This window comes from Nycticebus coucang, chromosome X (assembly GCF_027406575.1).
Source record: "Nycticebus coucang isolate mNycCou1 chromosome X, mNycCou1.pri, whole genome shotgun sequence".
Classification (NCBI taxonomy): domain Eukaryota; kingdom Metazoa; phylum Chordata; class Mammalia; order Primates; family Lorisidae; genus Nycticebus; species Nycticebus coucang.
This window is the reverse complement of record NC_069804.1, coordinates 112,917,061-112,989,149: the sequence shown is the minus strand read 5'-3', so window position 1 is coordinate 112,989,149 and position 72,089 is coordinate 112,917,061. Positions and strand designations below refer to the sequence as shown.

The following is a 72,089-nucleotide window of genomic DNA, read 5'->3' as shown; positions in this document are numbered from 1 at the left end:
AAAATAATATTTTAAAAATGAACCAGAAAATCTTCAGTATTGCTGGATATGACATATATTATAGATACCAAATTTGGACAATACTTTTCTTTTTTTTTTTTTCCTCTTCCTTTCACTGCCATTTTGACAACATTTTTCAAGACCAATTTCTGTAACTGAAAAACATCCACATTCACATACAGCAATGACAGTTCTAGGACTTTAATACTCTGATATTAGTACCAAAATTCTATGTATACAGAAGTTCATCATCTATGATAGTGAAAACTACAAACAGCCCAAATGTTCATAAATCCAGAAATAAATGTGTATATGTTATCTTTGTTTTGAAGGGAAATGTTTGGACTGGTTTAGAGTAAAATTTTAATAGTATATTTCATGGTGTGAGGATGACACTGATATCTTGCTGTCTTATCTGTATTTTCAAATTTTGCTTAGGACTTCTTCTGGAACCTTAGAAAATTTCTCATCCCAGACTTAGGACAACTTAGAAGTGTGAGAGATTTTAACATACCCAGGGTAACATCCACCAATAAAGGACCCAAATCTGTGGAAAGATACCCCAGCTTCCCATCACTAGTTGGAATGATTCTGAGGAGGATTAAACTACCTACATTAATTGACTTTTGGTTGTGTCGGTCTCTGGTGCTATATTTCTGAAGAACTTTTCCATCTGAAGATTATATACAAAGTTACGTATCATTCTATTTTAATGATTTTATGTTTTTTTATCTAAACATTTCATGTCTATATTTAAGTATATGAAAGAAAAGAGGCACTTCATTGTTTTTCAAAATTGCTAACTAATTATCCTGGTACTATTTCTTCAATAATTCTAAACTTTCCCCACTGATTCAAAATATTTCATTCAGCTTATATTTCTGAAATATTTATCCATATTTGGGTTTGACGATTGGCTTTCTCTTCTGGTTCATTTGTTCTGTATTTATTCTGGTACAACATCATTTTAACACTATAGTTTCACAATATTTTTTATCTGTGTCATGGTAGCTTCCCCAAATTATTGTTCTGAATTGTTGGAAGACTTCACTTGTTTTCTTCACTTTAGAGGTGAAGCTGTAGTGTTATTGTAAGGTGAAGTTACACTAATACAATTATTATTTTTTTACTATACCATTTTATTTTTTATTTATTTATTTATTTTATTAAATCATAGCTGTGTACATTAATGTGATCATGGGGCACCATACACTAGTTTCATAGACCGTTTGACACATTTTCATCACACTGGTTAACATAGCCTTCCTGGCATTTTCTAGATGTTGGCGTGGATGTGGAGAAAAGGGAACACTTCTACACTGCTGGTGGGAATGCAAATTAATACATTCCTTTTGGAAAGATAAATGGAAAACACTTAGAGATCTAAAAATAGATCTGCCATTCAATCCTATAATTCCTCTACTAGGCATATACCCTAATACAATTAGAGGAGAACATCAGTTTATCACAGGCTCTCAAGATCTGAAAAGCCACTAGCAAATTATTAGACTCAGTGCATTACCTCATGGAATGACACAAAAGTAGAGATCTTTCCCAAGGGGAATAACCAACTTAGGTTTATATTTCAAAGTGATTAAAGGGGGCAAGGGCATGCTGTCAGGAGGGTCTATATGTAGAATATGATTCAGCAGCATAAACAGGTTGCCATGGTTTTACAACTCGAGTCTTATTTTTTAAATTAAATATATTGTCTAATTATAACATCCAAAATGAATATATGCTGACGAAGAAAACGAGAACCATCTCCTCCCCACCTCTCCCTGCCAAAAAAAAAAAAAAAAGGGAAATAAGATGAAAAAAATTTTAATGCCACCTCTTACCTGTTTTCTAGACTTCCTAGCCTAGTGCTCCTCACCCCACTCCCAGGTTCTAAACTGGAACAAGACCCACAAGACTTTTAGGGTAAATTCGGGGCTCTACTTGCCAGGAAATGAAAAGGAGAGACACAGGCGTTTAGGATTACAGAAGTCGTCTTTTTAAAGCTCCAGCAAAAACCAAGAAAAGACAAATACAAACTACAAAGTATTATGTGACCCTTTTGGTTTGGGGGGATTGCTGATTAAAAAAATAGAGGCATGGACAGTAGTCTCTGATAGCGGTGGATAAGGCAGAAGAAGAAGAAAAGGGGCCCCGCCCATCCTATCGCCCCCAACCAATTGCCGCACTGCAGGTGTGAATGCTAATTAGGAATCTGAGCTCACAGTGACGTGCCCTTACTAGGCCCAGGGAGTACTAATAGATTAGTCTCTCCTAGTTGCGGTCTGGCAGTCACTGGAGGCGGTGCGCTGGCTCATTATTGTCCTGAAAGCGGGAGAGCCAGCTGCCCAGGAAAGGAGGTAAACAGTAGAAGCTGACTTCTATCTGTGGCAGGTTGGTTGGACCTGACTAGGGTGGCGACGGCAGAGGGCAAAGACTAGAGCAGCTTCAAGTTTGGATTACAAGTCTGGTAATCCCACCCTTCCCTGATACCCACCCTTTAGGTGCAAGAAACGGAGAGCTTGGGGGAGAATCTGAAAAGGGGACAGGGTTGCGAGTAAGTACCAGCTGAGTCTCCTAAGAAGCGGGAGATTGGGCAATGTCTGAAGGAGTCGGGCTGGGGGAGGGGACGGCGAGGAAAAGGCCTGATCCCTGCAGGGCGGCGGGAGTGGGTAGCTGCTGACTTGGCGAGGGGGAGGGCGAACCCTGCCATGGGTTTAGGCCTGCGTTTCTTGTATCTTTTCTTCACCTTTGGTCTCTTTGGAGGGGGAAATGGTGGGCTGTGGGAGCCAAGGAGAGGAATTGCTGCGGAGTACAGGGAAAGGTATTAGGTCTCGGAAACAGGTTCTTATTGCAGCGGTTACGCAGGCAAGATTCTGACTGAGGGATAGAAATAGGGAGCAAGAAAGGGTTTCTGGTCTCTTAGGTCGGTGAAAGCGTGGGCGCAGCTTGTGGACCCTGGGGTAAAAATGACAAAGTGCTGACATCACAGCGGGTCCTGATTTGCAGTGCCCACGCACCTTTTTACCCATCGTCCATCTTGATGCATAAAATGGTGGGCTGAAGAGAGGGCAGTGAGTTTCACCGGGGCCTGGTGGATACCCAAATTGAAATTATTTGTAAACAAACCATATCTCCACCCAGCAAGATCTTCTAACTCCCCCGCCTCGCAAATTGTACATCTGCGGTCAAGAAATGGTAATTAGGTGGAGTAGTAAATAGGTAAGTAGGAGGAGATAGAGGAGATAGGAGACCTAAAGAAGACGTTAAAATGGTTTGGAAATAATTATCTTTGATTATAATGCGTATTTCTGTAAGGTGAAGTAGCCTATCACAGGCAGGTAAAGAAGCCAGAAGACAAGATGGAACACTTGACTAGGAGAGTCTAAATCAGTAACCGACCTGGCACCCCCAGTATCAGCCCTTTCATCAAGTGACCAGTCCTGGCCTTTCCCGATTTTTTTTTTCTGCAGGTTTTTAAGTGCATTGGCGCAGCAAATTTCAAGGCTAAGAGAGAAAGACTGCCTCTGATCCGTGCAGGTAGGAGGTTCCCTAAGGCCTTCTGGTGTAGAAGTATCAGGAATCAGAACAGAATCTGGGGGACTCATTCTCTGCCCGAGTTAAGTGCAGGAGAAACCTTGCAAAGTCTGAAAAATTCGTCAGCTTGTGGCTAGTGAGGGAAGAAGGGAGTAGAAGGGCGAGGTGTAGGGCGCCCTTGGAGGGCTTATCAGGATCCCTTATCAGTAGCCTGATCTCTCAACCGCTGCCTGGCCTGCCACCCGTCCTACATTTTGGTGGTGGGGAGGAGTAGCCTGGGAAAGGATTTTCAGGGAAAATGGTGGCCTTTGGGGCAAGTCTGGGATTGGGCGCCCCTAGAGGGAGAATGAAATTTCCTCTGTAGGAAAACCTTTGCCAGTCACAACTCACAATCCTGTTATCATTCAGTCTCTCTTCTTGCTTTTATCTCTCAGGAAGAAGAGACAGGAAAATAAAACTCAACATGGAAAAAGTCCCTCAGGAAAACAAAGTTGAGGAGCAAGCCCCAGTGAAGAATGAAGAAGAAGCTGGTCCTTTAGAAGATGAAGGCCAGGAGCGTGGAGGAAATGTTAGAAGGGATTGGATTCCACCAGCACAGGACTTTAGAGAGGATGCGCCTAATAGGCTTGCTGATAACATTGATTTGATAGATGGAGATGCAGATGATATGGAACGGTTCATGGAGGAGATGAGAGAGCTAAGGAGGAAAATTAGGGAGCTTCAGTTGAGATACAGTCTGCGCATTCTTATAGGAGACCCCCCTCACCATGATCATCATGATGAATTTTGCCTTATGCCTTGAATCTTGAGATTAATAATTATAAGCCCTCTCTGCTTTGAAAACTTGCATTTTCCTGATAGACCTTTAATGTGAACCTTTTGATGTTCTTCTGTCATTTTCTGATTAGAGATATCATTTTGACCCAGTCTGTAAGTTCTTTTGTCAACAGGGGAGTTTCATCAACTTGCATGAAAACATATTTATCACATATTATCACAAAGTTAATAAAGCAATTAAAAAATCAGTCTATAGATATATTCTCATTTAAAAGCATGCATATTTATACTATATAAAATATAATACATGTGCAATATATATAGATTAAAATCAGAATGTGTTATTTCTATGTAGTATAGTTATTGGTACTCTTTATTTTTTCTTGATTGTCTGTTTAAATGAATGCACATATTTTATATGTGTCAGAAAAGAAGAAGCAAGGAATCTGCTAATCAGTTTATAAATGGAATAGGAGGGCAATCAATAAATACTTGAAACACAATTTAAAGGTATATAAATCTTGCATTCCCTCTGGATCTCATACCTAAAATAAAAAACCTGGTAATTATTATATATACATTTCTTTAAAGTCAGCCTATTCATTTTTAAAGTGAAAATAATATATGCCTTACAGGGCTGCTGTGGGAACAAAATGAGGTAATGATTGAACCCTGTGTCTAGCTCTATCCATATGTGCAAGATCCCAACCCTCTTGATTTTCCTTTTGGGGAAAGGTTTCAAAGAATGTGTCTACTAGAAAATCTGATCAACTATCATGTGGGTACAGATTTAATATCCCTTATCCAAAATGCTTGGGACCAGAAGTGTTTCCCATTGTTTTTGGAATAATTGCAATATATATAATAAGATATTTTAGGGATGGGACTCAAATCTAAACATGAAATTTATTTATTTTTATATACATCTATATACATAGCCTGAAAGTAATTTTATACAACATTTTAAGTAATTTAGTGCATGAAACAAAGTTTGTGTACATTAGGTTGGCTGTGGAACTTTACATTTGTGGTGCCACGTCATGTACAAAAAGTTTTGGAGTTTGGAGCTCTTCAGATTCTGGATTTTCAGGGTAGGTCTGTTTAATCCGTAGCACTTTTCTACCCCTCTCCTGTTCTCCCTTGCTTTTCTAGACAATAGCATGACTATTGGCACTTCTTCCCCTTCCACCTCCTCCACTGGCCTTCACCATTGCTTATACTCTGGACTCCTAGAGGTGATAAAGATGCACCAATTTCTCTGGAATCCTCAGCGATTTGAATGCACATTTGCCCTCCCAGAAAATGTAAAGAATGTCCCTCTCTCCTTCAGAGCTGTACTTAAACCAGGTTTAAATGATTTAAGTATAACTTACTAGTGCTGCTTAGGAGTGCAAATAGCTCTTTATTTATTATTTATCCCACTTCCTTAGCCTCCCCAAGAAAAATAAGAGTGAATTATAATAGTATGCTCAGAATTGGACTATCTCTTTCATCTGATGAATATGTCCCAGTCTCCTGGAGTCTCCATTTTCTGGGACGACAGTGCTACATATTCCACTCTGCGAATATGTCTCAAAGACTGTTCTAAGTTGCACCATCTTCACCCAAAGAGTCTCCAGTCTCTACTCACACTAACCCAAATAGATTCAGAGGAATTATCTTTCTTTGCTTCAAGATATTCTGTGTCAAGTAAACCTGTAATCACAGACTGATGGGAACTAACAGATGGGACTGGGGACCTAGTAGGTGGATCCTTGTTTTAGAACATTTTCCACACAGTCATCACTGCTCCTCACTAGACTGTGCCCTTTTCACGATAAATATTTTGTCTCATTTATCCTGATACTGTCAGTGTTAAGCATGGGGCCTGGTAAGTTGTAGGGCACAACAGTTAATTGCAGTTAAGTAAAGAGTACTGCAATCTAGACCCAGGTTTACCTCTGATCATTAATGGGCAAGTAACTGCTTTTCCCTACACACTGCAGGTTTCAATTTAAAAAGACAGACGAGAAAGTACCACACATCAATTTAAACACATAGACTTATCATAACATTATATATTTCAGTGTTTATCCACCTATGCTATATAGAATGGCTGCATCAGAATTACCTACAGAACGGGCTAAAAATCCAGAAAAGCTTGTTTCACTTTACACCCATTGCATTCTGTTTAATCAAAATATCACTGGACTTATATAAATAAAAGTGGAAGCCACAGCCTTAGTTCAGGTTTGGATAAACCTCTCTTTGTCAAATATTATGTATTGAGAGATAGATAATAAACAGATGAGATATAGCTAGTTAATATGACTCTTGCGAGAGTACTGTATAAGACCTTAATTAATCTATATACATCAGGCACTATTTCCCCTCTAATCGTGTCCTTTTAAAAAAGGGAATTTTTTTTTTTAATTCTATTGTCTACAGTGCATAAGTTCTCAATTGTGGCTGCAAATTTGAATCACCTGAGAAAATTTTAAAGTGGCACTTTAGCACCCACTTCCAACTAATTGAGTCAAACTCATTAAAAGTGGGACAGAGGGATTATTACAGTGTAAAAAAGTCCCATGATCATTTTGATATGCATGTGGAGTCGAGAATCACTGAGAGGAATTTGTGATTAAAATATATTTGGCTTAATTTCTCCACACTACACCTGACTATGTAACCCTAATCAAGTAAATTCATTTGTCTAGAATCATTTCTTGTGAAAGAAACACCATCAATAAGGAATTGCATTCCAAAATCAACACATAAGATCCATTCAAGATTGTATATGCCAGGAACATATACCAGTGTTCCTCTGAGTTTGCTAAACTATCAAAATCTTCAGAATCCCATGTACATCTTGTTTAAAATACTGAATTCTGGCCCCACACCAAAAATTCACTTTTGTCATTGGAGCTGAAGTAATTACATTGTTTATGAGCTTGTGGATGGTTCTGATAAACACTAGAATTGGAGGATAACTTGTACAAACATTTTTTTTTACCTTCAGTATATTAAGAACAAACTACTGAAGACACTAAAAATAAAGATAATGTTAGCCTGAATTCAGGGCAGAATAAGGAAAAGATATATATGAACATCAAAAAATAATAAAAGATTAAATTATAAAAAGATTTACACTCACTATGCAAAAATATTAGATTTTCTGTAAAGTAACACAATATATATATATATATTTTATTATTATTAAATCATAGCTGTGTACATTAATGCGATCATGGGGCACCATACACTAGTTTTATAGACCGTTTGACACATTTTTATCACACTGGTTAACATAGCCTTCCTGGAATTTTCTTAGTTATTGTGTTAAGACATTTACATTCTGCACTTACTAAGTTTCACATATACCCTTGTAGGATGCACCGCAGGTGTAATCCCACCAATCACACTCCCTCCACCCACCTCCACCCTCCCTACCCTCCCTTTCCCCTTTCCCCCTATTCTTGGGTTATGACCGGGTTATAACTTTCATGTGAAAGCCATAGATTAGTTTCATAGTAGGGCTGAGTACATTGGATACTTTTTCTTCCGTTCTTGAGATACTTTACTAAGAAGAATATGTTCTAGCTCAATCCATGTAAACATGAAAGAGGTAAAGTCTCCATCTTTTTTAAGGCTGCATAATATTCCATGGTGTACATATACCACAATTTATTAATCCATTCGTGGATTGATGGGCACTTGGGCTTTTTCCATGACTTAGCAATAATGAATTGGGCTGCAATAAACATTCTGGTACAAATATCTTTGTTGTGATGTGATTTTTGGTCTTCTGGTATATGCCTAGTAGATGAATTCTATAATTCATTGAATGGCAGATCTATTTTTAGATCTCTAAGTGTTCTCCATACATCTTTCCAAAAGGAATGTATTAATTTGCATTCCCACCAGCAGTGTAGAAGTGTTCCCTTTTCTCCACATCCATGCCAACATCTCTGGTGTTGGGATTTTGTGATATAGGCTAGTCTTACTGGGGTTAAATGACATCTCAAAGTAGTTTTGATTTGCATTTCTCTGATGATTAAAGATGATGAGCAGTTTTTCATATATCTGAAGGCCGCATGTCTGTCTTCTTCAGAGAAGTTTCTCTTCAAATCCCTTGCCCAGCCTGCGATGGGATCACTTGTTCTTTTCTTGCTTATACGTTTGAGTTCTCTGTGGATTCTGGTTATTAAACCTTTGTCGGAGACATAACCTGCAAATACCTTCTCCCATTCTGAGGGCTGTTTGCTTGCTTTACTCACTGTGTTCTTGGCTGTGCAGAAACTTTTTAGTTTGATCAAGTCCCAGTAGTGTATTCTTGAAGCTGCTTCAATTGCCCGGGGGGTCCTCCTCATAAAATACTCGCCCAGACCGATTTCTTCAAGGGTTTTCCCTACACCCGCTTCTAGTATTTTTATAGTTTCATGTCTTAACTTTAAATCTTTAATCCAGTGAGAGTATATCTTAGTTAATAGTGAAAGGTGTGGGTCCAGTTTCAGTCTTCTGCAGGTTGCCAGCCAGTTCACCCAGCACCATTTGTTAAATAGGGAATCTTTTCCCACTGAATGTTTTTAATTGGCTTGTCAAAGATTAAATAATGGTAAGTAGCTGGATTCATCTCTTGATTCTCTATTCTGTTCCAGACATCTACTTCTCTTTTTTTATGCCAGTACCATGCGGTTTTGATCACTATCGATTTCTAGTATAGTCTGAGGTCAGGTAGCGTGATTCCTCCTGCTTTGTTTTTATTTCTATGTAATGTCTTGGCTATTCGAGGATTTTTCTGATTCCATATAAAACCAAGTATTATTTTTTCAAGACATTTAAAGTATGACAGTGGAGCTTTAACAGGGATTGCATTAAAATTGTATATTGCTTTGTGTAGTACGGACATTTTAACAATGTTGATTCTTCCCAGCCATAAGGATGGTATGTTTTTCCATTTGTTAACATTTTCAGCTATTTCTTTTCTTAGAGTTTCATTGTTCTGTTTATAGAGATCTTTCACGTCCTTTGTTAGATAAACTCCCAAATATTTCATCTTCTTTGGCACTACTGTGAATGGAATAGAGTCCTTAACTATTTTTTTCAGCTTGACTATTGTTGATATATAAAAATGCTACCGATTTATGAATGTTGATTTTGTAACCTGAGATCCTGCTGTATTCCTTGATCAATTCTAAGAGTTTTGTAGTAGAATCCCTGGTGTTTTCCAGATATACAATCATATCATCTGCGAAGAGCGAAAGTTTGATCTCTTCTGACCCTATATGGATACCCTTGATCGCCTTTTCTTCCCTAATTACAGTGGCTATAACTTCCATTACAATGTTAAAGAGCAGTGGAGACAATGGACAGTCTGGTTCCTGATCTGAGTGGAAATGATTTCAATTTAACTCCATTCAATACAATATTGGCTGTGGGTTTGCTGTACATGGCCTCTATCAGTTTAAGAAATATCCCTTCTATACCAATTTTCTTAAGTATTCTGATCATGAAGGGATGCTGGATATTATCAAAAGCTTTTTCTGCATCAATTGAGAGAATCACATGGTCTTTGTTTTTTAATTTGTTTATGTGCTGAATTATACTTATAGATTTGCAGATATTGAACCAGCCTTGAGACCCTGGGATAAAACTGACTTGGTCATGATGTATAATTTGTTTGATGTGTTGCTGGATTCTGTTTGTTAGGATCTTGTTGAATACTTTTTACATCTATATTCATTAGTGATATTGGTCTATAATTTTATTTTCTTGTTGGGTCTTTTCCTGGTTTGGTGATCAGGGTGATGTTTGCTTCATAAAACGTGTTGGGTAGTCTTCCTGCTTTTTCTACATTTTGGAATGGTTGAGTAATATAGGTACTAATTCCTCTCTAAAGGTTTGGTAGAATTCTGACGCGAAGCCATCTGGTCCCGGGCTTTTCTTGTTAGGTAGGTTCTGTATGGTTGATGCTATTTCACAACTTGATATGGGCCTCTTCAACATTTCCACTTGATTCTGACTAAGTCTTGGACAGTGACGTGCTTCCAAGTATTAGTCAATTTCCTTCATATTTTCATATTTCTGATAATAAAGTTTCTTGTAATATTCATTAAGGATTTTTTGAATTTCTGAGGAGCCTGTTATTTTGTCTTTGTCGTTTCTGATCGATGAGATTAGAAATTTTACTCTTTATTTTCTGGTTAGGTTAGCCAAAGGTTTATCAATTTTATTGACCTTTTCAAAAAACCAATTTTTTGATTTATTGATCTGTTGTATAATTCTTTTGTTTTCAATTTCATTTAATTCTGCTCTAATTTTGGTTATTTTTTTTTCTTCTATTGGGTTTGGGGTTGGAATGTGCTTCCTTTTCCAGTTGCTTGAGATGTACCATTAAGTTGTTAACTTCCTCTCTTTCCATTCTCTTCAAGAAGGCTTGCAGTGCTATAAATTTCCCTCTTAGGACTGCTTTTGCTGTATCCCAGAGGTTCTGATAATTCGTGTCTTCATTGTCATTTTGTTCCAAAAATTTGGCAATTTCCTTCTTAACCTCATCTCTGACCAAGCTATCATTCAGCATAAGGTTATTTAACTTCCATGTTTTTGTATGAGTATGCAGATTCCTGTTGTTACTGTGTTCAACTTTTATTTCATGGTGGTCCAAGAAGATGCAGGGAATAATTTCTATTCCTAGACTTGATCTTAGCCAAAAGGCCGAGAAGTGATCTATTCCTTTAAATTTACTGAGGTTAGACTTGTGACCTAAGATGTGATCGATTTTGGAGTATGTTCCGTGGGCTGATGCGAAGTATGTGTATTCAGTTTTGTTGGGATGAAATGTTCTGTAGATGTCTGCTAAATCCAAATGTTGGATGGTTAAGTTTAAATCTAAAATGTCTTTGCTCAGCTTCTTATTGGAGGATCTATCCAACACTGCCAAAGGAGTGTTAAAATCTCTGACTATTATGGAGCTGGAGGAAATCAAGTTGCTCATGTCTGTTAGAGTTTCTCTTATAAATTGAGGTGCATTCTAGTTGGGTGCATAGATATTAATAATTAAAATTTCATCCTATTGAGTATTACCCTTAACAGATATGAAGTGACCATTCTTATCCTTCCTTACTTTTGTTGGTTAAAGCTTATTGTATGTGCAAATAGAATCGCAACACCTGCTTTTTTCTGATTACCATTTGCCTGAAATATGGATGACCATCCTTTCACCCTGAGTCTATATTTGTCTTTTAAGGTAAGATGTGACTCTTGTATGCAGCAAATATTTGGCCTCAGTTTTTGTATCCAGTCAGCTAACCTGTGCCTCTTTAGAGGACAGGTTAAGCCATTTACATTAATGGAGACTATTTATAAGTCTGGTAAACTTTTGGGTATCGAGTTTTTCGACAGTCCAGTGGACATTTTTAATACTTTCACCACTGTGTAATTTGAGTTTGATCCAAAGTTTCTGAGTGAGTTTACTTTTGTGGTAGAGGATTGGGCTTGTCATTATGGAGGATAGGTCTGAGAATATCCTGAAGAGCTGGTTTGGTTATGGCAAATTTCTTCAACATATGAATGTCATTAACGTATTTAATTTCTCTATCATAAATGAAACTCAGTTTAGCCGGATACAGGATCCAGGGTTGAAAGTTATTTTTTTTTAGGAGATTAAAAGTCAATGACCACCCTCTTGTTGCTTGAAAAGTTTCAGCAGAGAGATCTGCAGTCATTCTAATATTCTTCCCTTTGTAGGTAATGGATTTCTTACATCTGGCTACTTTCAGAATTTTCTCCTTCGTATTATCTTTAGTGAAGTTAATTACGATATGCCTGGTGGATGTCTTATTTGGGTTGAGTCATGTTGGGGTTCTGAAACTGTCTGCTATCTGAATTTCAAAATCTCTTGGCATGTCTGGAAAATTATCTTTCCTAATTTCATGGAGAAAGGCCTCTGTGCCTTGTGAAGCTACTTCAGTACTTTCAGGGATTCCAATGAGGCAGATATTAGCCTTCTTTGAATTATCCAGAGCTCTCTGAGAGATAAATCTGTTTTTGCTCTCCATTTCTCTTCCTCTTTGAGAATTTGGGAGCATTCAAAAGCTTTGTCTTCAATGTCAGAAATCCTTTCTTTTGCTTGCTCCACTCTGTTACTAAGGGATTCTTGAGACAACTTTTGAATTTCTCCTTGAATTTCTAATTCCGATTTTTGAATTGCTACTCGAATTTCTAATTCCAAATTTCCCTCAATTTTATTAATCTTGTTTGCAATCCAAATTCTGAATTCGATTTCTGACATCTCGGCCAGTTGTTTATGAATGGGATCTTCCATTACATATGCCATATCTTTCCTTGGGACGTGGTTGATTTATTCTGGTTATTCATATTACCAGAGTCTTTCTGCTGATTCCGCCCCATGATTGTTTTACACCGTTTGATTTTTTTCCCTGGGACTTTGTTGAGGTCCCGTACAGTGCTGTTGCCTGAGAAACTGGGGACCTGTTTTGTGTGCTGGGGGTAAGTGGTTCCATCTTGTTTTTAGCTGGTCTCTGTTTGACCCTAGTGAAACAGTTACTCTGTGTTGAAGTCTCAGCTGTTGAGAAATACCAGCAATTAAGTCACCCCACCCCCACAGGCAACAATTGGAAAAGGAAAATCAAACCTTCCTACAACCACACAACCAGGGCAGCACCTGAATATTGCTTGGGCGATTGGCTCAGTTCAAAAGTCCAAATCAATTGTCTCAGTCAGCACCTGTCTCAGGTGGGAGAGTTTAAAAGGTCTCTGGCAACTGGATCACAGGGGTCTGGTGACTACTCAGATATGGCTTACTCCAGTGCTCTGTGGAGACAGGAGCACCCAGCCAGCAAATAGATTAGTCTGGGAAGGTTGATGCCGCCTTCCCCACCTTGTACCTCTGTCATGCCCAGGCACTGATAGTCCACCAGGGCTGTGACCCAGTTGCCTGTAGTGAACAGATACTCCAGGGGTTTGTACCTGCCTGAATCACAAGGAAATCTGTTTCTGTTCAGCCAGGCTTCTGTGCTCTGCCTCTATCTAGCAGGGGGAGGTGAGGCCAGACAACCTTGGGTGCTTGATGGAGGCCTGGGGGTGTTCACTCAGTTCCAGCTCCGCCCCTGAATGATGTTACTGACAGAGCAGAACAGAACAACTTTGTGGGAGTTTGTTTCTGTCCCTGCTAAATTTCCCTGCAGAAGAGAAGCTGTTTTGAGTTCCCAGAGCCTGTGCCTCAGGCCCTGTCTTTGCTCCTGCATCTTTGTATTTGGTTCACTGTCAGTTCTAGCCTCTTGTCTTCCTTTGTCTATAGGCCGACGATCTTCTGAGGGCCGGGTGTGTATTACTCTCAGTAAAATGGTCCTCAGCCCTGCCCTGGGAACTTCCCAGCTCTGTGCGTGCATTTCTAGTCCCCATGCTCCACCCAGGTCGGTACTGCCTCAGGCAAACCCTTTACTCACAGAGCCTGCGTTTCTGTCCCAGATCTGTTCAGTGGTGGTTGCCACCAGAGTAGATGCCCAGCCTCCTCTGGTTGCCAAAGGAGATAGGGGGTGTGGCTTCAGAATATCCAGGAGTGAGCCCTATTGTTGCCAAAAGATGGCTGCTGCTTTGTGCCTCGGGGCACTGCTGCTATGGTGTGGTTCCTTTTCAGCTGACCATCCTCTCCTCTCTCCTGTGCCCCAGAGTCTGCACTGACCAGCTGCAGTTTACGCCCTGTCCACACCCCTCGAGAAATCACCCGAGAATCTGGACTCCTGGGGGACAGGCCTCCAGACCTCAGAGTGAGAGTGGAGGGGAGTTCTGGGAGGTCCGAGTTGCAGGTAGAGAATATATACAGTTTTATAAAGTTTTATGCCTGGCAGGTGAACGCCATGGCACCCTAGTAGGGGGAGGTAGGTCCAGTTTTTGGAGTGTAGTGGGAGGAAATTTGAACTCTGCTCATTTGTTTGTGGGGCACTCTGAGCCGTTCTTATGGGGGAGGGGACTCCCATCTGCTTGGTGATGGATTTTGTACCTTTTGTTTGTATCCTTGGGGTCGCAGCTCACCTCAGCAGTGTCGATGTGCATTGTTCAACCTTGTCTCTTGGTGCAGCTCTAATCCACCAGGTTACTTGCTAAATTTCTGTCTTTTAACTCTCCTTCTGGATGGGAGCCTCTGTGGAAAGCTGGCTTCAGTCAGCCATCTTGTCTCCCTCTCAAAGTAGTTTTGATTTGCATTTCTCTGATGATTAAAGATGATGAGCATTTTTTTTACATGTGTGTAGGCCATGCACCTGTCTTCTTCAGAGAAGTTTCTCTTCAAGTCCCTTGCCCAGCCTGCAATGGGATCACTTGTTCTTTTCTTGCTTATATGTTTGAGTTCTCTGTGGATTCTGGTTATTAAACCTTTGTCGGAGACATAACCTGTAAATATCTTCTCCCATTCTGAGGGCTGTTTGCTTGCTTTACTTACTGTGTTTTGGGTTGTGCAGAAGCTTTTTAGTTTGATCAGGTCCAGTATTGTATTTTTGAAGCTGCTTCAATTGCCTGGGGGAGTCCTCCTAATAAAATACTTGCCCAGACCAATTTCTTCAAGGGTTTTCCCTGCACTCTCTTCTACTATATATATATACATGTGTATATATATATATATATATATTTTTTTTTTTTTATTAAATCATAGCTGTGTACATTAATGTTTTCATGGGGCACCATACAATAGTTTCATAGACCATTTGACACATTTTCATGACACTGGTTAACATAGCCTTCCTGGCATTTACTTAGTTATTGTGCAAAGACATTTACATTCCATATTTAATAAGTTTCACATATACCCTTGTAAGCTGCACCGCAGGTGTAATCCCACCAATCACCCTCTCTCTGCCCACCTTCCCCCTCCCTCGCCTCCCTTTCCCCCTTCCCCCTTTTCTTAGGTTGTAACTGGGTTATAGCTTTCATGTGAAAGCCATAAATTAGTTTCATAGTAGGGCTGAGTACATTGGATATTTTTTCTTCCATTCTTGGGATACTAAGAAGAATGTGTTACAGCTCCATCCATATAAACATGAAAGAGGTAAAGTCTCCATCTTTCTTTAAGGCTGCATAATATTCCATGGTATATACCACGTTTATTAATCCATTCATGGATCGATGGGCACTTGGGCTTTTTCCATGACTTAACAATAATGAATTGGGCAGTAATAAACATTCTGGTACAAATATCTTTGTTGTGATGTGATTTTTGGTCTTCTGGTATATGCCTAGTAGATGAATTCTATAATTCATTGAATGGCAGATCTATTTTTAGATCTCTAAGTGTTCTCCATACATCTTTCCAAAAGGAATGTATTAATTTGCATTCCCACCAGCAGTGTAGAAGTGTTCCCTTTTCTCCACATCCATGCCAACATCGCTGGTCTAGGGAATTTGTGATATAGGCTAGTCTTACTAGAGTTAGATGATATCTCAAAGTAGTTTTGATTTGCATTTCTCTGATGATTAAAGATGATGAGCAGTTTTTCATATGTCTGTAGGCCGCATGCCTGTCTTCTTCAGAGAAGTTTTTCTTCAAATCCCTTGCCCTGTCTGCGATGGGATCACTTGTTCTTTTCTTGCTTATACGTTTGAGTTCTCTGTGGATTCTGGTTATTAAACCTTTGTCGGAGACATAACCTGCAAATATCTTCTCCCATTCTGAGGGCTGTTTGCTTGCTTTACTTACTGTGTTCTTGGCTGTGCAGAAGCTTTTTAGTTTGATCAGGTCCTAGTAGAGTATTTTTGAAGCTGCTTCAATTGCCTGGGTGGTCCTCCTCATAAAATACTAGCCCAGGCTGATTTTTTCAAGGGTTTTCCCTGCACTCTCTTCTGGTATTTTTGTAGTTTCATGTCTTAAGTTTAAATCTTTAATCCAGTGAGAGTCTATCTTAGGTAATGGTGAAAGGTGTGGGTTCACTTTCAGTCTTCTGCAGGTTGCCAGCCAGTTCACCCAGGACCGTTTGTTAAATAGAGAATCTTTTCCCCACTGAATGTTTTTAATTGGCTTGTCAAAGATTAAATAACGGTAAGTAGCTGGATTCATCTCTTGGTTCTGTATTCTGTTCCAGGCATCTACTTCTCTTTTTTTGTGCCAGTACCATGCTCTTTTGATCACTATCGATTTGTAGTGTAGTCTGAGTTCTGGTAGTGTGATTCCTTCTGCTTTGTTTTTATTTCTGAGTAATGTCTTGGCTATTTGAGTTTTTTTTTCTGATTCCATATAAAATGAAGTATTATTTTTTCAAGACATTTAAAGTATGACACTGGAGCTTCCATAGGGATTGCATTAAAATTGTATATTGCTTTGGGTACTATGGACATTTTAACAATGTTGATTCTTCCCAGCCATGAGTATGGTATGTTTTTCCATTTGTTAACATTTTCAGCTATTTCTTTTGTTAGAGTTTCATAGTTCTCTTTATAGAAATCTTTCACGTCCTTTGCTAGATAAACTCCCAAATATTTCATCTTCTTTGGCACTTTGGTGAATGGAATTGAGTCCTTAACTATTTTTTTCAGCTTGACTATTGTTGGTATATGTAAATGCTACCGATTTATGAATGTTGATTTTGTAACCTGAGATGCTGCTGTATTTCTTGATCACTTCTAAGAGTTTTGTAGTAGAATCCCTGGTGTTTTCCAGATATACAATCATATCATCTGTGAAGAGTGAAAGGTTGATCTCTTCTTACCCTATATGCATACCCTTTATCACCTTTTCTTCCCTAATGTAAAGTGAGAGTATAAACAAAAATTCAAGGAACTCTTTTGCACTGTTGACTGGAATGTAAATTAGTACAGCCGTTGGACAATAGTATAGATGTTCCTTAAAAAATTGAAAACAGAACTATCATGTGATCCAATGATCCTACTACTGGATATATTACCAGAGGAAACTGAGTTACTATGTTGAAGAGATATCTTCATTCCCATGTTTACTGCAACACTATTCAAAATAACCAAGATATGAAATCAACCTAAGCACCTAAGCATTCATTAACGGATAATGAATAGAAATGTGATACACACACACATACACGCATCCGTTTGTGTGTGTGCATGTGTGTGCATATACATACACACAATAGAATATTACTCAGCCATAAAAAGGTCTGAAGTCCTGTCATTTGCAACAATATGGATAAATGTAGGGAATATTATGTTAAGTGAAAGAAGCCAAGCACAGAAGGACAAATACCACATAATCTTAGTCATATGTGGTATCTGAAAAAGTTGGTCTCATAGAAATAGAGAGTAGAAGGCTGAGGATAGTAGGGAACAATGGATAGGGAGAGGTTGTTCAACATTCTTCTCAAGTATGCACATAACACTGTCCAGGATAGACTGAGCTCCTTTTGCCCAGTGGTTAGGGTGCTGGCCACATTCACTGGGGCTGGTGTGTTCAAACCCACTTGGGTCTACTAAACAACAATGACAACAACAACAACAAAATAGCTGGGCGTTGTGGCTGGCACCTGTACTCCCATCTACTTGGGCAGCTGAGGCAAGAGAACCACTTAAGCCGGAGAGATGGAGGTTGCTGTGAGCTGTGATGTCACTGCACTCTATTGAGGATGACAAAGTAAGACTCTGTCTCCAAAAATATATATATTGTCCAAGATAAATTATATATTAGGCCACATAAGGAACCTTAACTTTAAGAAGATTAAATTCATAGTAAGTTTCTAACCACGCTGCTATGAAAATTAGAAATGAGTAACAGGTAAATTTGGCAAGTTTACAAATTTAAAAATTAAACAAAATACAATTGAACAACCAAAGTTTCAAATAAGAAATTTAAAAGTAACATTTTAAAATATCAAGGCGCCAGCCCCATATACCAAAGGTGGTGGGTTCAAACCCAGCCCCCGCTGAACTGCAACCAAAAAATAGCCAGGCGTTGTGGCAGGCGCCTGTAATCCCAGCTGCTTGGGAGGCTGAGGCAGGAGAATCGCGGAAGCCCAAGAGCTAGAGGTTGCTGTGAGTCCTGGGTACATCATGGCACCCTACTGAAGGCAGTAAGGTGAAACTCTGTCTCTACAAAAAAAAAAATAATAATAAAATAAAATATCTTGAGATTAAAATAGACTAGAAATACAATATATCAAAACTCATAGATGGAGTACGAGCAATTCTAAGAGGGAATTTTACAACAATAAATGTCTGCATCAAAAAAAATAAAATTGTGCAGTTTTTGGCCAGGGCTGGGTTTGAACCCGCCACCTCCAACGTATGGGGCCCACGCCCTACTCCTTTGAGCCACAGGTGCTGCCCTCAAAAAAAGTTTTTGATAGATCATTCCTTTTTATTGCTACATTACATTCCATGATATGTAATGTAATATAATATAATATGCATTATATTCCATGATATGTTTTGTTTAGCCATTCACTCACTGAAGGACATTTGAGGTTTTTTCTAGTTTTGGCTTTGAATAAAACTGCTATGAACATTTGGGTACACAAACTTATATGTTCTGTGAACATAACTTTTCATTTCTCTGTTATAAATACCTAAGAGTACAATTTCTGAGCCATATGTTAAGCATGTGTTTAGCTTTTTAAGAAACTGCCTATTTTCCAATGTGGCTGTGCCATTGTACATTAGCACCAGCAGTGTCCAGATGATCCCATATCTCCATAGCCCTGCCAGCATTTGATGTTTTTACTTTTCATAGGAAACTAATACACCCAGAATAGAGTGGAAAAAGACATAATGAAACTAGAAGAAAATATTTGCAAACCACATACCTAGTAAAGCTCTTATATCTACACTCTATAAAGAACTCTCAAAACTCGATAGCAAAAAATAATCCTATTAGAGAAAGTGCACATGACGTAAGCAAACATTTCACCCAGGATGATACAGATAGCAAGTAAGTACATGAAGAGTACATCATTAGCTAGTAGAGAAATACAAATTAAAACCACAATGAAATATCACTACACAGCCATAAGCATGGCTTAAATGAAAAGTAAAAACATCAAAAAAAATAAAAGATATGAAATAAACAATCTAACATTACACCTTAACGAACTAGGAAAAGAACAAACTAAGCCCAAAGTTAGTAAGAGGAAGGAAATAATACCAGAGGAGAAAGAAATGAAATAGAGACTAGAGAAAACAACAGGAACTTTCTTTAAAACTAAGAGTGGCTTTTTGAAAATGATTATGAGAAATGACAAACTTTCAGCTAAACTGAGAAAAAAAGGAACACTCACGTAAACAAAATCAGCAATGAAAGCAGAGATGTTATAATTGATACCACTGAAATAAAAAGGATAATAAAAGACTACTATAAATCATCAATTAAACCTGAAGAAATGGATAAATTTCTGAATATGAAGTCTTAGGTTGCAAACCTATCCTAGAAAAAGTGCTACGTATCTTATCACTGAATATCACTACAGTGACCTTCAAAGTATTCCCCTTGGGAAGCTATGCACCAATGTCAGTACCTAGTCCACCCTTCAAAGAAATTTTGGAACTCTTTTTCAGGAATGGCCATCAGACCTGTCATCACATTATCCTTGATGTCCAGAATGTCATCAAAAGTCTTCCTTTCAATATTTCCTTTATCTTTGAGTAAAGAAAAAGCTCATCACAGACAGTGCTTTGTGAGCTGGTGCATTGTGGTGATGCAAGAGCCATGAGTTGGTGAAAATTTGGGGTAATTTAATCTAACTTTTTCATAGAGCCTTTTCAGCATTTTCAAATACTAAACTTGATTAACTGTGTGTCCAGTTGGTTGAAATTAAAAATGAACAATCCTCTGATATCAACATTGTTTTGACTCTTGATTTGAACTGACAGAAAATTTTTGGTAAGGAACAATTTCCTGACTTCCATTCTGCACTTTGATGCTATGTTTCAGGGTCCTATTGGTACACCCATGTTTCATCATCAGCGATAATATGGCCCAAAACATTGTCCTGCCTCTTCAAAAGATCTTGGTAAACTTCAACTCTCCTTTGCTTTTGTTCATCAGTGAGCTTTTTCAGGACCATCAGGACCATTTTTATTTATTTTTTTTAATTGAGCAATAATAATAATAATGCAAAAAAGGTGACATTCACATTGTCAAATAATAGTATGTCTATTATAGAATGCTTTGACTCTGAGGTTCAGTATGGAGTCATCAGTTAACTTCTTATTTTTCCCCCAAAGTCTCAAAGAATAGACAAATAATATTTACAAATAAAAATAAAAGATAATTTTAAAAAACAGATCATGCCAAATATTATAGACAATAGAAAAAGAAGACATACTTCAAAATCATTCTACTTCATCTGGATACACCTGCTATTAAAATTATTGGAAAAAATATATTATTATAAAGGGAAATTACAAACATATGTCACTTATAGATGAGGATGCAATATCGTAAACAACATATTAACAAGTTGAATTAAAAATTAATGTTTAAGTAATGCATTTTGATCAAAATTAAATCCAAATTTATGCAAGAATTACTCACTATTTTCTTTTCTTTTTTTACCTTTCCCTCACCCCCTCCCTCCTTTTCTGTCTGCTCTCCCCTTCCCCCATGCCCCACCATGTCATTAATTGTCATTAATTATGCTCATATCAAAGTTGAATACATAGGATTCTCCATTCACATGATGCTTCACTAAGAATACTGTGTTACACCTCCATCTAGGTTAGTACAAATGCTGCAAAATCTCCACTTTTTTAATGGCTGAGTAGCATTCCATGGTATATATATACCACAGCTTGCCAATCCATTCCTGGGTTGAAGGGCACACCTCCCTTCACCATAGCCCCAAAGAAAATAAAATACTTAGGAATATACCTAAGAAAAGAGGTGAAGGACCTCTATAAAGAAAAGTATGAAACCCTAAGAAAGGAAATAGCAGAGGACTTAAACAGATGGAAGAACATACTATGCTCATGACTGGGAAGAATCAACATTGTTAAAATGTCTATACTTCCCAGACCAATCTACCAATTTAATGTCATCCCTATTAAAATACCAACATCCTATTTTCAAGACTTGCAAAAAATGATTCTGCATTTTGTATGGAACCAGAAAAAAACCTGTATAGCTAACCTGCAGTTCTTAGTAATAAAAACAAAGCCGGTGATATCACCCTACCAGATTTCAGGCTGTACTACAAGGCCATAGTGGTCAAGACAGCATGGTACTGGCACAACAAATAGAGACATAGACATTTGGAATTGAATAGAAAACCAGAAAATGAAACCAACAACTTACAACCACCTAATCTTCGATAAAGCAAACCAGAACATCCACTGGGGGAAAGACTCCCTATTCAATAAATGGTGCTGGAAGAATTGGATATCCACATGTAAAAGACTGAAACTGGACCCTAACCTTTCTCCACTCACAAAAATTGATTCAAGATGGATAAAGGACTAAAATTTAAGGCATGAAACGATAAAAATCCTCAAAGAAAGAATTGGAAAAGCACTGAAAGATATTGGCCTGGGGAAAGACTTCATGAAGAAGACTGCCATGGCAATAGCAACAACTGCAACAATAAACAAATGGAATTTAATTAAACTGAAAAGCTTCTGTACAGCCAAGGACACGACAACCAAAGCAAATAGACAACCTACCCAATGGGAAAGGATATTTGCATATTTTTGAATCAGACAAAAGCTTAATAACTAGGATCTATACAGAACTTCAATTAATCCATAAGAAAAAAAACCAACAATCCCATACATCCATGAGGAAGAGAAATGAACAGAACCTTCTCTAAAGAAGATAGACAAATGGCTAGCAAACACATGAAAAAATGCTCATCATCCCTAATTATTAGAGCAATGCAAATTAAAACCACCCTAAGATATCATCTAACGCCAGCGAGATGGTCCATATCACAAAATCTCAAAACTGTAGATGCTGGCGCAGATATGGAGAGACAGGAACACTTTTACACTGCTGGTGGGACTGCAAACTAATACAACCTTTTTGGAAGGAAGTATGGAGAAACCTCAAAGAACTCAACCTAGACCTCCCATTTGATCTTGCAATCCCATTACTGGGCATCTATACAGAAGGGAAAAAAAGCCCTTTTATTATAAAGACACTTGCACTAGACTGTTTATGGCAACTCAATTTACAATCGCTAAAATGCGGAAACAGCCTAAATGTCCTTCAACCCAGGAATGGATTGGCAAGCTGTGGTATATGTGTACCATGGAATGCCATTCAGCCATTGAAGAAAATAAAGATTTTGCTGCATTTTTACTAACCTGGATGGAGGTGAAATACATTATTCCTAGTGAAGCATCACAGGAATGGAGAAGTATGAATCCTATTATGTATTCATCTTTGATATGAGGACAATTAATGACAATTAATGACATAGTGGGGCATGGGGCAAGGGGAGAGCAGACAGAGAGGGAGGGAAGGGGTGAGGGAAAGGAAAAAAAAAGAAAAGAAAAGAAAATAGTGACTAATTCTTACATACATTGGATTTAATTTTGACCAAAGTACATTACTTAAACATTTTTTTTTTTTTTGCAGTTTTTGGTCGGGGCTGGGTTTGAACCTGCCACCTCCAGCATTTTTAATTCAACTTGTTAATATGTTGCTTAGGATATTGTGTCCTCATTTATAAGTGACATATGTTTGTAATTTCCCTTTATAATAATATATTTTTTCCAATTATAATGTCAGGTGTATCCAGATGAAGTAGAATGATTTTGAAGTATTTCTTCTTTTTCTGTTGTCTATAAGGTTTGGCATGATCTGTTTTTTAAATTATCTTGTATTATTATTTATAAATATTAGTTGTCTATTTTTTGAGACATTGGAAAAAATAATAAGTTAACTGATGACTCCATTCTGAATCTCAGAGTCAAAGCATTCTATAATTTGAAATTTTGTGTTTTTGATCAACATCTCCCCAATATCCCACCATACCCTCTGATAACCACCATTTTACAGTGTTTCTATGAATTTTACCTTTTTATTTATTTTGTTTTATTTTATTTGTTTTGAGACAGAATCTCACTCTGTTACCCCAGGTAGAGTGTTGTGGCATCAGCCTAGCTCATAACAGCCTCAAACTCTGGGGCTCAACCAATCCTCTTGCCTCAGCCTCCCTAGTAGCTGGGATTACAGGCACCCACCACAATGCCCAGCTATGGTTAGAGACAAAGTATAGCTCTTGCTCAGGCTGGTCTCAAACTAATGAGCTCAATTAATCCTCTCACCTCAGCCTCCCAAAATACTAGGATTACAGGTGTGAGCCACTGTACCTGGCATGAGTTTTACTTTTTTTTGATTCTACATATAATTGAGATTATGCAGTATTGGTTCTTCTGTGCTTGGCTTATTTCACTCAACAGAATGTCCTCCAGGTTTATTCACACTGTTGCAAATGTCAGTATAGCCTACTTTTTTTTCAGTTTTGGGCCCAGGCCGGGTTTGCTTTCTTTTTTTTTTTTTTTTTTTTTTTTTTTTTTGTAGAGACAGAGTCTCACTGTACCGCCCTTGGGTAGAGTGCCATGGCGTCACACGGCTCACAGCAACCTCTAACTCTTGGGCTTACGCGATTCTCTTGCCTCAGCCCCCAGGCCGGGTTTGAACCCACCACCTCTGGCATATGGGCTGGTGCCCTACTCTGTTGAGCCACAGGTGCCGCCCAGTATGTCCTACTTTTTAAGGCTGAATATAATTTTGACGTTTTATCACATTTTACTTTTCTGTTCATCCATTGATGGATACTTGCTTAGAATGTTCTATATTATACAGAATTGTGTCATTGATGACAGTGGACATCCTTGTCTTTCTCCTGATCTTAGAGGGAAAGCTTTCAACTTTTTGCATTTGAGTATGATGTTAGCTATGTGATTGTCATATAAGGCCTTTACTCCATTAAGTTATATTCTTTCCATACCTAATTTGTTGAGCATTTTTATCATGGAAATATGTTGTATTTTGACATATTTTCTGCATCTATAAAGATGATTTATTTGCATATTTTGAACCATACTTGTATCCCAGGGATCAATCCCCACTTGATTGTGGTGTAGGATCCTCTTAATGTACTGTTAAATTCCATTTTCTGAGATTTTTTTTTTGGTAATTTTTACATCTATGTTCACCAGGTATATTGGTCTGTAATTTTCTTTTTATTGTAGTGCCATTGTCTGCTTTAGTGTTCATGTAATGCTGATCTCCTAAGATGAGTTTAAAAGTATTCCCACCACTTCATTTATTTGGAAGAATTTTAGAAGGGTTTTTATTAGTGCTTATTTAAATGTTTGATAGAATTTAGTAATGAAGCTATCAGATTCTGGGCTTTTTTAATGGGTGACATTTTATTATTGATCTAATATCTTTTCTTGTTTTTTTTCAAGTTTTCTATTTCTTAATTTTTGAGTCTTACTAAAGTGCTTCATAGGTTATACACACACACACACATATATGAGTTATGACAATTAAGTTCATGAACTTGCCACTGTGCACTTATTTTGGCAGCATAGTACAAACAGCTTGGTATATCAGTATCTAATAGCCATGTTTATGTCAAGGTGTGGTGGTGTCTTTCTGAGTGGCATTCATTATTGTTGTGTACTGTCACAGAAATGTTGGAGCTTGAATTAGAGCAATGAAAAAACATTAAATTTCTCATTAAACCTGGCAAGAGTGGAAGTAAAACCAGGTATATGTTAATTCAATTTTATGGGGATAATTCCATGAAGAAAATGGAAGTATAAAAGTGGAATAAACATTTTTCTGAAGATATAGAAAGTGTCATTGATGAAGAGAGGCCAAGGTGACCACTAAAGAAAAGAACTGACAAAGGAAAATTGAAAAAAGGAGGCGCCTGTTCCTCAGTGAGCAGGGCGCCAGCTCCATATACCGAGGGTGGTAGGTTCAAACCCGGTCCTGGCCAAACTGCAACAAAAAATAGCTGGGCGTTGTGGTGTGCGCCTGTAGTCCCAGCTATTCAGGAGGCTGAGGCAAAAGAATCACCTAAGCTCAGGAGTTGAAGGTTGCTGTGAGCTGTGATGCCACAGCGCTCTACCGAGGGTGATAAAGTGAGACTCTGTCTCTAAAAAAAAAGAAAAAAATTGAAAGCAATTATGGAATTTTGCATCAATTGACTGTGACAAGTATAGCAGACCAAGTAAACATCAATACAACAATCTTCTTTTAAAAATGTATTCAAATTAATATGCAGATACCATATTTAGGTTACATTGTTTTCACTTCCAGGGTAAAGTTCCATTGTAGAAGAGCCCCTCACCCAGGGGGGACGTTATACACCCTCACCATGTGCACATTAGATGAAATCCTGCCTCATGTCCTCCCTCCTCCTGCCATGAGTCCTCCACCCTTCTCCCACCGTTTTCCTCTACCCTCAAACTGGACTATAATAGTGTTTTATTGTTCTTATGAACATGTAATTGTTTATGTATTAATTTTGTATTAGTATGGAATACATTGGCTATTTATGTTTCCATTCTTGCAATACTTTACTAAGCAGAATGTATTTCAACTCCATCCAGGTAAATGTAAAAGATGTAAAGTCTCCATCTTTTTTAATGGCTGAACAATATTTCATGGCATACATATACCACAGTTTGTTGATCCATTCATGGGTTGACGGCCACTTAGGTTGCTTCCACAACTTGGCAATTATGAATTGAGCCACAATAAACATCCTAATGCAAATGTATTTGTGGTAAAATAATTTTTGTTCTTGTGGGTAGATACCTAGCAATGGGATTGCAGGATTAGATGGAAGGTCTACTTTTAGATCTTTGAGGATTCTCCACACTTATCTCCAAAATGGCTGTATTAGCTTGCAATCCCACCAGCAGTGTAGAAGTGTTCCCTTCTCTCCACATCCACCCCAGCATCTGATGTTTTGGGACTTTGTGATGTGGGCTAATCTTGCTGGGGTTAGGTGATATCCTAGAGTGGTTTTGATTTGCATTTCTCTGATGATTAAAGATAATGAGCATGTTTCAAATGTATTTGTTGGTCATTTGTCTGTCATCCTTGAAGTTTCTGTTGAAATCTCTTGCCCACTTATAAGAGAGGGTTGTTTGCATTTTTCTTATTGTTTAATGTGAGTCTCCGTAGATTCTAGTTATGAGGCTTTTGTCAGACTGATCACATGCAAAAAATCTTCTCCCATTCTGAGGGCTGTCTGTTTGCTCTGAAGAAACAGAAAAATATTAATTGAAAATTTTGGCTTAATAAAAGTGCGCAAAAATGGTCTTGAAAGGCATTTAGGCTATTTCCACATTTTAGCAATTGTAAATTGAGCTGGAGGTGTGTCTTTATAATAAAAGCATTTTTTTCCCTTCTGGATAGATGCCCAGTAATGGGATTGCAGAATCAAACAGGAGGTCTTGGTTGAGTTCCTTGAGATTTCTCCATACATCCTTCCAAAAAGGTTGTATTAGTTTGCAGTCCCACCAGCAGTGTAAAAGTGTTCCTGTCTCTCCATATCTGCGCCAGCATCTACAGTTTTGAGATTTTGTGATATGGACCATTCTTGCTGGCGTTAGATGATATCTTAGGGTGGTTTTAATTTGCATTTCTCTAATAATTAGGGATGATGAGCATTTTTTCATGTGTTTGCAAGCCATTTGTCTGTCTTCTTTAGAGAAGGTTCTGTTCATTTCTCTTCCTCATGGATGTATGGGATTGTTGGTTTTTTCTTATGAATTAATTGAAGTTCTGTATAGATCCTAGTTATTAAGCTTTTGTCTGATTCAAAAATATGCAAATATCCTTTCCCATGGGTAGGTTGTCTATTTGCTTTGGTTGTCGTGTCTTTGGCTGTACAGAAGCTTTTCAGTTTAATTAAATTCCATTTGTTTATTGTTGCAGTTGTTGCTATTGCCATGGCAGTCTTCTTCATGAAGTCTTTCCCCAGGTCAATATCTTCCAGTGCTTTTCCTATTATTTCTTTGAGGATTTTTATCGTTTCATGCCTTATTTAAGTCCTTTATCCATCTTGAATCAATTTTTGTGAGTGGAGAAAGGTTAGGGTCCAGTTTCAGTCTTTTACATGTGGATATCCAATTCTCCCAGCACCATTCATTGAATAGAAAGTCTTTCCCCCAGTGGATGTTCTGGTTTGCTTTATCGAAGATTAGGTGGTTGTAAGTTGTTGGTTTCATTTTCTGGTTTTCTATTCAATTCCAAATGTCTATGTCTCTATTTGTTGTGCCAGTACCATGCTGTCTTGACCACTATGGCCTTGTAGTACAGCCTGAAATCTGGTAGGGTGATATCACCGGCTTTGTTTTTATTACTAAGAACTGCAGGTTAGCTATACAGGTTTTTTTCTGGTTCCATACAAAATGCAGAATCATTTTTTGCAAGTCTTGAAAATAGGATATTGGTATTTTAATAGTGATAGCATTGAATTGGTAGATTGGTCTGGGAAGTATAGACATTTTAACAATGATGATTCTTCCCAGCCATGAGCATGGTATGTTCTTCCATCTGTTAAAGGTCTCTGCTATTTCCTTTCAGGGTTTCATACTTTTCTTTATAGAGGTCCTTCACCTCTTTTCTTAGGTATATTCCTAAGTATTTCATTTTCTTTGGGGCTATGGTGAAGGGAGTTGTGCCTTTCAAACCAGGAATGGATTGGCAAGCTGTGGTATATGTATACCACGGAATACTACTCAGCCGTTAAAGAAGTGGAGATTTTGCAGCATTTGTATTAACCTGGATGGAGGTTGAACACATTATTCATATTGAAAGATCACAGGAATTGAGAAGTATTCAGCTTTGATAATGACAATTAATGACACGGGGGGCATGAGGGAAGGGGAGGGAAGGGGAAAGCAGACAGAGAAGGAGGGAGGGGGTGAGGGAAAAGAAAAGAAAAAATGAAAAGAAAATAGTGACTAATTCTCACATAAATTGGATTTAATTTTGACCAAAGTACATTACTTAAACATTAATTTTTAATTCAACTTGTTAATATGTTGCTTAGGATATTGTGCCTTCATTTATAAGTGAAATATGTTTGTAATTTATTTTTATAATAATATATATTTTTCCAATTTTAATATCAGGTGTATCCAGATGAAGTAGAATGATTTTGAGGTATTTTTCTTTTTCTATCGTCTATAATATTTGGCATGATCTGTTTTTTTAAATTATCTTTTGTTTTTATTTATAAATATTAGTTGTCTATTTTTTGAGACTTTGGGGGAAAAATAAGAAGAAGTTAACTGATGACTTCATACTGAACCTCAAAGTGAAAGCATTCTATAATAGATATACCGTTATTTGACAATGTGAATGTCACTTTTTTTGCATTATTATTATTGCTCAATATTTCATTGTAGGAATCGTCTGATTTCCTTTCTGAATGTATTTATCTTCGTTGATTCTTTTCAACGTTTTTTTTCTAGTCCTTATCTTAAACATTGTTATTGTTATTAAATTTTAAGCCTTTTTGATTTTGTGAAGGCAAAAAGTGGTAACCAAATAAATACATGTATATGTAAAGAAAAAAATAATAAACAAACCTCCCGAAACCCCAAAAAATTTCAGTCAGAGAAAAAGAATATGTTCAAGAGCTAGAGTATACATAATGGTGACTATGGTTAATAATATAATATTGTATACTTGAAAATTGCTGATAGTAGACTTTAAGTGTTCTCACCACCAAAAAAGATAAGTATGTGATTTAATGCATATGTTACATAGCCTGATTCAGCCTTTTTACAATGCCTACAGATATCATAACAGCATTTGGTACACCATAAACATATACAATTTTTACTTTTCAACTAAAAATATTAATTACAAATAGAAGATACCATGTAAGGACACGGCAACAAAGCAGCCATCAGGAAGCCAAAAGGAAAGGCCTCAGAGGAAACTGAACCTGCTGATACCTTAATCTTGGACTTCTATCCTCCAGAACTGTGACAAATAAATATATAGTACTTAAGCCACCAATCTGTGCTATTTTGTTATGCAGGTCTAGCAGACTAATGGAAGGTATAACACAGATTTGTGATTTTCGAGGACTAGGGAAGAGTAAAATAGAAACTACTAGCAGGTGAAAATTTGGATCTTATTCTCACAGCGTTGTGGTGTGGGTCTTTGCCTGCCTAGTAACTCCCTCAAAGACCAGCACTAAGGCTTCCCTTTATTATACCAGATTGGGAGCCCTCTTAGGGCTGGTACTGGGTTGACTTCTCAGTTGGTTTTTGCCCAAAGCATTTAATGTCACGAGTATTAGCCACACAAGTCTGGAGCAAAGGAAAACACACAGGAAAAGCAATAGAGACAGAGAAGCCTGAGAAGGAAGAGTTAAGAGACAAAAGATAGGTGAAGGAACAAGCACCTTTAAAAGTTATTACACATGCTGGAAAATCATGAAGGCCATGTGTATACCCAAGGTAGGACACATACACAAAGAAGGCCAGAGAAAACTCAAACATTCACCTTGAGGCTCTGCACAAGCCAAAAGTAAAGCATTAAAAAAGTATTACAACTCAGAGATCATCTGGAAAGACTAGGAAAGTATTTACTTTTTAAAATTCTTTTTTTGTGACTTCTAAAACTATTTTTGTGAATTCTGTATTCTTTCTCATATGTAGCCACTAAAGTCTGTGTTTTATTAGCTTATTGGTCAGCTGCCATCTGGACACAGTTACTGTAAATGCTTAAAGCCTAAAGTTCCCCTTTTCTTTCTTCTTCTCTGAAGAAAGCAGGCAGAAGAAAGAAAGAGGGTATTTGTTGGTTTTAGGCATTTAAAGTAACTGTGTCCAGTTAGCAGCTGGCCAATAAGCTAATAAAACACAGAGTTCAGAGGCCATATATAACAAAAAATACAGAATTACAAAAATAATTTAAAAAGTCACAAAGCAAGTAAACAATGACCCATGAGAGACTTACAACAAAACCCAAAGAAGAGGGGAGAATATGATTTTCAGAGTCTGCACATTGTATTAAAAATATACAGACTCCAACAAATTTTGTGTTATGCAAAGAGAAAAGAATATACAGCCCATTCACAGGAAAGAGAATAAGTTACTAGGCACTATCTACGAGGAAGTCCATGTACTATATTTCACTAACTAGATAAAAATTTTTAGTCAACTGTCTTATATATCCTCAAAGAGCTAAAGGAAACCATGGGCAAATGACTAAAGGAACAGGAGAAGAATTTCTTCAGAAAGATAGAAATATAAACAGATACAGATATCATAAAAATAGAAATTCTGAAACTGAAAAGTACAAAAAGTAAAATGAAAAACTCACTAAAGGAGTATGAAAGTAGATCTTTGCTGGCAGAAGAAAGAAAAAGGGAACTTAAGGTAGGTCACTTAATATTAACCAATCTGAGGACCTAAAATATAAAGAAGATGGAAAAATGAACCGATTTGAAGAGACCTGTAGAACATCATCGAGTGTACTAACATATGCATTATGTGCATTATGGAAATTCTACAGGGAAAAGAAAAACAGAAAGGAGCAGAAAGAATTTTTAAAGAAATGTGGCTGAAAATTACTCAAATTTGGTAAAAGACACAATCTATGTATCCAAGAAGTTCGATGCACTGCAAAGAGGATAATCTCAATAAGACCTCAAGCAAAACACATCATAACTGTCTTATCAAACCCCAAATATATAATACTATATTGCAGCAACAATAAAATTGGCAATTTTCTTTTTTTTCTTTTTTTCTCTTTTTTTAATATTGGCAATTTTCTTTTTTTTTTTTTTTATTGTTGGGGATTCATTGAGGGTACAATAAGCCAGTTACACTGATTGCAATTGTTAGGTAAAGTCCCTCTTGCAATCATGTCTTGCCCCCATACAGTGTGTGTCAATATTGGCAATTTTCAAGTTCTCTGAGTTGAGTGGTGGTTTCCCAAATGTCAAAGAGAAAAAGAAGGGACGAGAAGAAAAGGAAAGGAAAGGTAAGAAAAAGGAAGCAAGAAGCAGTCCTGAATGCGTTGGATACATCTGTACATCTGAGAGGTTCATATTTTAAAATGTCTTAAGGCTTTACAGCTGACATTCTGTATGAAAACACGTCAAATATCAGAGGGTAAGTTTCAAGTGTGGCAAAGGTCAACATCAAAGTCTAGAAGGAAATTAATGAAATCAGTTTGGGTGCATGGATTTTGAGGTCCCTCAAGAACATTCGGTCAGTGACATACGATAGAGTGTTGGCAAGGCTGATATGAGATTCAGACGAGGAAATAGTCTGGGGATGTAGATTTGGGAGTCATTGGTGTTTACACGGAAGTGAAGATGGCCGGCCCATGGAGAGTGAACCCAGGGACTGAGGACAGAGGAGGCTCAGGACAGCGCCCCAGGAGCACCAGGAGCTCAGCTCCCTGACGGGCACCAGCACCTGGGCTAGAGTCAGGTAGAGCCCGTCTTGAAAGCGGGTTATGGGGCTCAAGATCTAAAGCTGAAAGCTCTTGGCAAAGTAGGGTACCCTCTCTGATCAGCTGGCCACAGTATGCATCTGAGAGGGATGCTGTGCAAGGATACCGTGTTATGTGTCAGGTAAAGCACCTTGGGTTAGAAAGCCTCCCATTCCTCCTCCTCCTCCCCTTTGTTACACACACCCCTCCCACTGTCCTTAGCTTCCCGGGCCCCTCTATGAAAGGGAGGTGAGATGGGCGGGGCAGGGGATGGCCAAGCTCTAGTGACGCAGGGCTCATGTGACTGGCCGGGTGCCTATGTGGGTACCAGCCCCCGTGCCCGCCCACCAGCCGGCTCACCCTGCTGCCCTGGTCTGGTCTCAGAGCCCACACAGAGCTCCCTGGGTTGCCCAGGTGGCGGGAGAGCAGCGAGCCGGCTTCCTCCAGCCTGAGGCAGGCAGAGAAGACCTGTCTCCGGTCCCTGCAGGTCAGTGTGAAGGCAGGTGCTTACCGCGGACACGGGAACAAGGATGGAGTGGCTGGGAAGGGGCCGGGGAAGGGATCTGGGAGATTGATGAGAGGGGATCCGGGGGGCACAGAGTGGGCGGGGGCGGGAGGACCCCGCAGCGGGTCAGCTAGCTTTCTCAATCCTCCTCCTGTGAGCGCCCCATCCCTTTTAGATCAGGAAATTGGGCGGGGGGCGCCCCCGCAGTGCGACAGCAAAAATGCAGGCATATTCTGGAAATAACCACCTCTCACACTCCGCACCTACGAAGGCAAATTGACCTCGGTGAAAAGCGGGTGGGGTGGAGCAGGTTGCCTCCAGGGGAGGAGACACGAGACCCAAACGCAATTTGAAAGCATCTGGGTCTGGCGCTCAAGGCCTGGAAAGAAATGGCGGCTGGGGTGTGTGTGGGGGGGGCGCGGGTGGACGTCTGTCTAAAAGGGCCTGGAGGCAGTAAAGGGACCCATGTCCCTGTGAGTCCACTGAGCACGCAACCCCTGCCCAGTCTCCTGTCTGTCTGCAGGTCTCCGCGTCTGTTCCTGGCACTGTGCGAGGCCTGAGGAGGAGCAACCTGTCCAGAATCTCTGCAGGTGGGCGAAGGGGTGGGCGGCAGGGACAGCGACCCAGAAGGATTGAGAGAATGGAAGGAATGGCCTGGGCAGAATTTGGGGCCCCACTGCCTGGGCTGAAGGAGTGTAGAGAAGGTGACTAGGCCTGCCAGGGAATGGTGGGCCCACATGTGGGGGAGGAATGGTGGGGTATGGGGTGGGCAGAAGGCACACTTGGGGCCAGGGTAGGGGATCCCTCACCAGGGGCAAGATGCAAGTGCTATCAGGACTTGCAATCACCACATGCCTTCAGTTTCCCATGTCTCCTCTTTTCTTCCCTTCTACTCCCCAGGAAAGGAAAAAGTGGGAAAACCTCAACATGGAGAAACCCTGTAGTAAACATGAAGGGAAACTGGAAAACGAGGGGAAGCCGGAAGAGGATGTAGAGCCTGAAGATGAAGCAAAGTCAGAAGAGGAAGAAAAGCTGGACGTGGAAGAGAAGCCAGAATGTGAGGGAAAGCTAGAGGATGAGGGAGAGCCAGATGAGGAGGGACAACAAGAAGATGAGGGAAGGCAGGAAGAGCAGGAAAAGCAGGGAAAGTCCGAAGGTGAGGGCAAACCACAAGGTGAGGGCAAGACAGAATCCCAGGCAAAGCCAGAGAGCCAGGCACGGACCGCTGAAAAGCGTCCTGCTGAAGATTATGTGCCCCGGAAAGCAAAAAGAAAAACGGATAGGGGAACAACGGAGGATTCCCCCAAGGACTCTCAGGAGGACTTACGGGAAAGGCATTTGAGCAGTGAGGAGATGATGAGAGAATGTGGAGATGTGTCAAGGGCCCAGGAGGAGCTAAGGAAAAAGCAGAAGATGGGTAGTTTTCATTGGATGCAGAGAGATGTACAGGATTCATTCACCCCAAGGGGCCAACGGGGTGTCAGGGGAATGAGGGGTGGAGGTAGGGGTCAAAGGGGCTTACATGATATTCCATATCTGTAATGCCTTTGGCCTTGAATTCTGAGTTCTCGGATGAGAATATTTACGGCCCTGCTTTCCTTGGTAGTTATTTGCCAGGTCCTGTGCTTTTTTAACCTTAAGCTGATTATTTGCTTTAGCTACCACTTTTGTTACCAGCAGCCTTTTGATCCAACCACAGTACTCTTTTAGTAGAGGATTTTCATCCATGTGCATGTAAGAATGTTCATGGTTCACTGTAAAATAATGATAAAGAAAAAAGTTTGCAGAACCTCATCTACAGTATCAGACCATTTTTGTAAAAAATGTAAATATATTTGCATAATGCATTTGTGCGCAGAGAAAACTCTGAAAGTGTGTATGCTAAAAAGTAGGCAATGGTTATTCCTTTATAGTGGCCAAGGATAAGCCTAGCTTGTACTTACAAATGAGTCCAGTAAACTGATGGGTAGGTACCTCCATGTCGGGCCTCTGCTGCTTTGTCCCTCCCCATGTTTTCCCTAATTGTAACCAAGTCAGTGGGCACTGCTGCCCGTTTTCATGTGTCCACTACCATCTTATGACTCTACCTGTGTGTAATTCTTTTTCTTTTTTCTACTCATTATTCTCTACTTCTTCCTGATGTGCATGGTTTACATTTGTCATAATAAAAATAAACAAAAATAGAAAACAATACCATCATAAGCAATTGAACTGTTCAGTGAGATTTTGAGGGCAATGAAAACACTTAAAATTCATGCTATCAAAAATTAAGATGCTAGGTAAAACCTATATTATCTCTGGAACTCATAGCTAAAGGAATAAAGTTGGTAATTATAATAGATCTTTAGCTTTAGGGTTAGTCTTGTTATCTGTGAAATGGGGATGATAGTTGCCTCACAGGACCACCCATTGTATCAGATGAGGTGCTAAGTATGTGGGCTGTATTGTGAGCTGGCCTCCCCAGCAATCAAGGGAAGAATGGCTCCTATACCCTTTTCATGTAGTAGCAGGAACGTGGATGGAATCAGACACTTGGGGGAGGAGGGCTGAGGGAAGTCTCAATCATGGCCAGGAACAAGTCCAGGCAGCTGAGAGGGCAATATCACTCTCTCCTGGGTACTGCCATGTCCTCTGGGTGCTGTGCCATTTCTCCTGAGTAAAATTTCTCTGGAGTCACTGGTGAGCCAATTTTGACTAACCCTTGACCCTTCCCTGAAAGTAGGTAAAACTCTTTTCCCAGTTTAGAGTAACTATCACCAGTGACACATGGGTACCACCCTAGTGCTGCTTGAGCCTCTTATTAATACCTTTCAGGCATTTTTTTTTGCAAACAATTATTTATTTGTAATTGCTTTATTTGTGTATTTTTGCATATATAAATGTTTTCCTCACAATGTTTAGACATTTCAGGGCAGGCTATACCAGAAAAAAATTCTGTATGATAGAGGCTATGTGGTTCTCATAGATTACATCTTGTCTGCAGACTCTTTTTCCTAGGTTGTGTTCATTTTCATTAAACTTATTAGGCCCCACCTTAGCAGTTCAGTACATCCATTAATACATTTGAGTTTTAAACCCTTAGTAGTGAATATATTGTGGTCCATGGGCCAGCTGCATCAACATTACCTGAGAGCTAACTAGAAATTCAGAATCTCAAGCCCTAATTCAGATCTACTGAGTTAGAATCTTCATTTTAACACAATCCCAAGGTGATTCCTGTGCATGGTGACGTTTGAGAAGCACCAGCTTAGAGGGAGACTCTTTTCAGGCTCCCTAGTCCCACATTTACACAAATGATGTGCTGAAAATAATAAATATATACACTATATAAGATACACAACAGATTAATAGGCCCATGTTTGTCAAACTGCAGTTGTCCTTTTCCCATGCAAAGTAGACCATGCAATTATTTCAGTGGGGCAAGATCTGCACTTGTTAATGACATATAATAGAATGGTGTTGAATAGAGCCAAATAGAAAATATCAAATTGTATGTCAAGTAGTTAGGGTAAAATTTGTTTTGTGAATTTTGTGTTTCAGATATGTATGTTTGTATGTGTGTTCACATTGGATTGTGGCGAAAAATATATTTCTGACTGTAGGCTGTGGTTTAAAAAAATGATAAATAGACATTGGACTCTGCATCTCAGAGCATAACTTTTCCATTTAATACTTGTATTTCTTGTGTCTAGCACAAGTACCTGACAAGTGGTAGGTACTTAATAACTGAGTCAGAAACCATAAGTTTTTCTCCAAGTTCAGCCCCTATTTACATAAATAAATTGAATAATTGAACAAATAAATTATCTAGCAGAATTCACTTACAGATACAAAAGGATAGGGAAGTCATAAGGCATCACAGGCTGAACAGGGCTTGCAGTAGTTCACGTCAAAGCTGCTATTAATAAAGAATACAAACTCAGCAGCACCAAGAAGAGCTCCTGGAATTTCTCAATCCCTGGCCAGGCAGGCTCTGTAAAATCAAACTAAGTAACTGTAAAATCTATACTGTAAAAGAAATAGGAAAGGGTCCTGTATATGACACAGGAGCATAGCCTCACCAAGGAGTAGAAGAATGCCTACCATGGTGGTAGGATATGGGGTAGACCAGTGGTTCTCATCCTTTCTAATGCCACAGCTCTTCAATACAATTCCTGTGGATCATGACCTACAGGTTGAGGATTGCTGGGGTAGAGGGACCTAGAGGGGTAGCAGTTGAACACATAATGTGCAGATGACTTTACTCAACTTAGCTGAGAGGAGTTAAGATCTTGAATTTTAGAGACAACATATGTCCTATTATTTTCTGCTTGGATTTTGTGTGGTTTCCAGTGACAGTGGTTTCCAGGTGTCACAGTTTCCAGTGATACCTAGAGCAAGAAAAGGACCTACAGTAGGTCCAGATTATAGCATGAGCTTCTATGACACTTCAAACTCATGACCCTGCAGATACAATTGCATCATGTCTGTGCTAGATAGAGAGGTTCCATGAAGTCTGAGAAAGCCTAAATAATGGAATTAAAATATATGCCCCTGGGGTTTTAAATCAAAAACTATGTTCTCTTCTCTTGGCATCTAATCTACATTTGAGAAGCTGCTCCTGGTGTGCTACCAGATCTTGGTGGAGACTTAACACCTGATCATAAGGTAGTAATTTTCTACACAATCAAGCTACTCTTAATGAAACTTTTTTTGTCTGCTCTATTGAATAATAAAGTTTGGTGTGGGCATCAGCTTTCCACCATTAATTGCAAATAATTTAAAAAGATTAGACCTACCTAAGCTGAGATGGGACACTTTCATGTGCAGTTGAATCAGATCCTACTATTCATTGTCTTTCTCTCTACCTGCATATATCATATATGGCCTCATGAGAAGTTCTTCATAATCATGATCAGTTAGAAAATGAGGCATAAAACAATGCCTGTTTCTGGGTGTATCTTTTTTGTATGTTGAGAGCAGGTACAAATATATGGTTGTTTTACTGTAGCTACCCTCAGGCATAACCCAGAAGGACAGTGGAAAAGAGATATGCTACCAATGGATTGGATTTTGTGTGGTTCATATTGTTCATTTTTTGGTAAAACCCTTGCTGGCTGTATATATGGATATACTTTGCCTTGTGAACAATGACTAAATACTGACTGGTATGGGTCTTAGAGAAAATTAAATTGGAAAATTAATGATGAAAAGGTCGGGAAAAATATGCTTATAGATGTACCACTCATGAAGGGCACAGTTAGTAAAGACACTTGTGTCTCATAATGTAATGGTTTACTATTGCATAACAAATTACCACATACCTAACAGCTTAACAAAATACACATTTGTTACCTTACAGTTCTGTAGATCAGAAGTTGAGCATGGAATAATTGTGTTCTTTGCTTAGAGTCACACAAAGCTGAAATCAGTAAGTCAGCCAGACTGAATTCTCACATGGAGGCTCTGGGGGGAAATAGGAAAACCTGCTACTAAGATCATTCAGGTTATTTTCAGAATTCAGTTCTTTGTAGCGGTAGGACTGTGGTCTCATTTTTTTAACCTGTATGTTAACCAGTCTGTTTTCAGCTCCTAGAGGCCACCTGCATTCCTTTCCATGTGGCCTTTTTCAATGGCACATTGATTCTTTCTTCTGCTTCTAATCTCTGTCTTTTCTATCTCTAACTCTAGACCAGTGGTTCTCAACCTTCCTAATGCTGTGGCCTGTTAATAAAGTTCCTGTGGGTCACAACCCACAGGTTGAGAACCACTGCTGTAGACCCTTATTTAAACAGATGATGTGATTAGGTCAAGCTTACTTTGATAATTTTCCTACGTTAAGGTCAACTGATTAGGGACCCTGGTTAAATCTGCAAAATCTCCTTATGAAAAGACATGGACTAGTATTTTATTGAGTAACTGGGAGAAGGTATAGACACACACACACACACACACACACATACATATCATGGATGATAAGTTGTGGGACCCACGTTAGAATTCTGTCTACCATAGTCTACCTTCTGATACCCAAATTTATGTCCCTCTCAAATGAAAACTACATTTGACTCCTCCCAAGATTCCCAAGAACCTCAACCCATTATACCATCAGCTCAAACGTCAAATTATCTAAATTATCTGAACCAAACATGGATGAGGAACTTGGGCATAAGCCATTAAATAAACCTGAAGATATTCCTCCTCATCTGTGGATCTATGAAACTAAGGGACAAATTCTCAGCCCACAAAACTCCTAACATTGAATACGAGGCTGTTGCATGACCGGAGACACGAACGAACAGCAGCTTTGCTGTGGGTGTAAACTTGCTCCTGTAATTATTAAGTCAAGAAACTGACTACACGAGTTGAGATGGCATGTAGCAAAGATCTTTATTTAGGGGTTTGATTTTGTATCTTTCTAGTCACACATACACTTAATCTATTATCTATTAGTTTCACCATTACCTCAATTTACCTATCTAAAATCAACTAAAAAGGAAATATCCTGTTACCACATCAACATAATCACTTTTGCAGTAAACATCTTCTTCTAAACACTGACTAATCTCCGGGCACGTGTGTAAACAAAATCATAAAGAAGAAAGTAGCCACAGGGGGAACAGAGTTAATGGAATAATATCTTCAAGCATTCACTCAGTTTACTCAGTATGAAGTAATGACTGTGTCTTCTCCTCAGGGTAGAGCACCTATAGACCTCTGACAATATGTTGTTAACATAAGTCAACCCTCTGGCCCATATCTCTGAAGAAGGGCAGCATGCCCTTTGATCTCAGGCTTCACGGGGTATACAGCTTCAGAGAAATGGCTTAAGGAATTTATAACTCCAAGGAAGCCAACTCTGCATGTAGCTCAAGGGGATCCAGGTCCCTTAAGCCTCTGGAAGAAAAGCAAGTCATTTTAAACTCACACTGAATTCACTTTGTGTGCTTGATGTAGGATATGTTTATTTCTAAATATTATCCTACAGAGGCAAACACAGGATATTAATTTTAGTAAAACAGAAGATAAAAAGAGGTCACTGGCCCCAAATTCCTTTATTTGGTGTCAAGGCCTGGGAAAAATTCTTCGAGGTTCTCAACTTCCTCTGCTATGCCCTTGGCTCTATCCTCCAAACTCCCAGCTTTATTTTTTTTTTATTTTTTTTTTTTCAAACTCCCAGCTTTATACTCTGAGCTCTTGGTTAGACCATCTAAGCAATTTCTCTTTTTTCATTAAAGATAGCACATATTTCCAGTTGAGTAGTTTTATCAGGTCATTTCCCACAGGAGAATTTTGAGGAGTGTGGCATTTTCCTTTTATTTTGTACTCTCTCTCTCTCTCACTTTCATTCCAAGCTGGCAGTGATTTAATTTTCTGGTGATATAATTTTCTTATGAAGCTTGTTAGTTTTGCATAAATTGCACTGGGCTTTACTCCATTAAATAAAATCTACATGTGCCAATATTTTTAAGTCACCTTTCTCTATTTTCAACTCCTGCTGAGGTGGCTGAGTCCGCTCCTACAGCTTGTGCACATTCCTTGCCACATGGTACCCTCCAGCTTCAAATCAACAGTGGCATACTGAATCCTCCTTGTGCTTTACATTTTTTTTTTCCCCAGAGACAGAGTCTCACTTTATCATCCTCGGTAGAGCGCCTTGGTGTCACAGCTCACAGCAACCTCCAACTCCTGGGCTTACATGATTCTCTTGCCTCAGCCTCCCAAGTAGCTGGGACTACAGGTGCCTGCCACAACACCCAGCTATTTTTTGGTTGCAGTTTGCCCAGGGCCGGGTTTGAACCTGCCACCCTCGGTATATGAGGACGGCGCCCTACCCACTGAGCCACATGTGCTGCCCTCCTCCTTATGCTTTGAATCTTTAATTTCTCTGTCTCTGATCTCTATATTTTGCTCCTCTGGTTTCACTGAGAAAGTGTGTCAGTCATACTTTTAATCTTGACAATGACCTATGTGTGACTGAGTGCTCTCACTTTCTTACCTTTCCGAGGTTTCAACAAAAGGTTGTGCCAAGCACATTCTCAGCTTTTCTTTTTGTCATACTTTCAGATGGAATCTCTTAATTTTAATGAATTTGGCATTTGGATAGGATGGGTATTTCCCAAATCACTAAGCTCTATTTCATTCATGTTAACACATATTCCCTCAATTTATCTTTCTTGTCACATTTTGTTAGAGCCAACAAGAAGATATTAGGCTGCATCTCGGAACTATGCTTGAAAAATTTCCCAGCTAAAAGTCCAAGTCTATCACAAGTTTTACTTTCCACTTGACTGTAGAGATAATTTCTCTAATCTTTATGCCACTACAATAAGGATCTCCCTTCCTTCAGTTTCTGGTAAGATGCTCCTCACATCTTCCTGGCCCCTCCACAAGCAGGGTGTTTAAGGCATATATATATATATATATATATATATTTTTTTTTTTTTTTTACAGTTGGATAAAGGTAATCATGTTCGTTTAAATTCTCCCAACTTTCTTCCACTGCCCATTTCCCAAGCCACTCATACATTTTTAGATATTCAGCACTTTCAGTACCAAAATCTGTATTCGTAATATGTTACTGTGTAACAAGTTATTTCAAATTTAGAAATTTGAAACGATACCCCATTCTGTGCCACAGCCTGGGTGTATTCCTTCTTCAAGGTCTCACAAGGCTAAAATAAAGGTGTCAGCTCAACTGAGTTCTTATCTGGAGGTCTTGGGAAACAATGTACTAACAAGCTCATTCTTATTGGCAAAATTCAGGTTTTTATACTGAAAGTCTGAGGTCCCCAGTTAGGATGGAGGCACATTCACTTTAATTCAATTTGAGGTTGATTTTTATTTAAAGCTGGGGTTTAGACCTTGTGAGGGCAGGTTTATTTCCCATTTACCTTTTTCCTAGAGTAGATATATACCAGGGCCCACTTCCTTTGGTGCCTGAACTTCAATTTGTGTTCCACCTTCCTGAGATTGCTGAAAACTTCACCTACTTCTCGGCCTGATATCTTCAATGCTCCTATCAATGAATGCCTCAAGGCAAAAAATTGTGCTGAGTATAGAGTTTATCTCTGTAGGCTTCTATTCTCTTCAAGATTTTGGTCTCACAAGACTTCATGGCCATGTTTTCTTTCCAATGTCTTCAAACAGATTGTTTCGGTTTTGTCTAGCTTTTCTAGTAGTTTTTCATGGGAGGGTTTGCTCTGAAACAAGCTAATCTAACATTGCTAAAAGTCTAACTTTTCTAGTCCTTATTTATTAAGAACTTTTCCCATGATAGATGCCTTATGCTGATCACTTAAGTGAAAAACAAATCTTTCAGCACTCTACCTGCCTTATGAGCAGCCCATGGACATATTTCTCCTCAAGACCTTCTTGTCACAAAGCTTCCAAATTTATTTGTTCCTTCCAAGTCCCTGAGAAGCCAGTCAACCCACTTTTCATTACTTGTGAATCAGGCCATCTCTTTCCATAGCAAGTAAACAATGAGATACACCATCTACATTTCTGTCTATTAGGATTTACTTTGTCTTTCATGTCTGTCCCGGAGTGTGATTGTGGTATAATAGCTTTCCTCTTCCATTTAGTTTCAGAATGCTGGGTACATTCATCTATAAACCAGACCCACACTTCTTTACTCTCCAGTCACAAAGAATGTCCTATTTGGTCACAAAGGTGGGTTAATAGAGAAGTGGCCAAACAGTAGGAGAAGGTACCTTGAGAATCTGAATGCCCTGCTTGTGCAGTTATTCTGTGCCTTGTAGTCATACTTAGATGCAGTCAGCTATATATAATTCTCATCTTAAAATACAAAGTTGATGTACTAGTCTTGGGATTTGATGAATTGAAGAGGACCCTGTCCATAATAAGCAGTTTGGGATACACAGTTACTTGTAATTCCCCAGGAATATATTGGGAATCTGACAACATCTAAGAGCTACTTTTCAAATAGAGATCAAAAGTCTTATTTCTTATATCTCCTTATTTCCACAAGCCTCTCATTCTTATTATTGGTTGTGATAAAGTATGGGGTTTCCAGAGATTACATCAGTTTAGAGGCTTTGGCTAATAACTCTTAGAAGGCCTTGGTATTTCCTTTTCCTTATGTACAGTCACCTCTGAAAAGTGCCTGCAGGTCTTATTGAGGAAAGTATGATAGAAGATTCATGGCAAACACAAGTTTCTTTAAGATCATACCTTAAAGGTACCCTACCTTCCTCTAAGTTGGGTAAGAGGCTGAGAAATCCTACTATAGCAACTCAAATTAAGCTAGAAGACCTAGAATTTTTTCTACTTGAGTATGTCAGGCAGCCTCTGATAGGCTTCCCAATTACCTCATTTTTAGGAATGCTCTGGTTAGCCATCACCAAAGATCCCTGTGGTTCAAAACTCTTCTAATTACTGTTTTAGTCCTGTGGCCTATTGTAAAAGTTGCACTTGTGTCAGATAATTAGACCCTATCACCTGAGCTTCACTTCAAAATTCACACTAAGATCAGGTAATCCAATTCTACTACAGAATTCTCCACTAACCTTTCCAGCCTACAGAGCACAGGCCCACAGAAATCTTCAAGGATGCTGGTGACCCTCTTACCAATGCATTTTTTCATACCTTGGAGTATGTCTGCACAAATGCCCCTAACCTTTATATCAGGGTTCCACTCCTTACTTTTTTGTAAAAGCCTACTAGTGTCCTTACTGTATTGTAGAAGCCACTGCAGGTGGAGCATTTAATAGGAGTAGAATTGTAACACCATGAAGATCCAGGCTTGCTTTGCAGCTATATCTACCCTAATATGAGGGACTCCTCTAGTACTCTACATGTGTTCTCTGTTGTATTTTTGTAGCTTCCAATGTTCTTTTTCCTATGCATAATCTTTAATGTGATCAGATGAATACAGGTGACTCTACAACCTTTTTCATAATTATTTTTGCCTCAGTGCTTGAGTGACAGACCCACTTGATTTCCCAAAGTGGGATTCTACCTGCACTTCCTCCCATGTCATCAGTGCTGTTTGAGTAATCATGATACCACTACATTTCATGAACCTGTGGACCTCTCCTAATACTTGTCCCTCCTCTCCTGATCTCCATTGTAAGGAGGTGATACTTTCCTTTATCAAATAAATGAGCAACTCAATTCCAAGGGTAATTTCTTATATCTATTAATTTATCTGAGAAGTACATTTCACACAAAAGGAGCACATTCATATTGGAAAATTTGAGGGGAATTTTTAACAAAGGAGAATATACAAAAGTGTGAGAAGGGTATTGGAGAACCACAAGGATCTTGTAATACACCATGGCTAAGAAAGGTGAGATTACCAGAAGCAGGCTCAGGGACAAAGAGAAAGAGGGGTTACTAAAACTTGGAGATACAAAGCTTATGTGGAGACAGCCACTGTTTAGGGACCTTGGAAGAAGAGATTCCATCAGCATCTGATGACACAGCAGGAAGCAAGGTAGGAAGAAAATTTTCTGACCACATTCTTTACTGCTGGCTTCCAGAGGACAAGTGAGCCTTTTGATGCGGTCAGACTCTCTTGGGACACAGAGCAGAGTAGAGGGGGTAGAAGGTGAATCAAGATGGGAAGGTGAGGCCATAGCTAGCAAACTGGGAAAGGCCATATTAGAAGTACTCACCAGGAATTGTGCCTGCAGCTTTTTATTTACATAAGAAGGTAAATAAAAGGCTTATTGCTCTACAAGAGTTAATTCTAGCAACATTGAGATTTTCCTGAACTGATCTACTGTAATAAGAAATTCTCCTTCATGGCACCGACCCATAGTAAAAGCATAAAACATACTGGTTACGAGTATTGTTTTATAACCATGGGTCTGAGGGGTTTGGGGTGATTTATACCAGCTTTCCAGCTTTATTGATAACAGTGAGCTAGATCTGGTATTGGTGAACCTCCCTGCAAAGAGTTTTGCTCCTGGGACTGCCTCCATAGCAATAATATACCTACATACCAGAAACCTGAACTGAGGCTCCATTTTGCATTATCTGGTTTTCTATGCATATATGAATGATTCTTGATCTGAAAGAAAAAGTATAACTTGTCAGAGCTCTTACAGACAAGAAAGACAGCTGAAGCTTATACCTGAAGCTTATAGCTGATCCCTCACTCTGAGACAACATTTGGTTATGATATACATCTTTAATGCTGTCACTATATTGCATCTGTTTTTCTGCAATAAACTGTAGGTTTGCAATCACTACCACTTGGGGTCCCATGAGTCTTCTTTAGCATAGAACTGTTTAGTTACCACAGTTAGTATGACATCTGTCACAGGAAATACATCATACCATATATGTGATGTCTTGCCTTTGCCTTTGTTTATAGGTTCAATTTTCTCTAAAGAAGTTTTCAGAATATGTGCAGTAGACATATTAATTCTTGCCTTTACAGAGTCTTATTCCCAATTTTTGTTTTATAACTTTTAACGGCCTTTAGCTTCCTCATCACCAAAAAATAAAAACACTGGAACATTTTTCTTCTGCTTACCTATAGTTTACACTTAATAACACTGATCATAGTGAATATATAAATAGATCATAGTGAATATATAAATCAGTGGCTATTAGCCTCTAGTGTGAATCAGAATCACCTAGGAAGCCTGTTAAAAATTGATATTCTAGAGCTCCATTTGAATCTGAGGTAGAGGTCAGGAGTTCATATTTTCAACAAAATCCTTTAGTGATTCGGACATGTGGCAAACTAGCACACTTAAAATGCATTAATAAAACAAGATAAGATTAAATTTGATGCACAAACTCTTCTCCCTGGTGTTCCTTTTGGAATTTCAAGTAAATGCCTCTAGAGAAGTAGCGTCCACAGTTATTTATGTAGACATGGAATGATCTGGAACAAGACATCTTGACTCAGCTATCATTATTTACAAATTTATTAAGAACCTATTATCTGTCAGGTGCTGTGCTAGGCATTAGGAGTACCAGGATAAAGAGAAGGTTGTGCTTTGGGAATTAGAGTTCACTGTTTCTCAATTTTTTTAAAAAAAACTGCAGCCTACAGTCATCACAACTCACATGTACACATGTACATATATAATAAGTGAAACACAAATTTCACAAAATAATGCTCATTTGACCTACCTTAATATGATCTAATATGTAAAACATATGTAATATGTATTAATATGTATTGTACAGGTATGTATGATCTAAAATGTAATACATATTAATACATAATATATCATATTAAACAGATATCTAATATCTGTTTCTGATTGATTTTATTCTGTCTTATTTGGTTAAAACATACTGCAGGTCTTGACCCACTGAGTTTATTTTAAACTACACTACTACAGAGAAGTGAAACTGCAGTTTGACAAACACAGGTCTATTTAACAATCTGTGATGCATATTTGATGTAGCACATACATATTACTTATCCTTCTAGTCATGAATTTCGTGAGTAGGTAGAAGTGAGGAGGCTCAAGTTCTCCTTATAAACATGTGTTTCTCAAACTTTATTTTATTTTATTTTTATTTATTTATTTTTTTTTATTAAATCATAGCTGTGTACATTAGTATGATCATGGGGCACCATACACTTGGTTCATAGACCGTTTGACACATTTTCATCACACTAGTTAACATAGCTTTCCTGGCATTTTCTTAGTTATTTTGCTAAGACCTTTACATTCCACATTTACTAAGATTCACATATACCCTTGTAAGATGCACCGCAGGTGTAATCCCATTAATCCCCCTCCCTCCACCTACCGTGTTTCTCAAACTTTAATGCACACAGGAATTGCCTATAGAACTTCTTAAAATCAGAAAAGATTGTGATTCAATAGATCTAGGATAGTGACCTGAGATTCTGCATCTCTGTCTTTTAAATGACGCTAGTGCAGCTGGTCCATGGGTCCATTATTTGAGTAGCAATGAATGCTCTAAAAATTACAAATGTGGGAAAGTGTATCACAAGTTGCCTGGAAGAGAATTTCCTCTAAGAAATAAAAGGAAAAAAAATGCAACTCAAATTGTATCCCAGGCTCCCATATCTGAATCTAGTGGAGAAATGTACACCCAAAACACTTACAAACCAACAAATACAGAAAGGATCATTCTGCTAAAAATCCAAAATCCCTCAGGGATCAAAGGATCATTGAGCTGTTGCCCTATTGGTTGAGTATAACTCTAAAGTGAGGGAAAGGGTTTCAATTATACTTCTATAGTAGTTATAGGGCAGAGTTGGTTAACTTGGCTCATTACTGACACCAGTTAAGTCACCTAGGCTTTGTCACTTTGAGGATGCCAGCACACCAGCAGAAGTGGGGACCTTAGAAGGGTGCAGGATTTATGAGAAGGGTGTGAGTCTTACAGCCCAGCAGATATGGCATTACCTAGGAGACGATGACATTCACCTTTACCTTCCTGGCCTTATTTCTGGATACAGATAAGATGTACTTCAGCTCTCCTCTGATGGGGTCTTGCTTCTGCTAGTGCAGGAAAGAAGGTAGATGCCAATCCAAGACACTTCACATGCTCTGTACTTTATCTAATCCACTCAACAGTTCTGAGAAGCAAGTATTACCTGTTTGACAGATGACAAAACTGTCCCTTAAAGCAATGGATCTATAATAACTATAGATTGATTTCTGTGGATATGAATCCCAGAGATAACATGTGTTCTACCTATCATTTTAACTTCTGAGAAAAATTTTAAGCATTGCCGGGCACAGTGGCTCATGCCTGTAATTCTAGCACTTTGAGAGGCCAAGACAGGTGGATTGCCTGAGCTCACAGGTTTGAGACCAGCCTGAGTAAGAGTGAGACCCCATCCCTAAAAATAGCCAGGATTGTGGTGGGTGCCTGTAGTCCCACCTACTTGGGAGGCTGAGGCAAGAGAATCACTTGAGCCCAAGAGTTTGAGGTTGCTGTGAGCTGTGACGCATGGCACTCTACCACGGGTGACAAAGTGAGACTGTCTCAAAAAAAAATTTTTTTTAAGTGTCTTCAGTACCTTTATAAGCTTACCAAAGAGTTCTTCTCATTTCTTTTTACATACTGCCTTTTCATTTTAAAATATTTTGAATAGAAAGAAAGCACAAAAATGAAATTGCCCACTATCTCACAACTCAGAAAACCACTGTTACCATTTTTGTTAACAAAACTTTCTATTTTTCCTGTACATAGATGTGCCATATAAAACTATTTTATTTTTATTTTTTACAAAACAGACCAGTTCTTTAGATGACATTATAAGCTGCTTTATTTTTTTCAAGAATCATGACATCTTTGCAATGAACATGGTGAAAATTGGCTACTGAAATCTAAAGCAAACCTTGCAGTTGAGTTAAAAGGCTGCTGATAATAAGAGAGGTGCCTAAAGCAAAATGGTAAGGTTAAAGCACAGAGCCTGGTAAATGCCTGCATGGACCCTACACATAAGGAATGTCTTCAGTATCTCTTCTTGGGGCCCTACAGCCACCCCTGAATTCCCTTGGGCCCCTGGGATAGAAGGGGTCTTGTAAATTTCTTTGCATCCATAAAAATGCCCCTAACTTCTGTTTGCTTTTTCTCCTTTTCTCCTCCACCCTAGCCATATTGTCAAATTCTCTTATCATGTCCTCATTGCTGAAATTCATATCATGGATGGCCTCTTTATATTGCTTAAGGTACTGAGCCAGCCCCTTGTTGGTTTTTCTTTTGGCTTTCCTGGGTATGTCATCCTCAGCTGGACGCTTTCTTGCAGCCCCTGTTGCACTCTCTGGCTCTTCCTCACTATCTGGCTCTCCCTCACTCTGTGGTTTTCTCTCCTGCTCCTGCTTTCCAACACTCTCTGGATTTTCTGCCTCTCCCTCACTCTGTGGTTTTCTCTCCTGCTCCTGCTTTCCAACACTCTCTGGATTTTCTGCCTCTGGCTTTCCCTGACTTTCTGACTTCCCCTCACTCTCTGGCTTTCCTTCTTTTGCCTTTCCCTCATTCTCTGATTTTTCTTTATTCTCTATTTCTTCATCTTCTGTCTGTCCTTTGTTTTCTGTCTTTCCTTCATTTTCTAAATTCTTATTTTCCAGACTTTCTAGCTTTCCTTCATGCTGTGGCTGTTCCTCATTTTCCATCATTTGGTGGTGTGAAGGCACTCCTTCATTTTCATTGTAGAGTTTTTCCATGTTGAGATTTCCCCTCTTTTTTGTATCCTGGGGGATGGGAGAGACAAAGAGGAGACAGGAAATTGAGGGCATGGGGTGGACTGCAGGTCCTGATAGCACTTGCATCTTGCCCCTGGTGAGGGATCCTCTACCCCGGCCCCAAGTGTGCCTTCTGCCCACCCCATACCCCACCATTCCTCTCCCACACGTGGGCCCACCATTCCCTGGCAGGCCTAGTCACCTTCTCTACACTCCTTCAGCCTGGGCTGTGGGGCCTCAAATTCTGCCCAGGCCATTCCCTTCACTCTCTCAACCCTTCTGGGCGCTGTCCCTGCGCCCACCCCCTTCACCAACCTGCAGAGATTCTGGACAGGTTGCTCCTCCTCAGGCCTCGCAGAGTGCCGGGAACAGACACGGAGACCTGCAGACAGACAGGAGATAGGGCAGGGGCTGCGTGCTTAGTGGGCTCCCAGGGACTCGGGTCCCTTTCCTGCCTCCAGGCCCTTTTCGCCCGACAGACATCTATCTACCTCTCCGCATCCCAGCCGCCATTTCTTTCCAGGCCTTGAGCGCCAGACTGAGATGCTTTCAAATTGCGTTTGGGTCTCGTGTCTCCTCCCCTGGAGGCAACCTGCTCCATCCCACCCGCTTTTCACCGAGGTCAATTTGCCTTCATAGGTGCGGAGTGTGAGAGGGGGTTATTTCCAGAATATGCCTGCGTTTCGCTGTCGCACTGCGGGGGTGCCCCCCACAATTTCCTGATCTAAAATGGAGGGGGTGCTCACAGGAGGAGGATTGAGGAAGCTAGCTGACCTGCTGGGGGGCCCTCCCGTCCCCGCTCACTCTGTGTCCCCACCTCCAGGTCACCAATCTCCCAGATCCCTTCCCTAGCCTCCTCCCGGCTGCTCGGGGATCCTACTGCCAGCCAGTCACTCCACCCCCGTCCCCAGTCGGCGGGCAGCACCCGCCTTCACACTGACCTGCGGGGACCTGGATTAGTCCTGTGCTGCCTTGGGCTTGAGGAAGCCGGCTCGCTGTTCTCCTCCACTGGGGCACCTCAGAGACGTGGTTCCACTCTGGCGCCAGGACCAGACCACAGGGCGGGGACTGGGGCTGCTGCCCACGTTTGTGCCTTGTGAGTCACGTGAGCGCCGCGTCACTAGAGCTCTGTCCTCCTCCCCTCATTCCTCGTTCCCAAGGGACTAGGAAGCTGAGGACCTTGGAGGCGGGGCGGGGGGGAGTGAGCGGAGGGGTAGGAGAGGGGATTAGCATAAAGAGTGTCACTGAGAAGAGGAGGAGGGGGAGGTTTTCCCACCCCAGGTGCTTTACCTGGCACATAGCTCAGCATCTCTCTCAGATGCACATTGTCGCCAGGTGTGACAGCTGATCAGAGAGGGTACCCTACTTTGCTAAGAGCTTTCAGCTTTAGCTCTTGAGCCCTACAACACGCTTTCAGGACGGGCTCTGCCTAACTCTAGCCCAAGTGCTGGTGCCCGTCAGGGAGCTGAGCTGCTGATGCTTCTGGGATGCCGTCCTGGGCCTGCTTTCTCTCAGTCCCCCGAGTTCCTTCTCCGTGGGTCATCTTGTTCACTTTCCTGTAAACACCAATGACTCCCAAATCTACATCTCCAAGCTATATCCTCCTTTGAATCTCATACCAGCCTTGCCAACTATCTACTGGACATCACTGCCTGAATGTCCCTGAGGGACCTCAAAGTCCATGTACTCAAATTGATTTCACCATCTTCCTTCCAGGCTTTTATGTTGACCTTTCTTCACATTTGTAACTTACCCTCCAACATTCAACCTGCTTCCATAGACAATGTCAGATAGCTAGTAAAGAAAGCATTAAGACATTTTTTAATACGGTCCTCAGATGCACTGATGTATCATAAACCTTGGTTCACAGCACACCTTTATCAGTGACCCAGGTTTGTCTCTCTTCCTTCCCTTCCCCCCTCCACCATTTTTTCCTTTTCTTCTTCCCTTCCTTTTTCTTTTTCTTTCATGTTTGTAAACCACCATCCAAAATAAAAAACTATAAAATAACCAATATTATAGTTTCTACAGTAGTGTCATTCACTCATATATATTATATATATGCACATATATATTTATACACACATGTTTACTTATATGTGTTGCCATCTATGTGTGTATATACATGTATGTTATATGAATGTGTGTATTTGTGTATAAATCCAAGCAATTACTATTTCTATTTTGATTTGCAAAATACCATCTCTTGTTTGCACAATTATAGAATATGTGAGCAACACAACCAATTCTGATTATATTTCTAGTATATATTTTTCTTCATTGAGTAAAACATTAATCTTTCAACAATATTCTACTTCGCCAAAATGTGTATTGGCATTATCACCACATAACAAATAATTTTATCCTCAATGTTGAACTTTTTAACTGAATTCTCAAGGCTCAGTGTTTCCCTTTCATTAGTATGAAGTTTCATAAAATTATTATTGTTATATGAATTTGATGAAAAACATAAATTGCTGTTGAAAAAAGCTGATTTTCTGTTTTTATCATTTAATAATGATTTTAAGCTGTCATCAATAATTGTTTGCTAATTTATTTTGCTAATAGAGCCAACATATTGACAACTGTCACTCCTATTTTTAAACATGTACACAAAAAATTGGATTAAAATTAGTATAATTAAATTAGAAGAAATGTCATTTTATCTTAATTAGTTCTGTTCACAAAATGAGAAGTCGAAGGAACTTCTGCGTTTGCATGTCTTAATCTGGCATATTATTCTTCAAGTAATTACTATCTTCTGGAGCAGATATTAATCTTTCTTTAGCAGGTATGTAGATTTGGGGTTTCATGAAGTCAGGGATATTATTAAAGTCCACTTGATACATAGTATGCCTAGTATGTCAACAAACATGTTTTTGCGAGTAAAATGTTTATTATTAACTTTCTTAGAAAAATAAGTTACTTAATTTGACATTCAAGATGCACTTTTGTTTCTTATTGCAAAATTAAAGACTCATTCCCAGCAATAAAACAAATATAGATGTAGATTTACACTATAAAACCATTAAGTGATGCAATAAGATATATGTATTTAATCTTTGTACCTAGTTCCTTCCACAGAGCTTCTAAAACCCTTGGCATTTCCTGAATGATAATGAGGTGACTCTTAAATGGTCCCCCAGATTAGCTTCAGTATGGGAGCTAGTTGTCAGTGGAACCAACCATGTGATTTAAAAAGGTTAGAATTTTCCGTCCCACTGCCCAATATCCTAAAAGGGAAGAAAAGCCAGAAAATTTCAATCACCAATGGCTAATGATTTAGTCAGTTATGCTTACATAATGAAACCTTCACAAAACCCCCCAAAGCTTCTGAGTTTGTGAACACATCTACTTGTGGGGAGGGTGGTATAAATCTGATGCTAACTCTAGGCAGTTAGTGTCAGAATTGAGTTAAATATTGCACAACCTAACTGGTATCTAGAGAATTGGCTGTTGATGCTGGAGAAAACACTGCAGACCTTATAGCTCATGCTGGATGCCTCAGCCTCTATATCCCACACACATTTCACAAACAATCTATAATTCCTCATGTTTCCCTCTGACCCTGTTGTCTGGCACTTTCATGTATTTTGGATGTCCATGGATGATACATGGCCCACAGTTGGCAGAGGTAGCAGCATCAAATGCCATCACCACCACTGCCTATGACATGAAAGAGCTATTTCTCTAACTGTTCTTGTATTATGTACTTCATTTTAACAATGAGTAGTATGTTGTTCTTGAAAGGGATATGTTAATCATGGTGAACTAAGAAGGAGTCAGAAAAAAAGAGACTGAATACTATAAGTCATCTTACATAGTTGTAACCAAGTGTTAAAGTGAGAACTACCCACTGCAAATGCATCTGGCCCACTACTGGACAAAACTATGTCAAAAATATAAGTATAAATTAAAGGTCTGTGGTGGGCTTAATAATTGTCCTCAAAGATATGCAAATCTTAATCCCTAGCACCTGTTAATTTTACCTTATATGCCAAAATTGGACTGTACAAATGTCATTAAGTTAAGAGTTTTGAGATGGGGAGATTATCATGGATTATCCAGGTAGGACCTACATGAAATAATACATGTCTTTATAAAAGGAAGGCAGAGTAAGATGTTGCTCTGCTTGTTTTTGAAGATGAAGGAAGGAGCCTAGAGTCTAGGAATCCAAGGAATATTGCTCTAAAAGTTGGGAAAGGCAAGAAAATGGACTTTCCCTAGAGCTTCCAGGGAGAGGAAGGTCCCGCCAACACCTTGATTTAAGCCCAATAAAACTGATTTTGGAGGTTGGATTTTCACCACTGTAAGAGAATTAATGTGTATTATGTTATATAAGTACTGCACTCTGATTGTGCCACTGGAACTCCCCATGTGTATTATTTTAAACCACCAAATATTTGGTTGTCACAGCAGTACTAGGAAACTAATTCAAGGTCTACTAATTAGACCTAGGGATTAGACCTAAACTAATTCATGTTCTGGCTTACTTTGACAATAATCTCACAACAACAGTACACTGCTTAAAAATGAATAATTTTGGAACATGTTAAATTAGGTAGGTTGCTAGGCCAGTAGGCAACAATTAGAACTGTTCAGGGAAAATCTGGAGGTGTGTTTATCCTAAATATAAAGTCACTAGCACAGTCACTAGAGCATAACAAATGTTCAAATTGGTGAGTTTTTTCAGTTTCCTGGACAAGAAGACCATGCCTTTCTAAAAAAAAAAAAAAAAAAATTAGAAAATTATAGATGTACATGTAATTTTAAGAAATAATAGAGATATCTCTTATCTCCTTACCCATTTTCCTCCAGTGTTAACAGCTTGTATAACTGCACTACAGCATCAAAACAGAAAATTAACATTGATGTAATTAACCAGTCTTACTTGGATTTCACCATTTTACCTGTACTCATTTGTGTGTGTGTGTGTGTGTGTGTGTGTATTATTTACATGCAATTTTATCACATGTACTTTCCCAGATGGGGATAGTATTAAGCCTTACCTAGATCTGAGAGGTGTTATCCAAAACTTGGCCAGCATAGGAGAAATACTCAAGACCTATAATGTGTGCTTGGCTCTCAATGTTGTATTACAAGCCTTTCTGCAAAGTCTCTTCTTTCTGGGTCAATTGTACATATTATCAATAAATTAGCATCAAATATGCAAAGTAGGATGAAAACATATATAAAATAAAATGAAATGAGGTGATTGTTTTCTTCTTTGAATTCTGTGGAACTGACTCAGTGATTGTTTTCTTTTTCCCTAAAATATGTGAGAAATTACATCAGCAAATAAAAATGATAGAGCTAATACATAATGGCAACTTATACATTTCCTTTTGTGAAACATTTTCATTTAACAAGTGTTTTTGACCTGTGTATGATGTTCTCCTTGACAATTCATGTATGTATTGGCAATTAGTAATACTTTTTCTTTCTCGAAGTGGACATTTCCAGTAATTATAAACATTTCAGAAGAAAGATCTAGGGTGTAGAATTTGGCAGAAATGTCTGGCAAATGATTTACATATAATAAATATCTTTTAAAATATTGATTTATGGATCAGAGAAAGGCATTAGCTTTAATGCATTAAGAGCCCCTATAACAAAGGGCACAAAAAGCCCAAATTTGTAAAGAATACATAGAGAAGAAGTGTAAATGGGCAATAATTACAAAAAAAAAGATCTAACTCATTAATAATTTAATGAATGCAAATAAAAGCATCTAAATAACCTTTTATCAATCATCACTTATGACAAAAATTAAGTATAGAAATAACCCAATCACATGGCCAAAAAATTCACAGAAGAAAATTTTTCTAATTTTCTCTGTGTGGAGAGAGAGATGAGAGAGAAAGTGAGAGAGGGAGGGAGGGAGCTGTAGGGAGGAAGAGAGGGAGAGAAGGAAGGGGAGGGAGAGAATCAACTTAAATATGAATCAAGGATATGGAAATACACTTATAAGAAATCAATTTAAATTTTATGATGATTCTAAGTGTGGCAAAGAAATGAGAATTCTCAAATATTTCTGAAGACGTTTAAATTATTGAGATCAAGTCCTAGGGAATACATATTTAAACATGTCATGTAGGGAAATTTTCCCAAATGTGCAAAATTAAGATGGTAAGAGCATATTCACTAAAATATTGACTTAAATAGAGAAAAAAAACAAGGAATAAAATAGAAGCAACCCCAAGGTTCAGTGATACAAAAACAAATATGTAATAAAGGTTAATAAAACCATTTAAGCATCTCTAGAAAAAAATGATATCTGGTTTACCTTTTCTCTAGTACCTTTTTCTTGGAAACTTAAAAAAAATAAATTTACTATTTATATTTTAATAGATTAGGGAGTGCAAATGGTTTCTTTGTTACATAAATGAATTGCACGGTGGAGAAGTCCATGTTTTTAATATATTTATCACTGGGAAACTAGATAAAGGTAAAATATTAGCTGTGTAACTGGAAAATATTTCTTTTTTAAAATTTTTATTTATTTATTAATTTTAATTTTAATTTAATTTAATGTATTTACTTATTTTTGACAAAGTCTCACTTTGTCACCCTCAGTAGAGTGTCATGGCATCAAGCTCACAGCAACCTCAAACTGTTGGGCTCAAGGGATCCTCTTGCCTCAGCCTCCCAAGTAGCTGGGACTGCAGGTGCCCACCACAGTGCCAGGCCACTTTTTAGAGACGGGGTCTCACTCTTGCACAGGCTGTTCTTGAACTTGTGAGCTCAAGCAATCCACCTGCCTCCTCCTCCAGAGTGCTATGATTACAGGAGTGAGCCACCAAGCCCCGCCTAGGACAAGTTTTTTTTACAGCAAAAATGACCATTGATAATTGAAGACTTCTGTCCTTGAGCATGCCTCTTACTGCTACAACTTACTTACAAAGTGACAATTATGGATTTATAAAATACATCAAACCCTTTCAATCATAGAGCTTATAACCTGGAGTTCCTACACTCTATATGGTCTCTGCTTATACTTGAGCACTCACTCTAGGGAGCAGGGGATGCAAAGAATAAAGTTTGGACAGGTCTAAGGACTCCTACTGCTGAAAAAGCATGCATATAAGACAGTGAATTCTACTGTATCCTATTACAAAGCCAAGGGAATCTAGTAGCAGTTGTATCCTGTTACAAAGCCAAGCAAACCTAGTTCCAGTTGAGTCCTGTATTTGATTGTCAATCTGAACCCAAGTTCATTTATGTGAGAGCTACAAACTAGAACAAAAATAGTATGTTCATTCAATGGAATACGATGCTACAGTTTAAATGAATAAATTATATTTACATTTGTTAAAATGGGTGAATCTCTAAAGTCACGTTAAGTGAGAACAATTCAAGTGACAACATGATAAAACCAACACAATACCACTTACAAAATTGAACCTTATGTATATAAAATAATACCTTACGATCTTTATGATACACAAATATAGGATAAAAGTAGAAATAACTAATTGGAAAGTATGCATGTAGTTGTTATCTCTAGGGAACTAAGGAAAAGAATGGGATGATGAACCTTCTGTTGTATTTGTAATATTATAATTTTCCTTACATAGGTCTGAATCAAACATGACAAAACTTTAGCTATATATGGTGAAAATAGAGATGTCAGTTAGAATGTGTTTTTTACTTTTCAATGTTTGAAACATTTTTTGTAAAACAAGACATCCTTCGTATTAACCTGGATGGAAGTGGAAGACATTATTCTTAGTAAAGCATCACAAGAACGGAGAAGCATGAATCCTATGTACTCAATCTTGATATGAGGACAATTAATGACAATTAAGGTTATGGGGGGGGAGCAGAAAGAGGGATGGAGGGAGGGGGGTGGGGCCTTAGTGTGTGTCACACTTTATGGGGGCAAGACATGATTGCAAGAGGGACTTTACCTAACAATTGCAATCAGTGTAACTGGCTTATTGTACCCTCAATGAATCCCCAACAATAAAAAAAAAAAAAGATAGATAATATTCCATGTTGGTGACTGCTTTAGTAAATGTCATTGTACAAATTGGTAAAACATTTTATACTACATTGTTTAGCTGCCTTTGCAATTAGGTGAATGCCATCTGTAGTAAGAAACTTTGATACCTCTTGTCTCCTCTTTCATGGACACACATCCACCTCTTTCATGGACAGCTCCTTGTCAACTTACACCAATGGCAGCAGTGTCCTACCTCAGGCAGGTCAGCCTTATTTACTTTCTTGCTTCAGAGTCTTCTAATTAGCCTCAGCAATGCTCTTAACCCCCACACCAATCTCATCTTTAAATTGTAAGGGGATTAATTCCGCCAGAAGCAACTTTCAATGAACACGACACCAAATGATGGAGAAACCTTCCAGCCTCCCCACCTAGGGTAGACAATTCCGAGAGGCATTCTGTGTGATTCTCTGAGGTCCTCGCTATGTCCAGTCCCTATTACCTATACAGTAATGTCAATAATGCACTATTATATTGGTTTTAACTCATTTTGGCTTGATTCTGGCTCCTACTTCACTGCTGCTTCCTAGGATCACCTCCTAAATAAATTACCAGCACCTACATCCTTGGCTTAGTTCTCCTTGGGAGTGAACCCAAACTAAAATACTGAGTAGTAGAATTATTTCTGATGGAATGTAGGCAGAAATGATGATTGTTACTTCTGCACTTGACTTCTAAAAGTCTCCCAAGCAATAATGCATGTTCTCTCGCTCTGCCGTCAGATAATAGATTATAGGACTTAGACTTCAGGGAATGGCAGGACAAGAAAATAGAATGCCTTTGGCCCCATCTTCTCACTTTAAGAAAATGCAACCATATGAACCACTCGATCAGTAACACCACTGTTGCACTATTTTATGAGAGAAACTTAAAACTTTATTACATTAAGTCAATGAAAAATTAGTTTATATGCTATGCCATTAGGCTACCCTAACAAATACAATTGGGCACCTTTTTTTCCTCATTGGTGGAAATGTTAGGAGTGCAAAATTATTTTATCATTTTATTATTGTTTTCTCATAATGAGAATACAGGCACTTAGATGAATGGAGCAAACATCTGTCTGATATATCTTCAGTTCAGAGTTTTGGGGATAGAGGTTCTCTACTCTCTTAGGTGTTTCAGAAGAACCTAAGAGCTACTCCACATCATTCCTCTGAACAGACTTAAATTCATTTCCCCATGATGAGAAGAAAAGCTTGCGTTTAAACTCATCTGAAGAATGTAGTGGTAGATCATACTAGATAAGTAAGTTGTGGTGTTTGCCTAATAGCAGCTTGGTACATTAATATAGTTATAGGAAAATTCTGGACCCTTCCTGTATTTACCAGAGCAGGAGTCTTCACATTAACATTATCTAGACCCATAGGCCAGAATTTTACCCATCTGCTACCTCCCAGAAATAGAAAAATCCAATAGTGGCTAGCATTGCTTTGACACACAATTTTCCACTCTTTCATTCACTAATAACTAAATATATAATATATTGAGCTTAAAACCTGCACTGTTCCACTGGAGGTGTCTCATTAACTACAAAGCAGACTTAAATAAGGAAGAAATAAAAATAAACAGTACATGAGAAAACTGGAGGGATAAATTTGAGATAAGATAGCTTTTTCACATTAACTTTTAAACTTGCTCAAGTTTCAAAGAATTGGAGATTTTAAGGCCAGATTCAGTGGCTCATGCCTGTAATCCTAGCACTTTGGGAGGCCGAGGCAGATAGATTTCCTGAACTCAGGAGTTTGAGACCAGCTTGAGCAAAGTGAGACCCTGTCTTTACTAAAAATAGAAAAACTATCGGATTGTTGTGGTGGGTGCCTGTAGTTACAGTTACTCAGGAGGCTGAGACAAAAGGATCAATTGAGCCCAACAGTTTGAGGTTGCTGTCAACTATGATGCCACAGCACTCTACCTGGGGTAATTGAGTGAGTCTCTGTAAAAAAAAAAAAAGAGAGAGAGAGAGAAAAAAAGAAAGGAAGGAATTAAATTTTTTTCCCAGAGACCTTTATCCTCAATCAGTCATAGTCATTTCTCTCTCCCCCTTCAAAGTCAAAATTCCAATGTTTATTTACATTCCCTGTTAATATTCCTCACTTCCCACTTCTCCTTATCCTAGTGCACCATGGCTTGTTCCCAGTGAATGTGCTTTCACCAAGGCCATAACCTGTCTTTTTGTAACTAGGTCTAGATATTTTGTATAAATATGTCAATACATAAGTAGTGGCACTTTTAATGACCTAAAATATGCACACTTGTGCAGACTGTTTCATTCCCTTACCAACAAATTTTTGTTAGTTTTCCAGCCTTTGGAGCACGATGTACTGGAAATAAATCCGAGCTGTTCTGCTCCCTAACTGTGCAACCTCAGGCCAAGTTCTTATACTCTCTGTCCCTCAGTTTTTCACCCATAAAATGGGCATTAGCCACATAGCATGTATCTTGTAAGGGTGCTGTGAAAACTGAATGACTTAATAATTAAAAAGAACTTGGCATATAATACATTCCAGTCATTTTTATCTGATTTTATTACCTGTATTAACCTTCACTATACATACTATTCTTCTGGTATGGGTAATGTTTACTTACAACCAATGACTTTTTTTCTTTTTTATCAGCTTAACTGAAAGTATAATTGACAAATAATGATGCATATAACTAAAATGCACAGTATATTGACTTGATATGTGTACATCATGAAATAATTACCATAATCAAGCTAATTAATACATCCATCACTTCACAGTTACTTTCTTTGTGATAAGAATATTTAAAATATTCTCTTAGTAAATTTCTTTTTTTTTTTATCTTTTTTTTTTCTTTTATTGTTGGGGATTCATTGAGGGTACAATAAGCCAGGTTACACTGATTCCAATTGTTAGGTAAAGTCCCTCTTGCAATCATGTCTTGCCCCCATAAATTGTGACACACACTAAGGCCCCACCCCCCCTTCCTCTATCCCTCTTTCTGCTCCCCCCCCATAACCTTAATTGTCATTAATTGTCCTCATATCAAGATTGAGTACATAGGATTCATGCTTCTCCATTCTTGTGATGCTTTACTAAGAATAATGTCTTCCACTTCTGTCCAGGTTAATACGAAGGATGTAAAGTCTCCATTTTTTTTTTAATGGCTGAATAGTATTCCATGGTATACATATATCACAGCATGATAATCCATTCCTGGGTTGGTGGGCATTTAGGCTGTTTCCACATTTTGGCGATTGTAAATTGAGCTGCAATAAACAGTCTAGTACAAGTGTCCTTATGATAAAAGGATTTTTTTCCTTCTGGGTAGATGCCCAGTAATGGGATTGCAGGATTAAATGGGAGGTCTAGCTTGAGTGCTTTGAGCTTTCTCCATACTTCCTTCCAGAAAGGTTGTACTAGTTTGCAGTCCCACCGGCAGTGTAAAAGTGTTCCCTTCTCTCCACATCCACGCCAGCATCTGCAGTTTTGAGATTTTGTGATGTGGGCCATTCTCACTGGGGTTAGATGATATCTCAGGGTTGTTTTGATTTGCATTTCTCTAATATATAGAGATGATGAACATTTTTTCATGTGTTTGTTAGCCATTCGTCTGTCATCTTTAGAGAAAGTTCTATTCATGTCTCTTGCCCATTGATAAATGGGATTGTTGGCTTTTTTCATGTGGATTAATTTGAGTTCTCTATAGATCCTAGTTATCAAGCTTTTGTCTGATTGAAAATATGCAAATATCCTTTCCCATTGTGTAGGTTGTCTCTTTGCTTTGGTTATTGTCTCCTTAGCTGTACAGAAGCTTTTCAGTTTAATGAAGTCCCATTTGTTTATTTTTGTTGTTGTTACAATTGCCATGGCAGTCTTCTTCATGAAGTCTTCCCCCAGGCCATTATCTTCCAGTGTTTTTCCTATGCTTTCTAGGAGGATTTTTATTGTTTCATGCCTTAAATTTAAGTCCTTTATCCATCTTGAATCAATTTTTGTGAGTGGGGAAAGGTGTGGGTCCAGTTTCAGTCTTTTACATGTAGACATCCAGTTCTCCCAACACCATTTATTGAATAGGGAGTCTTTCCCCCAAGGTAAGTTCTTGTTTGGTTTATCGAAGATTAGGTGGTTGTAAGATGTTAGTTTCATTTCTTGGTTTTCAATTCGATTTCAAGTGTCTATGTCTCTGTTTTTGTGCCAGTACCATGCTGTCTTGACCACTATGGCTTTGTAGTACAGACTAAAATCTGGTATGCTGATGCCCCCAGCTTTATTTTTATTACTAAGAACTGCCTTAGCTATACGGGGTTTTTTCTGGTTCCATACAAAACGCAGAATCATTTTTTCCAAATCTTGAAAGTACGATGTATGTACTTTGATAGGAATGGCATTGAATAGGTAGATTGCTTTGGGAAGTATAGACATTTTAACAATGTTGATTCTTCCAATCCATGAGCATGGTATGTTCTTCCATTTGTTAATATCCTCTGCTATTTCCTTTCTGAGGATTTCATAGTTTTCTTTATAGAGGTCCTTCACCTCCTTCGTTAGGTATATTCCTAGGTATTTCATTTTCTTTGATACTATGGTGAAGGGAGTTGTGTCCTTAATTAACTTCTCATCTTGACTGTTATTGGTGTATACAAAGGCTACTGACTTGTGGACATTGATTTTATATCCTGAAACATTACTGTATTTTTTGATGACTTCTAGGAGTCTTGTGGTTGAGTCTTTGGGGTTCTCTAAGTATAAGATCATGTCGTCAGCAAAGAGGGAGAGTTTGACCTCCTCTACTCCCATTTGGATTCCCTTTATTTCCTTGTCTTGCCTAATTGTATTGGCTAGAACTTCCAGCACTACGTTGAATAGTAAAGGTGACAGAGGTCAACCTTGTCTGGTTCCAGTTCGAAGAGGAAAAGCTTTCAATTTACTCCATTCAGTAAAATATTGGCTGTGGGTTTGTCATAGATAGCTTCAATCAGTTTTAGAAATGTGCCACCTATGCCTATACTCTTCAGTGTTCTAATTAGAAAAGGATGCTGGATTTTATCAAATGCTTTTTCTGCATCTATTGAGAGGATCATGTGATCTTTATTTTTGCCTCTGTTAATATGGTGGATAACGTTTATGGACTTGCATATGTTAAACCAGCCTTGCATTCCCGGGATGAAGCCTACTTGATCATGTTGAATGACTTTTTTGATGATAAGCTGTAATCAATTGGCTAGGATTTTGTTGAGAATTTTTCCATCTATATTCATGAGTCTGAAATTCTCTCTCTTAGTAAATTTCAAGCATATAATACACTGTTATTAATTACAATCACTATGTTGTAAATTAGGTATCCAGAATTTACTCATCTTATAGCTGCACATTTGTACATTTTGACTAACAATTCCCCATTTCTATCCCTGGCACCCACTTCTTGGTTCTCTGTCTCATACGTGACTTTTTTAGATGACACATATAAGTGAGATCATGTAGTGTTTGTCATTTTGTGATAGCTTATGTCACTTGGCATAATGTTTTCTAGGTTCATCCATATTGTTGCAATGGCAAAAGTTCTTCTTTTTAAAGACTAAATTGTATGGCATCATTTATATTTACTACACTTTCTTTATATGTTTATCTCCCAATAGACACATAAGTTGTTTCCATGTCTTGGCTGTTGTGAATAATACTGTAATGTGCATGGAGTATAGAAAAGTCTTTAAGATACTAATTTCGTTACCTTTGGATATGTACCCAAAGAAGGAAATGCCAGATCATATGTTAGTTCTATTTTTAAGTTTTTTAAAGAACTCTCATACTATTTTCCATTATGAACATACTAATTTACATTTCTGCAGACAGTGTGAAAGAGTTCCTTTTTCTCCAGATCCTCACCAACACCTCCTATATCTTTCATCTTTTTGATAATAGCCATCCTAATAGGTGTGAGATGATGTCTCATTGTGATTGAGATTTGCATTTCCCTGGTGATTAGTCATATTGAGCACATTTTCACAAACTTTCACAAACTTGCATATCATCTTTGGAAAAAGATGTACTTTTGTCCATTTTTTAATCAAATTATTTTCTAGGTTTTTTTTTGGCTTTGAGTGTTGTAGGGTCTTCATATGTTTCAAATAATAACCCTATATTAGATATGTGGTTTGCAAATATTTTCTCTCATTCTGTAGGTTGCATTTCATTTTGTGCATCCTCTTCGTTTTTCTTCGGATTGATATAAGGATACAGACAATTGGGTTACATTGTTTGCATGTGTTAGGTAAAGTCCAAAATGTAGTTGTGTCTTCTCATCCAGGAGGTGTTTCATATACACTTACACTGTGTCTGTTAGGTGAGAGCATACCAATTCCCCTGCCCCCTACCCTCTTCCCATCGCCCTGTCCCCAACTTGAGTGTAATTGTGTTTTTCTCTTTTGTAGGGGTGTATTTGTTCCTCTCCTGGTTTCATATTAGTATTGAGTACTTTAGATATGTGTTTTTCCATTCTTGTGACACTTAACTAAGAAGAATGTTCATCAACCCCACCCAGGTTAATGCAAAAGATGTAAACTCTCCGTCTTTTCTTAGGGTTGAATAAAATTCCATGGTATACATATACCACAGTTCATTAATCCATTCATGTGTTCATGGGCATTTGGGTTGATTCCACATCATGGTGATTGTGAATTGAGCTGTCATAAACATTCTAGTGTAAAGGACATTATGGTAAAATGATTTTTTTTTTCCTTCTGGGTACATACCTAGTAATAGGATTACAGGACCAAATGGGAGGTCTACTTTTAGTTCTTTCAGGATTCTCCATACGTCTTTCCAAAGAGGATGTATTAGTTTGCCATACCACCAGCAGTGTAAAAGTGTTCCCTTTTCGTCCAACTCTCGGAGGCGGAGCAAGATGGCAGCCAAGTAACAGCTTCCTTGCATCTGGGCACCGTGAGTCTGGGGATATAGGACTCCAGGCATCTCTGGCTGGTGGGATCTGCCTATCATCACCCCTGAGAGGATACAGGGAGTCAGCGAGAGACTTCTGGATCCCAAGAGGAGGACTAAAACAGTGGAAAACCGGCAAGTGGTTGCGTGTGTTCAATCCGTCTAAACCCGTCTGCAACTGTAAGTTCAGTAGCAGTGAGACTGCAAACCAGAAAGGCCTTACCTGTGAACTGTTTTGGTGTCTTTGGACTTAGCACTCAGCTGAACTGCCTTGGGGAGAGCCTGAGCAGGAGTGCAGAGAAATTTGGCCTTTGTCTAGGGCCCCAGTCTGAGCCGCTGAGCCAGAAGGAGCTAATAGTGTTTGGCTCTGGGTCACAGGCAGACATTGTGAGCGATCTGCCCCGGCAAGCTCTGCCCTCAGGGTCACAGAGCTGGAATTGGGTGGGAGCTGGTAACCCAGTGACCAAGAAGCCTAAGGGCGGGGTCTGAGCCGCCTTGCAGCCCTAAACCTCGGGGGCAGAGGGAGACCAGTTTTGACACACAGGGTAAGTGGATAGCCACTTCAGCAGTGATTCCAGCGACAAGCACTTCCCTGAGAAAGCTTCTGCTCAGTAAGTGAACAAGTTCAAAGTGCCTTTTAAGTGGGCTGAAGAGAGATTTAGGGTGTCTACCTGCTGGGGTTTGAGAAACCAGCAGCCTCCAGTCGTATCAGAACTGTGATTAACATCTCATACCCCAGAAGACCACGTGTTGCCCAGACAATATTCAATAACATAAACATACTGCTTTGTTTTTGGTTGTGTGTTTTGTTTTTTTTTTGGGTTTGATTGTTTTTGTTTATTTTGATGTTGTGGATTGTTGTTTTGTTTTTAAAGTTCAACCTTTTCCATACAGATACTTTTTTTTCTCAATTTTTCTAGTTTAATTATAATTTCCCATTGCTGCCTATTTCAATAATTAGAACTTCATTTTTGTTAGTGTTTCTACCGCTATTATTTGTTTTTTCCAGCCAATTTTATCCCGTAAAGTTTTCTGTTTGCTTGTTTTGGTTTCATTTATAGCATTTTTGTCTTTCCTCTCTACTTGGTGGAGGTGGGGTACTGTGTCTGATCAGGTTAGCAAAGAGCTGCTGACCTCAAGGGAACCACCCAACTGGGCACCCCCAGAAGGTGTTTTTTTTTTTAAGGTTGTATCAAAGTACCCTACTGTACACCTATATTGCTCTGTCTCCCTCTTTCTGTGCCTCTCTTCTTTTTGTCAATATTCCTTTTACCCACCCCCTCTCCTTTCTCTATTTTACTTTTTTTTTCCTTATCACTCGGTCCTCCTTTCTTTCATCCCTTTTTTGCTCTTAAACCTTCTCACGCTTCTGGGCCTGTAACCCTTAGTCCACAGGCACGAGAACTTAAAGAGCAAGAGGAAGTGAAAGGAAAATTAGGGCAAGGAAACAAATAAAAGAAATCATGAGGAAGAATCAGCAGAAAACTCCAGGCAACATGAAGAACCAGTCCAGAACAACCCCGCCAAGGGACCGTGAGGTAGCTACTGCAGAGGATTCCACCTATACAGAAATGTTAGGAATGACAGAAAGGGAATTTAGAATACACATGTTGAAAACAGTGAAAGAAATGATGGAAACAATGAAGGAAACTGCTAATAAAGTGGAAAATAACGAAAAGGAAATCCAAAAACAGAATCAAATCAGAGAAGAACGATATGAAGAATATAAAAAGGATATAGCAGAGCTGAAGGAAAATGAAACAGTCAATCAGGGAACTTAAAGATGCAATGGAAAGTATCAGCAACAGGTTAGACCATGCAGAAGAAAGAATTTCAGAGGTAGAAGACAAAGTTTTTGAGATAACTCAGATAGTAAAAGAGGCAGAAAAGAAGAGAGAGAAAGCAGAACGTTCACTGTCAGAATTATGGGACTTTATGAAGTGTTCCAACATACGAGTTATAGGAATTCCAGAAGGAGAAGAAGAATGCCCCAGAGGAATGGAAGCCATACTAGAGAATATTATAAAAGAAAATTTCCCAAATATCACCAAAGATTCTGACCCACTGCTTTCAGAGGGATATTGGAACCCAGGTCACCTCAACTCTAACCGAGCTTCTCCAAGACACATTGTGATGAACCTGTCCGAAGTCAAGACAAAAGAAAAGATTCTGCAAGCTGCCAGGAGTAAGCGCCAGTTGACCTACAGGGGCAAATCCATCAGAGTGACCGCAGACTTCTCTAATGAAACTTTCCAAGCAAGAAGACAATGGTCATCTACCTTTAATCTACTTAAACAGAACAATTTTCAGCCCAGAATTCTGTACCCTGCTAAGCTAAGCTTCAAAATTGATGGAGAAATCAAATCATTTACAGATATACAAACATTGAGGAAATTTGCCACAACAAGACCAGCTCTACAGGAAATACTTCAACTTGTTCTGCACACTGACCACCACAATGGATCAGCAGCAAAGTAAGATCTCAGAAATTAAAGGACAGAACACTAACCTCCACACTGATGCAAAAGATAAAACTAAGCAATGGACTCTCACAAAATAAGATGAACAGAACACTACCACACTTATCAATTATCTCAATAAATGTTAATGGCTTGAATTCCCCACTGAATTGACATAGATTGGTTGACTGGATTAAAAAACACAAGCCATCCATTTGCTGTCTGCAAGAAACACACCTGGCTTCAAAAGACAAATTAAAGCTCTAAGTCAAGGGTTGGAAGACAATTTTTCAGGCCAATGGAATTCAGAAGAAAAGAGGAGTTGCAATCTTATTTTCAGATACATGTGGATTTAAAGCAACTAAAGTCAAAAAAGACAAAGATGGTCACTTTATATTGGTCAAGGGAAAAATACAACAAGAAGACATTTCAATTCTAAATATCTATGCACCCAATTTAAATGCTCCCAGATTCTTGAAAAAGACCTTACTCAGTCTGAGCCATATGATATCTGATGATACCATAATAACAGGGGACCTTAACACTCCTCTTACAGAGCTGGACAGATCCTCTAAACAGAAATGAAACAAGGATATAAGAGACTTAAATGAGACCCTAGAACAACTGTGCTTCATAGACGCATATAGAACACTCCATCCCAAAGATAAAGAATATACATTCTTCTCATCACCCCATGGAACATTCTCCAAAATTGATCATATCCTGGCACACAAAACAAATATCAACACAATCAAAGGAATTGAAATTTTACCTTGTATCTTCTCAGACCATAAGGCACTAAAGGTGGAACTCAACTCTAACAAAAATGCTCGACCCCACCCAAAGGCATGGAAACTAAACAATCTTCTGTTGAATAACAGATGGGTGAAGGAAGAAATAAAACAGGAAATCATTAACTTCCTTGAGCATAACAACAATGACGACACAAGCTACCAAAACCTGTGGGATACTGCAAAAGCAGTTTTGAGAGGAAAATTCATCGCTTTAGATGCCTACATTTGAAAAACAGAAAGAGAGCACATCAACAATCTCACAAGAGATCTTATGGAATTGGAAAAAGAAGAACAATCTAAGCCTAAACTCAGTAGAAGAAAAGAAATATCCAAAATCAAATCAGAGATCAATGAAATTGAAAACAAAAGAATCACTCAGAAAATTAATGAAACAAGGAGTTGGTTTTTTGAAAAAATAAATAAAATAGATAAACCATTGGCCAGACTAACGAGTAATAGAAAAGTAAAATCTCTAGTAACCTCAATCAGAAATGATAAAGGGGAAATAACAACTGATCCCACAGAGATACAAGAGATCATCTCTGAATACTACCAGAAACTCTATGCCCAGTAATTTGACAATGTGAAAGAAATGGATCAATATTTGCAATCACACCCTCTCCCTAGACTTAGCCAGGAAGAAATAGAGCTCCTGAACAGACCAATTTCAAGCACTGATATCAAAGAAACAATAAAAAAGCTTTCAACCAAAAAATGCCCTGGTCCAGATGGCTTCACTCCAGAATTCTGTCAAACCTTCAAGAAAGAGCTTATTCCTGTACTGCAGAAATTATTCCAAAAAATTGAAGAAGAAGGAATCTTCCCCAACACATTCTATGACGCAAACAGCACCCTGATACCAAAACCAGGAAAAGACCCAAACAAAAAGGAGAATTTCAGACCAATCTCACTCATGAACATAGACGCAAAAATTCTCAACAAAATCCTAGCCAATAGATTACAGCTTATCATCAAAAAAGTCATTCATCATGATCAAGTAGGCTTCATCCCAGGGATGCAAGGCTGGTTTAACATACGCAAGTCCATAAACGTTATCCACCATATTAACAGAGGCAAAAATAAAGATCACATGATCCTCTCAATAGATGCAGAAAAAGCATTTCATAAAATCCAGCATCCTTTTCTAATTAGAACACTGAAGAGTATAAGCATAGGTGGCACATTTCTAAAACTGATTGAAGCTATCTATGACAAACCCACAGCCAATATTTTACTGAATGGAGTAAAATTGAAAGCTTTTCCTCTTAGAACTGGAACCAGACAAGGTTGTCCTCTGTCACCTTTACTATTCAACGTAGTGCTGGAAGTTCTAGCCAATACAATTAGGCAAGACAAGGAAATAAAGGGAATCCAAATGGGAGCAGAGGAGGTCAAACTCTCCCTCTTTGCTGATGACATGATCTTATACTTAGAGAACCCCAAAGACTCAACCTCAAGACTCCTAGAAGTCATCAAAAAATACAGTAATGTTTCAGGATATAAAATCAAGGTCCACAAGTCAGTAGCCTTTGTGTACACCAATAACAGTCAAGATGAGAAGCTAATTAGGACACAACTCCCTTCACCATAGTCTCAAAGAAAATGAAATACCTAGGAATATAACTAACAAAGGAGGTGAAGGACCTCTATAAAGAAAACTATGAAATCCTCAGAAAGGAAATAGCAGAGCATATTAACAAATGGAAGAACATACCATGCTCATGGATGGGAAGAATCAACATTGTTAAAATGTCTATACTTCCCAAAGCAATCTACCTATTCAATGCCATTCCTATCAAAATACCAACATCGTACTTTCAAGATTTGGAAAAAATGATTCTGCATTTTGTATGGAACCGGAAAAAACCCCGTATAGCTAAGGCAGTTCTCTGTAACAAAAATAAAGCTGGGGGCATCAGCATACCAGATTTTAGTCTGTACTACAAAGCCATAGTGCTCAAGACAGCATAGTACTGACACAAAAACAGAGACATAGACACTTGGAATCGAATTGAAAACCAAGAAATGAAACTAATATTTTACAACCACCTAATCTTTGATAAACCAAACAAGAACATACCTTGGGGGAAAGACTCCCTATTCAATAAATGGTGTTGGGAGAACTGGATGTCTACATGTAAAAGACTGAAACTGGACCCACACCTTTCCCCCCTCACAAAAATTGATTCAAGATGGATAAAGGACTTAAACTTAAGGCATGAAACAATAAAAATCCTCCTAGAAAGCATAGGAAAAACACTGGAAGATATTGGCCTGGGGAAAGACTTCATGAAGAAGACTGCCATGGCAATTGCAACAACAACAAAAATAAACAAATGGGACTTCATTAAACTGAAAAGCTTCTGTACAGCTAAGGAGACAATAACCAAAGCAAAGAGACAACCTACACAATGGGAAAGGATATTTGCATATTTTCAATCAGACAAAAGCTTGATAACTAGGATCTATAGAGAACTCAAATTAATCCACATGAAAAAAGCCAATAATCCCTTATATCAATGGGCAAGAGACATGAATAGAACTTTCTCTAAAGATGACAGACGAATGGCTAACAAACACATGAAAAAATGTTCATCATCTCTATATATTAGAGAAATGCAAATCAAAACAACCCTGAGATATCATCTAACCCCAGTGAGAATGGCCCACATCACAAAATCTCAAAACTGCAGATGCTGGCGTGGATGTGGAGTGAAGGGAACACTTTTACACTGCTGGTGGGACTGCAAACTAGTACAACCTTTCTGGAAGGAAGTATGGAGAAACCTCAAAGCACTCAAGCTAGACCTCCCATTTGATCCCGCAATCCCATTACTGGGCATCTACCCAGAAGGAAAAAAATCCTTTTATCATAAGGACACTTGTACTAGACTGTTTATTGCAGCACAATTTACAATCGCCAAAATGTGGAAACAGCCTAAATGCCCACCAACCCAGGAATGGATTAACAAGCTGTGGTATATGTATACCATGGAATACTATTCAGCCATTAAAAAAAATGGAGACTTTACATCCTTCGTATTAACCTGGATGGACATGGAAGACATTATTCTTAGTAAAGCATCACAAGAATGGAGAAGCATGAATCCTATGTACTCAATTTTGATATGAGGACAATTAAGGTTATGAGGGGGAAACAGAAAGAGGGAAGGAGGGAGGTGGGTGGGGCCTTGGTGTGTGTCACACTTTATGGGGGCAAGACATGATTGCAAGAGGGACTTTACCTAACAATTGCAATCAGTGTAACCTGGTTATTGTACCCTCAATGAATCCCCAACAATAAAAAAAAAAAAATTCCAACTCTCTAGTCCTCCTCCACATCTACTGAACTGACTCTCCCTGGTGGGGCCTGGGAATCTGTAAAAAAAAAAAAAAAGTGTTCCCTTTTCTCCACACCCTTGCCAGGTTCATTACAATGTGTGTAGGAGATGCCGTTCGTATTGAAATTAACTGGAGTTTGATTTACATATAAAAAGAGTATGTCTGAATCTTTGCTGATGCTTGAGAAATTTTCATTTATGATATCCTCCAGTAAGACTTTCATACCTTTGGTCACTCCTCTTGTCCTTCAGGGATACCAATAATTTGTATGTTTCCATGCTTCCTTCTCTAAAGGATTATTCTGGTTTTACTCTCTTCTCTTCTTTTCTGCCTTTCTAAATGCCTGCATTAGCTCAAGAGCCTTATCCTCTATCTCTGAGATTCCTTCTTCTCCTTGGTTTAATATGTTTTTGATAGTTCTACTACATCTTTAAGTTTTCTCTATGCCTCCTTCAACTCCTTAAGCTTCAATATATCCTTTCTAATTTCATCATGTCTTTCATTCATGCCTTGGGTCAATTTTTGGATTTCCTTTTTGTGATTTTCCACTTTCCCTTCTATTCTCTTCATTGTTTTTGTCATCCATACTCTAAATTCCCTTTCTATGATTTCCATAATTTATTTATAGGTGAGATCCTCTGTGGTAGTTGTGTCATGATTCCTTGAGGAGTGATCTGTTTTGATTGTTTGTGTTGGCAGAAATTTTTTGTTGGTTCCTCCTCACGTTTGTTTTCTTCTTGTTCACTTCCTTACCTTACTTTCTCCTCTTGCTTATTCCTTCCCCATAATTTTACTTATCTCTGTGCCTGTGTGTTGTAGGGGCCTTTTTGGTACATGGACAAAAGGAAGAAAAAAATAAAGAGAAGAGAGAAAAGAAATTACAAAGACTAAAAAGATAAAAAAGAAAAAATATTAAAAGGAGAGAATAAAGATGTAAACAGAAAAATACTAATAATAGTGGTATTGAGCAGGGTGCAATGACCCACACCTGTAATTCCAGGATTCTGGGAAGCTAGGGTAGGTGGATCTCCTGAAGTTAGGAGTTCCTTACAAGCCTGAGTTAAAGCAAGTCCCCATCTCCACCAAATATAGAAAAAAAGTAATCATATTTCATGGCCAGGACCTGCAAATATAGTCCCTCAGGAATCCAAAGCTAAAGGGATGCCGTAGCCCAGGGGTTCGTGAACCAAGCTAATGCCATGGCACTAGCCTCAGAGCAAAGCTCTTTCCCGGAAATGAAATACAGGGCTAAACTGAACAAAAACAAAACAACAACAACAAAAAAAAAGACATAAAAAGGATATCTTGGTTGTTATTTGAGAGGTTTATGAGGCAAATATTATAAAGATAGCCACAGAAAAGGAAGAAGGGAGGATAGAAAAGAGAAAAGAAGGAAAAAGAAGAAAAAGGCTGGAAAACCCCTAACAAAGATAGAAACCTTAATATTAACAAAAAGAAAAAAAATGCAATGCAATATATTGCCTGAATACCAGGTGTTGCACCAAAAAGAAAAACATATAATGCATTATATTGCTTGGACATCAGGTGGCCCTCCATGGTTAGGAAACGAAAAAATAAATAATAATAAAAAGCACTCTTCTGGGGCTGTGTGGTGGGGGCAGGAATTACTAGCTACTTTCTGTGGAGACTGGATCTTGTTTTCCTGTATTTGATTAAAATCTGGATGGGGTTGCTAAGCTGAGCATTCAATCCCTGTTGGGTTGGGGGCCTGAAACTTATGCCAGACTTTATGAGACTTTATGCTGAGACTACAAAGGGGTCTGTGTGTTTGATGGGATCTGGCCAACTTACCCATGTCTTTGTCAGAGTCATCTCAAGCCCAGCAGGCAGTCAGAGTGGGTCATGGCTGGGTTCCTGGAGGCTGTTTCTCTCTGTAGCTCTCCCACAGCGTATTTTACACTGCTTGCAAAAATTAACTGAAATTAAATTTAAGACTCAATGTAGACCTGAAATCTCAAGATCACTTTAGTTATTTAAGGTCTTTTGTAGTTCCACATAAATTCTTGTTGTTTTTTTTTAATATTTCTGTGAAGAATCCTAATGGAATTTTGATAGGAATTTCATTGAATCTATAGATATAGACATATTTCCTGTAAGTATTCTTCCAAGCCAAGAAATGCAATATCTTTCCTTTTATTAACGTTTTCTTCAATCAGTGACTTGTAGTTATCAATGTATAGATCTTTCCACTCCTCAGCTGATATTTTTCTAAGTAATTTATTCTTTTTG

General features: G+C 38.6%; 3 protein-coding genes across 9 annotated transcripts; 2 read left to right on the top strand and 1 right to left on the bottom strand.

Annotated features, from left to right (window-relative positions):
- The first annotated feature begins 2,227 nt into the window (after positions 1-2,227).
- BEX5 (brain expressed X-linked 5) lies at positions 2,228-4,564 on the top strand. Of its 5 annotated transcripts, none has more exons than XM_053579605.1 (4): positions 2,245-2,357; positions 2,502-2,554; positions 3,471-3,537; positions 3,969-4,564. In XM_053579605.1, the coding sequence occupies exon 4, from the start codon at positions 3,998-4,000 to the stop codon at positions 4,334-4,336; it is 339 nt and encodes a 112-aa protein (XP_053435580.1). In that variant the 5' UTR covers positions 2,245-2,357; positions 2,502-2,554; positions 3,471-3,537; positions 3,969-3,997; the 3' UTR covers positions 4,337-4,564. The 5 variants fall into 5 exon arrangements, with proteins under 5 accessions (XP_053435581.1, XP_053435580.1, XP_053435582.1 ...); XM_053579607.1 differs by having other exon boundaries at positions 2,313-2,391; XM_053579606.1 differs by lacking the exon at positions 2,502-2,554 and having other exon boundaries at positions 2,228-2,357.
- Positions 4,565-32,029: 27,465 nt separating this feature from the next.
- TCEAL6 (transcription elongation factor A like 6) lies at positions 32,030-33,986 on the top strand. The gene is given in 4 exon segments (XM_053579604.1): positions 32,030-32,177; positions 32,719-32,785; positions 33,096-33,656; positions 33,658-33,986. Coding segments are annotated over 2 exon segments (564 nt in total). The 5' UTR covers positions 32,030-32,177; positions 32,719-32,785; positions 33,096-33,122; the 3' UTR covers positions 33,688-33,986.
- Positions 33,987-47,401: 13,415 nt separating this feature from the next.
- TCEAL2 (transcription elongation factor A like 2) lies at positions 47,402-49,410 on the bottom strand. 3 transcript variants are annotated; one of them, XM_053579603.1, is made up of 4 exons: positions 49,279-49,410; positions 48,653-48,719; positions 48,065-48,346; positions 47,402-48,001 (listed from the first exon to the last, which is right to left on the bottom strand). In XM_053579603.1, exons 3-4 carry the CDS (start codon positions 48,317-48,319, stop codon positions 47,588-47,590), a joined length of 669 nt encoding a protein of 222 aa, XP_053435578.1. In that variant the 5' UTR covers positions 48,320-48,346; positions 48,653-48,719; positions 49,279-49,410; the 3' UTR covers positions 47,402-47,587. The 3 variants fall into 3 exon arrangements, with proteins under 3 accessions (XP_053435578.1, XP_053435575.1, XP_053435577.1); XM_053579600.1 differs by having other exon boundaries at positions 47,402-48,346; XM_053579602.1 differs by lacking the exon at positions 49,279-49,410 and adding an exon at positions 48,829-49,216 and having other exon boundaries at positions 47,402-48,346.
- Between the last annotated feature and the right edge of the window lie 22,679 nt (positions 49,411-72,089).

Excerpts from the sequence above, each read along its gene's own strand:
- BEX5 (XM_053579606.1), top strand. The coding sequence starts at position 3,998 with ATGGAAAAAGTCCCTCAGGAAAACAAAGTTGAGGAGCAAGCCCCAGTG.
- TCEAL2 (XM_053579600.1), bottom strand. The coding sequence starts at position 48,319 with ATGGAAAAACTCTACAATGAAAATGAAGGAGTGCCTTCACACCACCAA.